At 51.3% G+C, this 71,130-nt stretch overlaps 2 long non-coding RNA genes across 2 annotated transcripts in view; both read left to right on the top strand.

The window, feature by feature from the left end:
* The window catches only part of LOC127924553 (uncharacterized), a 7,154-nt gene extending 483 nt beyond the window's left edge, over window positions 1-6,671 (top strand). Inside the window, exons 2-3 of the long non-coding RNA XR_008118162.1 lie at window positions 768-963; window positions 6,559-6,671. This is a non-coding gene — a long non-coding RNA (uncharacterized LOC127924553). The remainder of the gene's footprint in view (window positions 1-767; window positions 964-6,558) is intronic.
* Window positions 6,672-16,580: 9,909 nt separating this feature from the next.
* Window positions 16,581-39,563, top strand: LOC127924554 (uncharacterized). Its single transcript, XR_008118163.1, has 4 exons — window positions 16,581-16,725; window positions 23,042-23,226; window positions 26,471-26,565; window positions 39,488-39,563. It is a non-coding gene; the product is annotated as an uncharacterized LOC127924554 (long non-coding RNA).
* Window positions 39,564-71,130: the final 31,567 nt, after the last annotated feature.

Below are 71,130 nucleotides of genomic sequence, written 5' to 3'. Positions count from 1 at the left end.
CCTAGTGGTTAGAGTGTAGAGCGGCAGGAGTGGCCTAGTGGTTAGAGTGTAGCGGCAGGGTAGCCTAGTGGTTAGAGTGTAGAGCGGCAGGGTAGCCTAGTGGTTAGAGTGTAGAGCGGCAGGGTAGCCTAGTGGTTAGAGTGTAGGGCGGCAGGGTAGCCTAGTGGTTAGAGTGTAGAGGCGGCAGGGTAGCCTCGTGGTTAGAAGTGTAGGGCGGCAGGGTAGCCTAGTGGTTAGAGTGTAGGCGGCAGGGTAGCCTAGTCGTTAGAGTGTAGAGGTGGCAGGGTGGCCTAGTGGTTAGAGTGTAGGCGGCAGGGTAGCCTAGTGGTTAGAGTGTAGAGCGGCAGGGTAGCCTAGTGGTTAGAGTGTAGGGCGGCAGGGTAGCCTAGTGGTCAGAGTGTAGAGGGGGCAGGGTAGCCTAGTGGTTAGAGTGTAGAGGCGGCAGGGTAGCCTAGTGGTTAGAGTGTAGGCGGCAGGGTAGCCTAGTGGTTAGAGTGTAGAGGCGGCAGGGTAGCCTAGTGGTTAGAGTGTAGAGGCGGCAGGGTAGCCTAGTGGTTAGAGTGTAGAGGCGGCAGGGGGGTAGCCTGAGTGGTTAGAGTGTAGCGGCAGGGTAGCCTAGTGGTTAGAGTGTAGAGGCGGCAGGGTAGCCTAGTGGTTAGAGTGTAGAGGCGGCAGGGTAGCCTAGTGGTTAGAGTGTAGAGGCGGCAGGGTAACCTAGTGGTTAGAGTGTAGAGGCGGCAGGGTAGCCTAGTGGTTAGAGTGTAGAGGCGGCAGGGTAGCCTAGTGGTTAGAGTGTAGAGGCGGCAGGGTAGCCTAGTGGTTAGAGTGTAGAGGCGGCAGGGTAGCCTAGTGGTTAGAGTGTAGAGGCGGCAGGGTAGCCTAGTGGTTAGAGTGTAGAGGCGGCAGGGTAGCCTAGTGGTTAGAGTGTGGGGCGGCAGGGTAGCCTAGTGGTTAGAGTGTAGAGTCGGCAGGGTAGCCTAGTGGTTAGAGTGGAGGGCGGCAGGGTAGCCTAGTGGTTAGAGTGTAGAGGTGGCAGGGTAGCCTAGTGGTTAGAGTGTAGAGGCGGCAGGGTAGCCTAGTGGTTAGAGTGTAGGCGGCAGGGTAGCCTAGTGGTTAGAGTGTGGGGCGGCAGGGTAGCCTAGTGGTTAGAGTGTAGAGGCGGCAGGGTAGCCTAGTGGTTCGAGTGTAGAGGTGGCAGGGTAGCCTAGTGGTTAGAGTGTAGGCGGCAGGGTAGCCTAGTGGTTAGAGTGTAGAGCGGCAGGGTAGCCTAGTGGTTAGAGTGTAGAGGCGGCAGGGTAGCCTAGTGGTTAGAGTGTAGAGGCGGCAGGGTAGCCTAGTGGTTAGAGTGTAGGCGGCAGGGTAGCCTAGTGGTTAGAGTGTAGAGGCGGCAGGGTAGCCTAGTGGTTAGAGTGTAGGCGGCAGGGTAGCCTAGTGGTTAGAGTGTAGAGCGGCAGGGTAGCCTAGTGGTTAGAGTGTAGAGGTGGCAGGGTAGCCTAGTGGTTAGAGTGTAGAGGCGGCAGGGTAGCCTAGTGGTTAGAGTGTGGGGCGGCAGGGTAGCCTAGTGGTTAGAGTGTAGAGTCGGCAGGGTAGCCTAGTGGTTAGAGTGGAGGGCGGCAGGGTAGCCTAGTGGTTAGAGTGTAGAGGCGGCAGGGTAGCCTAGTGGTTAGAGTGTAGAGGCGGCGGGGTAGCCTAGTGGTTAGAGTGTGGGGCGGCAGGGTAGCCTAGTGGTTAGAGTGTAGAGTCGGCAGGGTAGCCTAGTGGTTAGAGTGGAGGGCGGCAGGGTAGCCTAGTGGTTAGAGTGTAGAGGCGGCAGGGTAGCCTAGTGGTTAGAGTGTAGAGGCGGCAGGGTAGCCTAGTGGTTAGAGTGTAGAGGTGGCAGGGTAGCCTAGTGGTTAGAGTGTAGAGGCGGCAGGGTAGCCTAGTGGTTAGAGTGTGGGGCGGCAGGGTAGCCTAGTGGTTAGAGTGTAGAGTCGGCAGGGTAGCCTAGTGGTTAGAGTGGAGAGGCGGCAGGGTAGCCTAGTGGTTAGAGTGTAGGGCGGCAGGGTAGCCTAGTGGTTAGAGTGTAGAGGCGGCGGGGTAGCCTAGTGGTTAGAGTGTGGGGCGGCAGGGTAGCCTAGTGGTTAGAGTGTAGAGTCGGCAGGGTAGCCTAGTGGTTAGAGTGGAGGGCGGCAGGGTAGCCTAGTGGTTAGAGTGTAGAGGAGGCAGGGTAGCCTAGTGGTTAGAGTGTAGGCGGCAGGGTAGCCTAGTGGTTAGAGTGTAGGCGGCAGGGTAGCCTAGTGGTTAGAGTGTAGAGGCGGCGGGGTAGCCTAGTGGTTAGAGTGTGGGCGGCAGGGTAGCCTAGTGGTTAGACTGTAGAGTCGGCAGGGTAGCCTAGTGGTTAGAGTGGAGGGCGGCAGGGTAGCCTAGTGGTTAGAGTGTAGAGGCGGCAGGGTAGCCTAGTGGTTAGAGTGTAGGCGGCAGGGTAGCCTAGTGGTTAGAGTGGAGGGCGGCAGGGTAGCCTAGTGGTTAGAGTGTAGAGGTGGCAGGTAGCCTAGTGGTTAGAGTGTAGAGCGGCAGGGTAGCCTAGTGGTTAGAGTGTAGAGGCGGCAGGGTAGCATAGTGGTTAGAGTGTAGAGGCGGCAGGGTAGCCTAGTGGTTAGAGTGTAAAGGCAGCAGGGTAGCCTAGTGGTTAGAGTGTAGAGCGGCAGGGTAGCCTAGTGGTTAGAGTGGAGGGGCGGCAGGGTAGCCTAGTGGTTAGAGTGTAGAGGTGGCAGGTAGCCTAGTGGTTAGAGTGTAGAGGCGGCAGGGTAGCCTAGTGGTTAGAGTGTAGAGGCGGCAGGGTAGCATAGTGGTTAGAGTGTAGAGGTGGCAGGGTAGCCTAGTGGTTAGAGTGGAGGTGCGGCAGGGTAGCCTAGTGGTTAGAGTGTAGAGGCGGCAGGGTAGCCTAGTGGTTAGATTTAGAGGCGGCAGGGTAGCCTAGTGGTTAGAGTGTAGAGGCGGCAGGGTAGCCTAGTGGATAGAGTGTAGAGTCGGCAGGGTAGCCTAGTGGTTAGAGTGGAGGGCGGCAGGGTAGCCTAGTGGTTAGAGTGGAGGGGTGGCAGGGTAGCCTAGTGGTTAGAGTGTAGAGGCGGCAGGTAGCCTAGTGGTTAGAGTGTAGAGGAGGCAGGGTAGCCTAGTGGTTAGAGTGTGGGCGGCAGGGTAGCCTAGTGGTTAGAGTGTAGAGGTCGGCGGGGTAGCCTAGTGGTTAGAGTGGAGGGCGGCAGGGTAGCCTAGTGGTTAGAGTGTAGGCGGCAGGGTAGCCTAGTGGTTAGAGTGTAGAGCGGCAGGGTAGCCTAGAGGTTAGAGTGTAGAGCGGCAGGGTAGCCTAGTGGTTAGAGTGTAGAGGCGGCAGGGTAGCCTAGTGGTTAGAGTGTAGAGGCGGCAGGGTAGCCTAGTGGTTAGAGTGTAGAGGCGGCAGGGTAGCCTAGTGGTTAGAGTGTAGAGGTGGCAGGGTAGCCTAGTGGTTAGAGTGTAGAGGTGGCAGGGTAGCCTAGTGGTTAGAGTGTAGGCGGCAGGGTAGCCTAGTGGTTAGAGTGGAGGGCGGCAGGGTAGCCTAGTGGTTAGAGTGTAGAGGCGGCAGGAGTAGCCTAGTGGTTAGAGTGTAGAGGCGGCAGGGTAGCCTAGTGGTTAGAGTGTAGAGGCGGCAGGGTAGCCTAGTGGTTAGAGTGGAGGGCGGCAGGGTAGCCTAGTGGTTAGAGTGTAGAGGTGGCAGAGTAGCCTAGTGGTTAGAGTGTAGGCGGCAGGGTAGCCTAGTGGTTAGAGTGTAGAGGCGGCAGGGTAGCATAGTGGTTAGAGTGTAGAGGCGGCAGGGTAGCCTAGTGGTTAGAGTGTAAAGGCAGCAGGGTAGCCTAGTGGTTAGAGTGTAGAGGCGGCAGGGTAGCCTAGTGGTTAGAGTGGAGGGGCGGCAGGGTAGCCTAGTGGTTAGAGTGTAGAGGTGGCAGGGTAGCCTAGTGGTTAGAGTGTAGAGGCGGCAGGGTAGCCTAGTGGTTAGAGTGTAGAGCGGCAGGGTAGCATAGTGGTTAGAGTGTAGAGGTGGCAGGGTAGCCTAGTGGTTAGAGTGGAGGTGCGGCAGGTTAGCCTAGTGGTTAGAGTGTAGAGGCGGCAGGGTAGCCTAGTGGTTAGAGTGTAGAGGCGGCAGGGTAGCCTAGTGGTTAGAGTGTAGGCGGCAGGTAGCCTAGTGGATAGAGTGTAGAGTCGGCAGGGTAGCCTAGTGGTTAGAGTGGAGGGCGGCAGGGTAGCCTAGTGGTTAGAGTGGAGGGTGGCAGGGTAGCCTAGTGGTTAGAGTGTAGAGCGGCAGGGTAGCCTAGTGGATAGAGTGTAGAGTCGGCAGGGTAGCCTAGTGGTTAGAGTGGAGGGGCGGCAGGGTAGCCTAGTGGTTAGAGTGGAGGGGTGGCAGGGTAGCCTAGTGGTTAGAGTGTAGAGCGGCAGGTAGCCTAGTGGTTAGAGTGTAGAGGGAGGCAGGGTAGCCTAGTGGTTAGAGTGTAGAGGCGGCAGGGTAGCCTAGTGGTTAGAGTGTAGAGGAGGCAGGGTAGCCTAGTGGTTAGAGTGTAGAGGTGGCAGGTAGCCTAGTGGTTCGTGTAGAGGCTGCAGGGTAGCCTAGTGGTTAGAGTGTAGAGGAGGCAGGGTAGCCTAGTGGTTAGAGTGTAGAGGAGGCAGGGTAGCCTAGTGGTTAGAGTGTAGAGGTGGCAGGGTAGCCTAGTGGTTAGAGTGTAGAGGCGGCAGGGTAGCCTAGTGGTTAGAGTGTAGAGCGGCAGGTAGCCTAGTGGTTAGAGTGTAGAGGCGGCAGGGTAGCCTAGTGGTTAGAGTGTAGAGGCGGCAGGGTAGCCTAGTGGTTAGAGTGTAGAGGCGGCAGGGTAGCCTAGTGGTTAGAGTGTAGGGCGGCAGGGTAGCCTAGTGGTTAGAGCGTAGAGGAGGCAGTGTTGCCTAGTGGTTAGAGTGGAGGGTGGCAGGGTAGCCTAGTGGTTAGAGTGTAGAGGCGGCAGTGTTGCCTAGTGGTTAGAGTGGAGGGCGGCAGGGTAGCCTAGTGGTTAGAGTGTAGGGAGGCAGTGTTGCCTAGTGGTTAGAGCGTAGAGGTGGCAGTGTTGCCTAGTGGTTAGAGTGGAGGGCGGCAGGGTAGCCTAGTGGTTAGAGTGTAGAGGAGGCAGGTAGCCTAGTGGTTAAAGTGTAGAGGGGGCAGGGTAGCCTAGTGGTTAGAGTGGAGGGGCGGCAGGGTAGCCTAGTGGTTAGAGTGTAGAGGCGGCAGTGTTGCCTAGTGGTTAGAGTGTAGAGGTGGCAGTGTTGCCTAGTGGTTAGAGTGGAGGGCGGCAGGGTAGCCTAGTGGTTAGAGTGTAGAGGTGGCAGTGTTGCCTAGTGGTTAGAGTGGAGAGGCGGCAGGGTAGCCTAGTGGTTAGAGTGTAGAGGCAGTGTTGCCTAGTGGTTAGAGTGGAGGGCGGCAGGGTAGCCTAGTGGTTAGAGTGTAGAGGTGGCAGGGTAGCCTAGTGGTTAGAGTGTAGAGCGGCAGGAGGTAGCCTAGTGGTTAGAGCGTAGAGGCGGCAGTGTTGCCTAGTGGTTAGAGTGGAGGGCGGCAGGGTAGCCTAGTGGTTAGAGTGTAGAGCGGCAGGGTAGCCTAGTGGTTAGAGTGTAGAGGCGGCAGGGTAGCCTAGTGGTTAGAGTGTAGAGGCGGCAGGGTAGCCTAGTGGTTAGAGTGTAGAGGCGGCAGGGTAGCCTAGTGGTTAGAGTGTAGAGGCGGCAGGGTAGCCTAGTGGTTAGAGTGTAGAGGTGGCAGGGTAGCCTAGTGGTTAGAGTGGAGGTGCGGCAGGGTAGCCTAGTGGTTAGAGTGTAGAGGCGGCAGGGTAGCCTAGTGGTTAGATTTTAGAGGCGGCAGGGTAGCCTAGTGGTTAGAGTGTAGGCGGCAGGTAGCCTAGTGGTTAGATGTAGAGGCGGCAGGGTAGCCTAGTGGTTAGAGTGTAGAGGCGGCAGGGTAGCCTAGTGGTTAGAGTGTAGAGGCGGCAGGGTAGCCTAGTGGTTAGAGCGTAGAGGCGGCAGGGTAGCCTAGTGGTTAGAGTGTAGAGGAGGCAGGGTAGCCTAGTGGTTAGAGCGTAGAGGTGGCAGTGTTGCCTAGTGGTTAGAGTGGAGGGCGGCAGGAGTAGCCTAGTGGTTAGAGTGTAGAGGAGGCAGTGTTGCCTAGTGGTTAGAGTGTAGGGGCGGCAGGGTTGCCTAGTGGTTAGAGTGGAGAGGGTGGCAGGGTAGCCTAGTGGTTAGAGTGTAGGGCGGCAGTGTTGCCTAGTGGTTAGAGTGGAGGGCGGCAGGGTAGCCTAGTGGTTAGAGTGTAGAGGAGGCAGTGTTGCCTAGTGGTTAGAGTGTAGAGGTGGCAGGGTAGCCTAGTGGTTAGAGTGTAGAGGCGGCAGGTAGCCTAGTGGTTAAAGTGTAGAGGCGGCAGGGTAGCCTAGTGGTTAGAGTGTAGAGGCGGCAGGGTAGCCTAGTGGTTAGAGTGTAGAGGCGGCAGGGTAGCCTAGTGGTTAGAGTGTAGAGCGGCAGGGTAGCCTAGTGGTTAGAGTGGAGGGCGGCAGGGTAGCCTAGTGGTTAGAGTGTAGAGGCGGCAGGTAGCCTAGTGGTTAGAGTGGAGGGGCGGCAGGGTAGCCTAGTGGTTAGAGTGTAGAGGCGGCAGGTAGCCTAGTGGATAGAGTGTAGAGTCAGCAGGGTAGCCTAGTGGTTAGAGTGTGGGGCGGCAGGGTAGCCTAGTGGTTAGAGTGTAGAGGCGGCAGGTAGCCTAGTGGTTAGAGTGTAGAGGCGGCAGGTAGCCTAGTGGTTAGAGTGGAGTGGAGGTGGCAGGGTAGCCTAGTGGTTAGAGTGTAGAGGCGGCAGGGTAGCCTAGTGGTTAGAGTGTAGAGCGGCAGGGTAGCCTAGTGGTTAGAGTGTAGAGGCGGCAGGGTAGCCTAGTGGTTAGAGTGTAGAGCGGCAGGTAGCCTAGTGGTTAGATTTTAGAGCGGCAGGGTAGCCTAGTGGTTAGAGTGTAGGGCGGCAGGTAGCCTAGTGGATAGAGTGTAGAGGTCGGCAGGGTAGCCTAGTGGTTAGAGTGGAGGGCGGCAGGGTAGCCTAGTGGTTAGAGTGGAGGGGGGCAGGGTAGCCTAGTGGTTAGAGTGTAGAGGCGGCAGGTAGCCTAGTGGTTAGAGTGTAGAGGAGGCAGGGTAGCCTAGTGGTTAGAGTGTAGAGGCGGCAGGGTAGCCTAGTGGTTAGAGTGTAGAGGAGGCAGGGTAGCCTAGTGGTTAGAGTGTAGAGGTGGCAGGTAGCCTAGTGGTTAGAGTGTAGAGGCTGCAGGGTAGCCTAGTGGTTAGAGTGTAGAGGCAGGGTAGCCTAGTGGTTAGAGTGTAGAGGAGGCAGGGTAGCCTAGTGGTTAGAGTGTAGAGGTGGCAGGGTAGCCTAGTGGTTAGAGTATAGAGGCGGCAGGGTAGCCTAGTGGTTAGAGTGTAGAGGCGGCAGGTAGCCTAGTGGTTAGATTGTAGAGGCGGCAGGGTAGCCTAGTGGTTAGATTGTAGAGGTGGCAGGGTAGCCTAGTGGTTAGAGTGTAGGGCGGCAGGGTAGCCTAGTGGTTAGAGTGTAGAGGAGGCAGTGTTGCCTAGTGGTTAGAGTGGAGGGCGGCAGGGTGGCCTAGTGGTTAGAATGTAGAGGCGGCAGTGTTGCCTAGTGGTTAGAGTGGAGGGCGGCAGGGTAGCCTAGTGGTTAGAGTGGAGGGCGGCAGGGTAGCCTAGTGGTTAGAGTGGAGGGGTGGCAGGGTAGCCTAGTGGTTAGAGTGTAGGGCGGCAGGTAGCCTAGTGGTTAGAGTGTAGAGGAGGCAGGGTAGCCTAGTGGTTAGAGTGTAGAGGTGGCAGGGTAGCCTAGTGGTTAGAGTGTAGAGGAGGCAGGGTAGCCTAGTGGTTAGAGTGTAGAGGTGGCAGGTAGCCTAGTGGTTCGTGTAGAGGCTGCAGGGTAGCCTAGTGGTTAGAGTGTAGAGGAGGCAGGGTAGCCTAGTGGTTAGAGTGTAGAGGAGGCAGGGTAGCCTAGTGGTTAGAGTGTAGAGGTGGCAGGGTAGCCTAGTGGTTAGAGTGTAGAGGAGGCAGGGTAGCCTAGTGGTTAGAGTGTAGAGGTGGCAGGGTAGCCTAGTGGTTAGAGTGTAGAGGAGGCAGGGTAGCCTAGTGGTTAGAGTGTAGAGGAGGCAGGGTAGCCTAGTGGTTAGAGTGTAGAGGTGGCAGGTAGCCTAGTGGTTCGTGTAGAGGCTGCAGGGTAGCCTAGTGGTTAGAGTGTAGAGGAGGCAGGGTAGCCTAGTGGTTAGAGTGTAGAGGTGGCAGGGTAGCCTAGTGGTTAGAGTGTAGAGGCGGCAGGGTAGCCTAGTGGTTAGAGTGTAGAGGCGGCAGGTAGCCTAGTGGTTAGAGTGTAGAGGCGGCAGGGTAGCCTAGTGGTTAGAGTGCAGAGGCGGCAGGGTAGCCTAGTGGTTAGAGTGTAGAGGCGGCAGGGTAGCCTAGTGGTTAGAGTGTAGGGCGGCAGGGTAGCCTAGTGGTTAGAGTGTAGAGGAGGCAGGGTAGCCTAGTGGTTAGAGCGTAGAGGAGGCAGTGTTGCCTAGTGGTTAGAGTGGAGGGCGGCAGGGTAGCCTAGTGGTTAGAGTGTAGAGGAGGCAGTGTTGCCTAGTGGTTAGAGTGGAGGGCGGCAGGGTAGCCTAGTGGTTAGAGTGTAGAGGAGGCAGTGTTGCCTAGTGGTTAGAGTGTAGAGGTGGCAGGGTAGCCTAGTGGTTAGAGTGGAGGGGCGGCAGGGTAGCCTAGTGGTTAGAGTGTAGGAGGCAGTGTTGCCTAGTGGTTAGAGTGTAGGGGCGGCAGTGTTGCCTAGTGGTTAGAGTGGAGGGTGGCAGTGTTGCCTAGTGGTTAGAGTGTAGGGGCGGCAGTGTTGCCTAGTGGTTAGAGTGGAGGGCGGCAGGGTAGCCTAGTGGTTAGAGTGTAGAGGAGGCAGTGTTGCCTAGTGGTTAGAGTGGAGGGCGGCAGGGTAGCCTAGTGGTTAGAGTGTAGAGGAGGCAGGTAGCCTAGTGGTTAAAGTGTAGAGGCGGCAGGGTAGCCTAGTGGTTAGAGTGTAGGCGGCAGGGTAGCCTAGTGGTTAGAGTGTAGAGGCGGCAGGGTAGCCTAGTGGTTAGAGTGTAGGCGGCAGGGTAGCCTAGTGGTTAGAGTGTAGGCGGCAGGGTAGCCTAGTGGTTAGAGTGGAGGGGCGGCAGGGGTAGCCTAGTGGTTAGAGTGTAGGGCGGCAGGGTAGCCTAGTGGTTAGAGTGTAGAGGCGGCAGGGTAGCCTAGTGGTTAGAGTGTAGAGGAGGCAGGGTAGCCTAGTGGTTAGAGCGTAGAGGAGGCAGTGTTGCCTAGTGGTTAGAGTGGAGGGCGGCAGGGTAGCCTAGTGGTTAGAGTGTAGAGGAGGCAGTGTTGCCTAGTGGTTAGAGTGTAGGGGCGGCAGTGTTGCCTAGTGGTTAGAGTGGAGGGTGGCAGTGTTGCCTAGTGGTTAGAGTGTAGGGGCGGCAGTGTTGCCTAGTGGTTAGAGTGGAGGGCGGCAGGGTAGCCTAGTGGTTAGAGTGTAGAGGTGGCAGGTAGCCTAGTGGTTCGTGTAGAGGCTGCAGGGTAGCCTAGTGGTTAGAGTGTAGAGGTGGCAGGGTAGCCTAGTGGTTAGAGTGTAGAGGTGGCAGGGTAGCCTAGTGGTTAGAGTGTAGAGGCGGCAGGGTAGCCTAGTGGTTAGAGTGTAGAGGCGGCAGGTAGCCTAGTGGTTAGAGTGTAGAGGTGGCAGGGTAGCCTAGTGGTTAGATTGCAGAGCGGCAGGGTAGCCTAGTGGTTAGAGTGTAGGGCGGCAGGGTAGCCTAGTGGTTAGAGTGTAGGCGGCAGGGTAGCCTAGTGGTTAGAGTGTAGAGGAGGCAGGGTAGCCTAGTGGTTAGAGCGTAGAGGAGGCAGTGTTGCCTAGTGGTTAGAGTGGAGGGGCGGCAGGGTAGCCTAGTGGTTAGAGTGTAGAGGAGGCAGTGTTGCCTAGTGGTTAGAGTGGAGGGGCGGCAGGGTAGCCTAGTGGTTAGAGTGTAGAGGAGGCAGTGTTGCCTAGTGGTTAGAGTGTAGAGGTGGCAGGGTAGCCTAGTGGTTAGAGTGGAGGGCGGCAGGGTAGCCTAGTGGTTAGAGTGTAGAGGAGCAGGGTAGCAGTGTTGCCTAGTGGTTAGAGTGTAGGGGCGGCAGTGTTGCCTAGTGGTTAGAGTGGAGGGTGGCAGTGTTGCCTAGTGGTTAGAGTGTAGGGCGGCAGTGTTGCCTAGTGGTTAGAGTGGAGGGCGGCAGGGTAGCCTAGTGGTTAGAGTGTAGAGGTGGCAGTGTTGCCTAGTGGTTAGAGTGGAGGGCGGCAGGGTAGCCTAGTGGTTAGAGTGTAGAGGAGGCAGGTAGCCTAGTGGTTAAAGTGTAGAGGCGGCAGGGTAGCCTAGTGGTTAGAGTGTAGAGGCGGCAGGGTAGCCTAGTGGTTAGAGTGTAGGCGGCAGGGTAGCCTAGTGGTTAGAGTGTAGAGGCGGCAGGGTAGCCTAGTGGTTAGAGTGTAGGCGGCAGGGTAGCCTAGTGGTTAGAGTGGAGGGCGGCAGGGTAGCCTAGTGGTTAGAGTGTAGAGGCGGCAGGGTAGCCTAGTGGTTAGAGTGTAGAGGCGGCAGGGTAGCCTAGTGGTTAGAGTGTAGAGGAGGCAGGGTAGCCTAGTGGTTAGAGCGTAGAGGAGGCAGTGTTGCCTAGTGGTTAGAGTGGAGGGCGGCAGGGTAGCCTAGTGGTTAGAGTGTAGAGGAGGCAGTGTTGCCTAGTGGTTAGAGTGTAGGGGCGGCAGTGTTGCCTAGTGGTTAGAGTGGAGAGGTGGCAGTGTTGCCTAGTGGTTAGAGTGTAGAGGCGGCAGTGTTGCCTAGTGGTTAGAGTGGAGGGCGGCAGGGTAGCCTAGTGGTTAGAGTGTAGAGGAGGCAGTGTTGCCTAGTGGTTAGAGTGGAGGGGCGGCAGGGTAGCCTAGTGGTTAGAGTGTAGAGGAGGCAGGTAGCCTAGTGGTTAAAGTGTAGAGCGGCAGGGTAGCCTAGTGGTTAGAGTGTAGGGCGGCAGGGTAGCCTAGTGGTTAGAGTGTAGAGCGGCAGGGTAGCCTAGTGGTTAGAGTGTAGAGGCGGCAGGGTAGCCTAGTGGTTAGAGTGGAGGGCGGCAGGGTAGCCTAGTGGTTAGAGTGTAGAGGCGGCAGGGTAGCCTAGTGGTTAGAGTGGAGGGCGGCAGGGTAGCCTAGTGGTTAGAGTGTAGGGGCGGCAGGTAGCCTAGTGGATAGAGTGTAGAGTCGGCAGGGTAGCCTAGTGGTTAGAGTGGAGGGCGGCAGGGTAGCCTAGTGGTTAGAGTGTAGAGGCAGCAGGTAGCCTAGTGGTTAGAGTGTAGGCGGCAGGTAGCCTAGTGGTTAGAGTGGAGGGTGGCAGGGTAGCCTAGTGGTTAGAGTGTAGAGGCGGCAGGGTAGCCTAGTGGTTAGAGTGTAGAGGCGGCAGGGTAGCCTAGTGGTTAGAGTGTAGAGGCGGCAGGGTAGCCTAGTGGTTAGAGTGTAGAGGCGGCAGGGTAGCCTAGTGGTTAGAGTGTAGAGGCGGCAGGGTAGCCTAGTGGTTAGAGTGTAGGGCGGCAGGTAGCCTAGTGGTTAGAGTGTAGAGGAGGCAGGGTAGCCTAGTGGTTAGAGTGGAGGGCGGCAGGGTAGCCTAGTGGTTAGAGTGTAGAGGTGGCAGAGTAGCCTAGTGGTTAGAGTGTAGAGGAGGCAGGGTAGCCTAGTGGTTAGAGTGTAGGGCGGCAGGGTAGCCTAGTGGTTAGAGTGTAGGCGGCAGGGTAGCCTAGTGGTTAGAGTGGAGGAGGCAGGGTAGCATAGTGGTTAGAGTGTAGAGGCGGCAGGGTAGCCTAGTGGTTAGAGTGTAGGGGCGGCAGGTAGCCTAGTGGTTAGAGTGTAGAGGAGGCAGGGTAGCCTAGTGGTTAGAGTGGAGGGCGGCAGGGTAGCCTAGTGGTTAGAGTGTAGAGGTGGCAGGGTAGCCTAGTGGTTAGAGTGTAGAGGAGGCAGGGTAGCCTAGTGGTTAGAGTGTAGGGCGGCAGGGTAGCATAGTGGTTAGAGTGTAGAGGCGGCAGGGTAGCCTAGTGGTTAGAGTGTAGGGCGGCAGGGTAGCCTAGTGGTTAGAGTGTAGAGGCGGCAGGGTAGCCTAGTGGTTAGAGTGTAGAGGCGGCAGGGTAGCCTAGTGGTTAGAGTGTAGAGGCGGCAGGGTAGCCTAGTGGTTAGAGTGTAGAGGCGGCATGGTAGCCTAGTGGTTAGAGTGTAGAGGCGGCAGGGTAGCCTAGTGGTTAGAGTGTAGAGGTGGCAGGGTAGCCTAGTGGTTAGAGTGGAGGTGCGGCAGGGTAGCCTAGTGGTTAGAGTGTAGAGGGCGGCAGGGTAGCCTAGTGGTTAGATTTTAGAGGCGGCAGGGTAGCCTAGTGGTTAGAGTGTAGGGCGGCAGGTAGCCTAGTGGATAGAGTGTAGAGTCGGCAGGGTAGCCTAGTGGTTAGAGTGGAGGGCGGCAGGGTAGCCTAGTGGTTAGAGTGGAGGGTGGCAGGGTAGCCTAGTGGTTAGAGTGTAGAGGCGGCAGGTAGCCTAGTGGTTAGAGTGTAGAGGAGGCAGGGTAGCCTAGTGGTTAGAGTGTAGAGGCGGCAGGGTAGCCTAGTGGTTAGAGTGTAGAGGAGGCAGGGTAGCCTAGTGGTTAGAGTGTAGAGGTGGCAGGTAGCCTAGTGGTTCGTGTAGAGGCTGCAGGGTAGCCTAGTGGTTAGAGTGTAGAGGAGGCAGGGTAGCCTAGTGGTTAGAGTGTAGAGGAGGCAGGGTAGCCTAGTGGTTAGAGTGTAGAGGTGGCAGGGTAGCCTAGTGGTTAGAGTGTAGAGGCGGCAGGGTAGCCTAGTGGTTAGAGTGTAGGCGGCAGGTAGCCTAGTGGTTAGATTGTAGAGGCGGCAGGGTATCCTAGTGGTTAGATTGTAGAGCGGCAGGGTAGCCTAGTGGTTAGAGTGTAGAGGCGGCAGGGTAGCCTAGTGGTTAGAGTGTAGAGGAGGCAGGGTAGCCTAGTGGTTAGAGTGTAGAGGAGGCAGGGTAGCCTAGTGGTTAGAGTGTAGAGGAGGCAGTGTTGCCTAGTGGTTAGAGTGGAGGGCGGCAGGGTAGCCTAGTGGTTAGAGTGTAGAGGCGGCAGTGTTGCCTAGTGGTTAGAGCGTAGAGGAGGCAGTGTTGCCTAGTGGTTAGAGTGGAGGGCGGCAGGGTAGCCTAGTGGTTAGAGTGTAGAGGCGGCAGTGTTGCCTAGTGGTTAGAGTGGAGGGGCGGCAGGGTAGCCTAGTGGTTAGAGTGTAGAGGAGGCAGTGTTGCCTAGTGGTTAGAGTGTAGAGGAGGCAGTGTTGCCTAGTGGTTAGAGTGTAGAGGTGGCAGGTAGCCTAGTGGTTAGATTGTAGAGGCGGCAGGGTAGCCTAGTGGTTAGAGTGTAGAGGCGGCAGTGTTGCCTAGTGGTTAGAGTGGAGGGCGGCAGGGTAGCCTAGTGGTTAGAGCGTAGAGGAGGCAGTGTTGCCTAGTGGTTAGAGTGTAGAGGAGGCAGGTAGCCTAGTGGTTAGAGTGTAGAGGCGGCAGGGTAGCCTAGTGGTTAGAGTGTAGAGGAGGCAGGTAGCCTAGTGGTTAGAGTGTAGAGGAGGCAGGTAGCCTAGTGGTTAAAGTGTAGAGGCGGCAGGGTAGCCTAGTGGTTAGAGTGTAGAGGAGGCAGGTAGCCTAGTGGTTAAAGTGTAGGGCGGCAGGGTAGCCTAGTGGTTAGAGTGTAGAGGAGGCAGGTAGCCTAGTGGTTAAAGTGTAGAGGCGGCAGGGTAGCCTAGTGGTTAGAGTGTAGAGGCGGCAGGGTAGCCTAGTGGTTAGAGTGTAGAGGCGGCAGGGTAGCCTAGTGGTTAGAGTGTAGAGGCGGCAGGGTAGCCTAGTGGTTAGAGTGGAGGGCGGCAGGGTAGCCTAGTGGTTAGAGTGTAGAGCGGCAGGGTAGCCTAGTGGTTAGAGTGTAGTGGCGGCAGGGTAGCCTAGTGGTTAGAGTGTAGGGCGGCAGGGTAGCCTAGTGGTTAGAGTGTAGAGGCGGCAGGGTAGCCTAGTGGTTAGAGTGTAGAGGGGGCAGGGTAGCCTAGTGGTTAGAGTGTAGAGGCGGCAGGGTAGCCTAGTGGTTAGAGTGTAGAGCGGCAGGGTAGCCTAGTGGTTAGAGTGTAGAGCGGCAGGGTAGCCTAGTGGTTAGAGTGTAGAGCGGCAGGTAGCCTAGTGGTTAGAGTGTAGAGGCGGCAGGTAGCCTAGTGGTTAGAGTGTAGAGGCGGCAGGGTAGCCTAGTGGTTAGAGTGTAGAGGCGGCAGGGTAGCCTAGTGGTTAGAGTGTAGGCGGCAGGTAGCCTAGTGGTTAGAGTGTAGAGTTGGCAGGGTAGCCTAGTGGTTAGAGTGTAGAGGCGGCAGGTAGCCTAGTGGTTAGAGTGTAGAGGTGGCAGGGTAGCCTAGTGGTTAGAGTGTAGAGGGGGCAGGGTAGCCTAGTGGTTAGAGTGTAGAGGCGGCAGGTAGCCTAGTGGTTAGAGCGTTGGACTAGTAACCAAAAGGTTGCAAATGCAAACCCCCGAGCTGACAAGGTACAAATGTGCTGTTCTGCCCCTGAACAGGAAGTTAACCCCACTGTTCCTAGGCCGTCATTGAAAATAAGAATCTGTTCTTATTCATCTTCTGCACATCTACCATTCCAGTGTTTTAATTGCTATATTGTAATTACCCTCGACACCATGGCCTATTTATTGCCTTAACTCCCTTATCTTACCTCATTTGCACTCACTGTATATAGACTTTTTGTTTTCTTTTGTTCGACTGTATTATTGACTGTTTCCTGTGTTCAGCCATTGACTTTTCCTCTGTGTACTGAATCTGATCGTTGTATTTTGTCAAATGTGAATGTCTGGATTCAGCATCACCAGGAGATTGAGAACTGTGATTGTCACATATATCTTCACACTTCCACTAAACAGATGGGGAAGGAGAGAGACTGAGGGGATTGATTATCTGGCCCAGGTTACCGTGCTGGGGGGTTTACTGGGGGTGAAAAATGATTTAATTTGTTTTGGAACCAGGTTGCCTCCCATGGTTGTTTGATCAACAGGACTTAAGTTCCCAAATGTAAGAGGACCCCTGTGGCATTTACATATTTGCAGAAATCCATTCAGGTGTATTTTGTGGCTTTTGGTGAATGTGTTCTCGTGATCTATGTGTTGCTGCTACTGTCTGTAAACACAGAGTCCAGTTCATAGTGAATGATGACAGGCCCTACCGTCTGTAAACACACAGTGTTCATAGTGACTGTCTGTCTGTAAACACAGAGTCCAGTTCATAGTGAATGATGACAGGCCCTACCGTCTGTAAACACACAGTCCAGTTCATAGTGACTGACAGGCCCTACTGTCTGTAAACACACAGTCCAGTTCATAGTGACTGACAGGCCCTACTGTCTGTAAACACACAGTCCAGTTCATAGTGACTGACAGGTCCTACTGCCTGTAAACACACAGTCCAGTTCATAGTGACTGACAGGTCCTACTGTCTGTAAACACACAGTCCAGTTCATAGTGACTGACAGGTCCTACTGTCTGTAAACACACAGTCCAGTTCATAGTGACTGACAGGTCCTACTGCCTGTAAACACACAGTCCAGTTCATAGTGAATGATGACAGGCCCTACTGCCTGTAAACACACAGTCCAGTTCATAGTGACTGACAGGCCCTACTGTCTGTAAACACACAGTCCAGTTCAAAGAGAACGATGCCAGGCCAATGTGCCAAATGGCTTATTTGCATATAGGCCTCCTGTAGCTCTGATTGGCTATGGTGCACCGGTCTGCGTAGACTCTGGTCCTGGACGAGACACATTTTTTTATTATTATTATTCCCAAACATTCTATGAATTTATGAAAACGTGAAAATGACCAAATCTAAGCTCTGGCTTGTCAGAAAATGTCAAAAAAAAAAAAAGGCACCCTATTCTTCCTGGGGGTTGGACAGATTTGAACAAGATGTCATGCTGTTATAGTGCTGTCAGTTCCACTTTAAGTAGCATTGGAAGACAGGATCCATCAAACACACCGTGTGTCATCACAGTGGTCTCTAACTTGTGGTTAGACTCGCTCAGGTGGAACACATTTAAATTTGCGCTCGTTTTTTTTTCTCCAATGCTGAATTGAATGTCATTGAGAAAACAGAAAGGTGTCGTAATGTATTTATTTTCTCCCACAAACATCCTTTCTAAATTTAAAAGTAAACATCCTGTTTTTCAAAAGTATCTGTAATCCGATTACAATAATTTAAAAAAATATGGTAATGTAAATGATTATATTTTTTCCCTACTCAGATTACATGTAATCTGTTACTCCGCAACCCCTGGTAAAATGAGTTAGGATTCTGTGTTTTCACATTGCAAAAGTGATTGCTTTTGAGTTAAACATTGTATTTACCTTCCCAATGAAAAGTAGTTTGTAAAAAGTCGAACATATTTATTGTTTATGGAAAAGAGACGTGTTTCTGGACGTCCTGCTACGTCACAAGGCTGGGCGGGTCCGTTTCCATAGCCCGTCATATCCCCTGGGGGACCGGGAGCCAATAGCGTCGCTCGACAACCCGGAAGGAACAGCAGCCCGAAAAGAGCGCCTGGATTTCAATTTCAGAACAGAAACATTGACAGGTTAGTTCATCTTTTCAACCTAAGCCACATTTTAATGTCGTGTGTGTACAGTTATATCGCTGTGAATGTGTAAGTCGAGTCGCTAACCTTTAACCATGTAGCGTTTCCTCGACGTTGTCGTGGAGCTTTGCAGAAAACAGGGCAAGCTACGTTCACTGTTTGTTAGTTAGTTAAAGCTAAACGTTATTTGCGTCGAGAAACATTTCAGTTATGTTTTTCAAAACGTATTTTTTTGTAGCACTGTTGTCCTGTAGGTTATAGAAAACGTGTTACTTTTGTCGCATGCAAGAAGACACATTTAAACGCGCAAAAGCGGTGAGGGAGGTGTGCCCTTCTCAAATTGAACAGTAATCTGCTCGGTTATGTTGTCAACAAGGCAGACGACTTTTCATTTGTAATGCAGATAAACACGATTTATCAAAAGGAATCACTTGTACCCGTGTGAACACAGAATCCCGGTCATTCCACATCCTCTTGCGTCACTGTTGTTTTGAGCCGACTTCCGCCATGGTCTTTGAATAGAGTACCACAGTCATAATACTCATAAAACCTAAGGGTCAAACATGTTTTTCCAACATGACATTTTCCCATAACAGATGTTTTAGAAACCCTTAAGGGGGCTTTTAGTCTGGGTTTCTGTACAGCACTTTGAGATATCAGCTGATGTACCATGGGCTTTATAAATACATTTTGATTTGATTTAAAATAAGGTAGACCTTTTTTCTTCTATTGTGTTATTGACTGTATGTTTGTTTATTCCATGTGTAACTCTCTGTTGTTGTTTGTGTCACAGTTGTAAATGAGAACTTGTTCTCAACTATAATAATAATAATAATATATGCCATTTAGCAGACGCTTTTATCCAAAGCGACTTACAGTCATGTGTGCATACATTCTACGTATGGGTGGTCCCGGGGATCGAACCCACTACCCTGGTGTTACAAGCGCCATGCTCTACCAACTGAGCTACAGAAGGACCTTTTCAACTAGCCTACCTGGTTAAAGACAGGTGATATATATATATATATATTTTGTCTGTGTTTAGTTTATGCTTAACCTGGCACAACGTTTTTGATAACTAAATCTCTATAGGACAAGGCAACTTTTTTTAGCAATATATTTACCTCCCAAAAATAAAATGCTAATTATCATAAAGAGCTACATATGCCATTGACTACATTTCAGTCGGCCTAGCCCGTGTCAGTCGACATTCTCTCGCAAGCCTATCTCAGAATGTACGATTTTTGCTTCAATTTTGTCATTTACAATCTGGCCAGGTTGATATCCAGATTTGAATCTGGTTCCGTAGCACAGTGTGACGTGATGATCGTAATAGACTGAATCTGACGTACAGTCTGAAAAGGTTTTTACTGCTAATGGGGAAGACCTCCAACGTGTCATAACACAAGGAGGAATGGAAGATGGGACATGTCTGCTTCTTATTGGCTAAGAGGTGTCCTCCTTTTCTCTCTCCCCTTCATGTCCCCTGGTTAAGAGGTGTCCTCCCTTTCTCTCTCCCCTCATGTCCCCTGGTTAAGAGGTGTCCTCCCTTTCTCTCTCCCCTCATGTCCCCTGGCTATGTCCCCTGTCCCCTGGCTAAGAGGTGTCCTCCCTTTCTCTCTCCCCTCCGTGTCCCCTGGCTCCTCCTTTCATGTCCCCTGGCTAAGAGGTGTCCCCTGGCCCCCTTTCTCTCTCCCCTTCATGTCCCCTGGTTAAGAGGTGTCCTCCTTTCTCTCTCCCCTTCATGTCCCCTGGCTAAGAGGTGTCCTCCTTTCTCTCTCCCCTTCATGTCCCCTGGCTAAGAGGTGTCCTCCCTTCTCTCTTCATGTCCCCTGGCTAAGAGGTGTCCTCCCTTTCTCTCTCCCCTTCATGTCCCCTGGTTAAGAGGTGTCCTCCCTTCTCTCTCCCCTTCATGTCCCCTAGCTAAGAGGTGTCCTCCTTTCTCTCTCCCCTTCATGTCCCCTGAGGTGTCCTCCCTTTCTCTCTCCCCTTCATGTCCCCTGGTTAAGAGGTGTCCTCCTCTCCCCTTGTCCCCTGGCTAAGAGGTGTCCTCCCTTTCTTCATGTCCCCTGGCTAAGAGGTGTCCTCCCTTTCTCTCTCCCTCTTCATGTCCCCTGGCATGTCCCCTGGCTAAGAGGTGTCCTCCTTTCTCTCTCCCCTTCATGTCCCCTGGTCCTCCTTTCTCTCTCCCTTCATGTCCCCTAAGAGGTGTCCTCCCTTTCTCTCTCTCCCCTTCATGTCCCCTGGTTAAGAGGTGTCCCTCTCTCTCCCCCTTCATGTCCCCTGGCTAAGAGGTGTCCTCCCTTTCTCCCCTCATGTCCCCTTTCTCTCTCTCTCTCTGTGTGTGTGTGTGTGTGTGTGTGTGTGTGTGTGTGTAACCCAGTGCTATCTCCCCATCTCTGACTCCCTCCTCTCCCCTTGTTGTCCCTGAACTAGGAATCCTCCCTGAACTCCCTCATTAGTGTCATCTCCTCTGTAGTAACCACGGAGCAGGCTGAGACACCTGGGATGTGTCCCAAATGGCACCCTATTCCCTTTCTATAGTGCACTACTTTAGACCAGGCCCCATAGTGCACTATATAGGGAATAGGGTGTCATTTGGGACGAGCGTTTAGAATCCAGGGCCATTACTTAGTCTGAGGGCAGCGCTTTAGCAGCAATTAACCCCAGTGACATCTCCCAGGGTGCCCGGGTGTCAACGACAGCCTTCCACTAACTAACACACTGTAAACAACAGGGTCTGATCAATGACACACAGAGGGCCTTTCTGGGAGGGGGAGAGAGGACGGACTGGGTCAGAGAGAGAGAGGACGGACTGGGTCAGAGAGAGAGAGGACGGACTGGGTCAGAGAGAGAGAGGACGGACTGGGTCAGAGAGAGAGGACGGACTGGGTCAGAGAGAGAGAGGACGGACTGGGTCAGAGAGAGAGAGGACGGACTGGGTCAGAGAGAGAGAGGACGGACTGGGTCAGAGAGAGAGGGACGGACTGGGTCAGAGAGGGAGAGAGGACGGACCGGGTCAGAGAGGGAGAGAGGACGGACCGGGTCAGAGAGAGAGCGGACGGACCGGGTCAGAGAGAGAGCGGACGGACCGGGTCAGAGAGAGAGCGGACGGACCGGGTCAGAGAGAGAGAGGACGGACCGGGTCAGAGAGAGAGAGGACGGACCGGGTCAGAGAGAGAGAGGACGGACCGGGTCAGAGAGAGAGAGGACGGACCGGGTCAGAGAGAGAGAGGACGGACCGGGTCAGAGAGAGAGAGGACGGACCGGGTCAGAGAGAGAGAGGACGGACCGGGTCAGAGAGAGAGAGAGGACGGACCGGGTCAGAGAGAGAGAGGACGGACCGGGTCAGAGAGAGAGAGGACGGACCGGGTCAGGAGAGAGGACAGGAGGGAGGACCGGGTCAGAGAGAGAGAGGGACCGGGTCAGGAGAGAGAGGACGGACCAGGTCAGAGAGAGAGACCGGGTCAGAGGGGACGGACCGGGTCAGGGAGAGGGGGAGAGAGACCGGGAGAGAGACCGGGTCAGGGAGAGGGGGAGAGAGACCGGGTCAGGGGAGGGGAGAGAGACCGGGTCAGGGAGAGGGGAGAGAGACCGGGTCAGGGAGAGGGGGAGAGAGACCGGGTCAGGGAGGGGGAGAGAGACCGGGTCAGGGAGAGGGGGAGAGAGACCGGGTCAGGGGGAGAGAGACCGGGTCAGGGAGAGAGAGACCGGGTCAGGGAGAGAGAGACCGGGTCAGGGGGAGAGAGACCGGGTCAGGGAGAGAGAGACCGGGGAGAGGGTCAGGGGAGAGAGACGGTCAGGGGAGAGAGACCGGGTCAGGGAGAGGGACGGACCGGGTCAGGGAGAGAGACCGGGTCAGGGAGAGAGACCGGGAGAGAGACCGGGTCAGGGAGAGGGGGAGAGAGACCGGGTCAGGGAGAGGGGGAGAGAGACCGGGTCAGGGGGAGAGAGGACGGACCGGGTCAGGGAGAGAGAGGACGGACCGGGTCAGGGAGAGAGAGGACGGACCGGGTCAGAGAGAGAGAGGACGGACCGGGTCAGAGAGAGAGAGGACGGACCGGGTCAGAGAGAGAGAGGACGGACCGGGTCAGAGAGAGAGAGGACGGACCGGGTCAGAGAGAGAGAGGACGGACCGGGTCAGAGAGAGAGAGGACGGACCGGGTCAGAGAGAGAGAGGACGGACCGGGTCAGAGAGAGAGGACGGACCGGGTCAGAGAGAGAGACCGGGTCAGGGAGAGGGGACGGACCGGGTCAGGGAGAGAGACCGGGAGAGAGACCGGGTCAGGGAGAGGGGGAGAGAGACCGGGTCAGGGAGAGAGACCGGGGTCAGGGAGAGAGACCGGGTCAGGGAGAGAGACCGGGTCAGGGAGAGAGACCGGGTCAGGGAGAGAGACCGGGTCAGGGAGAGGACGGACCGGGTCAGGGAGAGGGGAGAGGACCGGGTCAGAGAGAGAGGGAGAGAGACCGGGTCAGAGAGAGAGAGGACGGACCGGGTCAGAGAGAGAGAGGACGGACCGGGTCAGAGAGAGAGAGGACGGACCGGGTCAGAGAGAGAGAGAGACGGACCGGGTCAGAGAGAGAGAGAGAGAGGACGGACCGGGTCAGAGAGAGAGAGAGAGACGGACCGGGTCAGAGAGAGAGAGAGAGAGACGGACCGGGTCAGAGAGAGAGAGAGAGGACGGACCGGGTCAGAGAGAGAGAGAGAGGAGAGGACCGGGTCAGAGAGAGAGAGGAGAGAGGACGGACTGGGTCAGAGAGAGAGAGAGAGGACGGACCGGGTCAGAGAGAGAGAGAGAGGACGGACCGGGTCAGAGAGAGAGAGAGAGGGACGGACCGGGTCAGAGAGAGGACGGACGGGTCAGGGAGAGAGAGGACGGACAGGGGTCAGAGAGAGAGGAGAGACGGACCGGGTCAGAGAGAGGGGACGGACCGGGTCAGGGAGAGAGACCGGGTCAGGAGAGACCGGGTCAGGGAGAGGGGACGGACCGGGTCAGGGAGAGGGGAGGAGACCGGGTCAGGGAGAGAGAGGACGGACCGGGTCAGGGAGAGAGGACGGACCGGGTCAGGGAGAGAGAGGACGGACTGGGTCAGGGAGAGAGAGGACGGACCGGGTCAGGGAGAGAGAGGACGGACCGGGTCAGGGAGAGAGAGGACGGACCGGGTCAGGGAGAGGGGGAGAGACCGGGTCAGGGAGAGAGAGGACGGACGGGTCAGGAGAGAGGGGAGAGACCGGGTCAGGGAGAGAGGGGCGGACCGGGTCAGGAGAGGGAGAGAGACCGGGTCAGGGGAGAGGGAGAGAGACGGGTCAGGGTCAGGGAGAGAGACGGACGGGTCAGAGAGGGGGAGAGAGAGAGACGGGTCAGGGAGAGAGGGGACGGACCGGGTCAGGGAGAGAGAGGGACGGACCGGGTCAGGGAGAGAGAGAAGACGGGCGGGTCAGAGGAGAGAGAGAGGACGGGCCGGGTCAGGGAGAGAGAGAGGGACGGGCCGGGTCAGGGAGAGAGAGAGGACGGACCGGGTCAGGGAGAGAGAGAGGACGGGCCGGGTCAGGGAGAGAGAGGGCGGGCCGGGTCAGGGAGAGAGAGAGAGGACGGGCGGGTCAGGAGAGAGAGGACGGGCCGGGTCAGGGAGAGAGGACGGACCGGGTCAGGAGAGAGAGAGGACGGGCCGGGTCAGGGAGAGAGGACGGACGGGCGGGTCAGGGAGAGGGGAGAGAGACGGGCGGGTCAGGGAGAGGGGACGGACCGGGTCAGGGAGAGAGAGGAGGACGGGCCGGGTCAGGGAGAGAGACCGGGTCAGAGAGGGGCGGGACCGGGTCAGGGAGAGAGAGAGGACGGGCAGGGTCAGAGGGACGGCCGAGAGGGAGAGAGGACGGGCCGGGTCAGGGAGAGAGAGGGCCGGGCAGGGTCAGGGAGAGAGAGAGGGGTCAGGGAGAGAGAAGGGCCGGGTCAGGGAGAGAGAGAGGACGGGCCGGGTCAGGGAGAGAGAGGGCAGAGGGAGGAGACGGGCCGGGTCAGGAGAGAGAGAGGGCTGGTCAGGACGGGGACCGGGTCAGGGAGAGAGAGAGAGGACGGGCCGGGTCAGGGAGAGAGGAGAGGGCGGGCCGGGTCAGGACCAGAGTTTCTCTCCCTAATGATTTCGGGCTGGTCAGGGAGAGTCTGATCTGGACGGGCCGGGTCAGGGAGAGAGAGAGACATGAGTTTCTCGGGTCAGGGAGAGAGAGAGAGGACGGGCCGGGTCAGGGAGAGAGAGGTCAGTGTCCGCCCCAGTAAGACCATGAGTTTCTCTCCCTAATGATTTCATCTGTCTACAGGTCTGATCTGAGGTCAGTGTCCGGCCCAGTAAGACCATGAGTTTCTCCCCCGCCCCCGTGGGCCCGACCGGCAGCCGTAGTGTCCAGGAGCAGAGGGAGAAGTGGGAGAGGAAGAGAACCCGTACAGTCAGGGCCCTGGTCAAACTGAACAGAAATACTGTAAACAACTACAACTAGTCAACACGGTATGTGACCTGCTATTTATACTGTCATATGGGCCAAGTTACACCCTATTCCCTGTATTGTGTTCTAGTTTTGATGTGGACCCATGGGGCTCTGTTCAACAGTAGTGAACTGTGTGTAGAATAGGGGGCCGTTTTGGGACTCGACCATTTGTCTGCTGAAACAGGAAACAGGAAACAGGAAAGGGGATACCTAGTCAAATGTACAACTGAATGCGTTCAACAGAAATGTCTTCCGCATCGCTGGTTCGAATCCCAGAGCCAGCAAGGCGGACAAATCTGCCGTTATGCCCTTGAGCAAGGCAGTTAACGCCCAACATCAACTGGGCGTTAACCGCCTTGCTCAAGGGCATAACGGCAGATTTGTCCGCCTTGCTGGCTCTGGGATTCGAACCAGCGACCTTTTGGTTACTGGCCCGACACGCTTCACCTCTTGGCTACCAACGGCCCTCACTATTGACCCGTAGTCATAGTGTTTCAGAGTAGGAGTGCTGATCTAGGATCAGTGTTTTGGATCATAATGAATCTGATTACATAGAGGGGGGGGTGGAGACCTGATCCTAGATCATAATGAATCAGATTACATACAGGAGGGGCTGATCCTAGATCATAATGAATCAGATTACATACAGGGGGACCTGATCCTAGATCATAATGAATCAGATTACATGGAGAGGAGGGGCTGATCCTAGATCATAATGAATCAGATTACATGGACAGGAGGGGCTGATCCTAGATCATAATGAATCAGATTACATGGACAGGAGGGGCTGATCCTAGATCATAATGAATCAGATTACATAGATGGGGGGGATCTGATCCTAGATCATAATGAATCTGATTACATGGAGAGAAGGGACCTGATCCTAGATCATAATGAATCTGATTACATGGAGAAAAGGGACCTGATCCTAGATCATAATTAATCAGATTACATAGATGGGGGGGGGACCTGATCCTAGATCATAATGAATCTGATTACATGGAGAGGGGGGACCTGATCCTAGATTATAATGAATCTGATTACATGGGGGCATTCGATGGCATGTCGACCTGCTGTCTAGTGAACGTGTCGGCTACGGCCAATAGGAAACAGGCCATTTGGCATGTCGACCTGCTGTCTAGTGAACGTGACCAATAGGTTTCAGGCCATTTGGCATGTCGACCTGCTGTCTAGTGAACGTGTAGGCTACGGCCAATAGGACACATCATTTGGCATGTCGACCTGCTGTCTGTTGAACGTGTCGGCTACGGCCAATAGGACACCGGCCATTTGGCATGTCGACCTGCTGTCTAGTGAACGTGTAGGCTACGGCAATAGGAAACAGGCCATTTGGCATGTCGACCTGCTGTCTAGTGAACGTGTAGGCTACGGCCAATAGGAAACAGGCCATTTGGCATGTCGACCTGCTGTCTAGTGAGGGTGTAGGACCTACGGCCAATAGGAAACAGGCCATTTGGCATGTCGACCTGCTGTCTAGTGAACGTGTAGGCTACGGCCAATAGGAAACAGGCCATTTGGCATGTCGACCTGCTGTCTAGTGAACGTGTAGGCTACGGCCAATAGGAAACAGGCCATTTGGCATGTCGACCTGCTGTCTAGTGAACGTGTAGGCTACGGCCAATAGGAAACAGGCCATTTGGCATGTCGACCTGCTGTCTAGTGAACGTGTAGGCTACGGCCAATAGGAAACAGGCCATTTGGCATGTCGACCTGCTGTCTAGTGAACGTGTAGGCTACGGCCAATAGGAAACAGGCCATTTGGCATGTCCACCTGCTGTCTAGTGAATGTGTAGGCTACGGCCAATAGGACACAGGCCATTTGGCATGTCGACCTGCTGTCTAGTGAACGTGTAGGCTACGGCCAATAGGAAACAGGCCATTTGGCATGTCCACCTGCTGTCTAGTGAACGTGTAGGCTACGGCCAATAGGAAACAGGCCATTTGGCATGTCGACCTGCTGTCTAGTGAACGTGTAGGCTACGGCCAATAGGAAACAGGCCATTTGGCATGTCGACCTGCTGTCTAGTGAACGTGTAGGCTACGGCCAATAGGAAACAGGCCATTTGGCATGTCCACCTGCTGTCTAGTGAACGTGTAGGCTACGGCCAATAGGAAACAGGCCATTTGGCATGTCGACCTGCTGTCTAGTGAACGTGTAGGCTACGGCCAATAGGAAACAGGCCATTTGGCATGTCCACCTGCTGTCTAGTGAACGTGTAGGCTACGGCCAATAGGAAACAGGCCATTTGGCATGTCGACCTGCTGTCTAGTGAACGTGTAGGCTACGGCCAATAGGAAACAGGCCATTTGGCATGTCCACCTGCTGTCTGTGAACGTGTAGGCTACGGCCAATAGGACACAGGCCATTTGGCATGTCCCCTGCTGTCTGTTGAACGTGTCGGCTACGGCCAATAGGACACAGGCCATTTGGCATGTCGACCTGCTGTCTAGTGAACGTGTAGGCTACGGCCAATAGGAAACAGGCCATTTGGCATGTCCACCTGCTGTCTAGTGAACGTGTCGGCTACGGCCAATAGGAAACAGGCCATTTGGCATGTCGACCTGCTGTCTGTTGAACGTGTAGGCTACGGCCAATAGGAAACAGGCCATTTGGCATGTCGACCTGCTGTCTAGTGAACGTGTAGGCTACGGCCAATAGGAAACAGGACATTTGGCATGTCCACCTGCTGTCTGTTGTGCGCTGCCAGACTCTGGTATTGCAGTCAAGTTCCGATATGCTAATCCGTTGTTTGTGACATCACGATGTCGTCACCGTCGACGATGGCCCACAAACATTGTCGATTTAAAAAATATATATATATTTTAGACGATGCAGTGGTAAAATCGGCCAACGCCAGACTAGAGTGCCATTGGGGACGCGGACGAGGAGTAATTGAGTTGTCGGTGGTGTAAATCTCCTAAACCGTTTGTCTCATGGGAATCCAATGGAACCAATGCAGATAGATAGCAGACAGGCTTAGCTAGACAAATGGCGAGACAAATACTAAGTTCTTCTTTCTTGTCTCTGTGTGTGTGTGTGTGTGTGTCTCTGCGTGTGTGTGTGTGTACGTCTCTGTGTGTGTGTGTGTGTCTCTCTGCGTGTGTGTGTCTGTGTGTGTGTCTGTGTGTGTGTGTCTGCGTGTGTGTGTGTGTACGTCTCTGTGTGTGTGTGTGTGTCTCTCTGCGTGTGTGTGTCTGTGTGTGTGTCTGTGTGTGTGTGTGTGTGTGTGCTCTCTCTTGCAGTACTTTGTGGAGATTCTGAAGGCCAAAGGCACCCTGAGGCAGGACATTAGAGAAAGCATCTTCAGTTCCATTCCATCCGTCTATTCAGTAAACCAGTAAGTATCTCTTTAATAATTAATGATGGGGAGGGGGGCGACATTAATTGGCACCCTCCCTGGCTCTCACTAGTAGTTCAGAGTGTTGGTTTGACAGGCCTCAGACAGCTGAGGGCCTTGTCTACTGAAAGCCTACACACAACCCGATTCCAAATGGAGAAAAAAATATATCCCAAGAAATAAACAAATAAAGCACCGACTTCACTGAAAACCTTCAGGCCAGCGTGACGGCATGAACAAGGTGAACCAAACCTGTCCTCCTTGCCATGTTTAATATCTCTCTCTGTGTGTAAATAACAACAATGTGAGATTTGGATTTCTACAACCAGCTATGTTCTCGAACCCTCCAACTCAACTCTGGTCCTGGAAACCAGTTCTACTGCATCTAATCAGGCTCTGATTTTTAGACCTGAGACACCAGGTCGAACAGAGAACCAGACCTCCGTAGGGTCAGTTGAGTACCCCCTGTTTTGGTAGTGTTCTGTGTTCCGTGTGGTTCCAATAGAGCCGTAGACATTACAACATAGTCGTGTTCTAGAGTGTTAGTAGTGTTCTGTGTTCCGTGTGGTTCCAATAGAGCCGTAGACATGACAACATAGTCGTGTTCTAGAGTGTTGGTAGTGTTCTGTGTTCCGTGTGGTTCCAATAGAGCCGTAGACATGACAACATAGTCGTGTTCTAGAGTGTTGGTAGTGTTCTGTGTTCCGTATGGTTCCAATAGAGCCGTAGACATGACAACAGAGTCGTGTTCTATTTAATCATGTGGTTTATAGCTTCACAGAATGAGCATCGTACTGTGTTGAATAATGATCAGGTGTTGAGTCCCACAGGTCCTCATCTCCACTCTGAGACTGACAGGCTTTCTTCCTGAGAGTGGCATGATGAGGACAGAGGGGTGTATTACTGAGGGTCTGTCCCAAACCGCTCCCTATATGGTGCACTATGGGCCCTGGTCCAATGTAGTGCTCTATAAAGGGAATAGGGTGTCATTTTGGACGTGGGTAGAGTGTGACTGTATTGGATAAACTTGTGCGTCTCTATCAGTGGAGGCTGCTGAGGGGCTCTGAGAATACGAAAAATACTTAGGGAGAGAGGGTAATGTATAACGTTTACATTATGTCAGGATATGTCACTGAGGGTAATGTATTACGTTTACATTATGTCAGGATATGTCACTGAGGGTAATGTATTACGTTTACATTATGTCAGGATATGTCACTGAGGGTAATGTATAATGTTTACATTATGTCAGGATATGTCACTGGGGGAGAGAGGGTAATGCATTACGTTTACATTGTCAGGATATGTCACTGAGGGAGAGAGGGTAATGTATTACGTTTACATTATGTCAGGATATGTCACTGAGGGTAATGTATTACGTTTACATTATGTCAGGATATGTCACTGAGGGAGAGAGGGTAATGTATTACGTTTACATTATGTCAGGATATGTCACTGAGGGAGAGAGGGTAATGTATTACGTTTACATTATGTCAGGATATGTCACTGAGGGATAGTCAGGGTAATGTATTACGTTTATATTATGTCAGGATATGTCACTGAGGGTAATGTATAATGTTTACATTGTCAGGATATGTCACTGAGGGATAGAGGGTAATGTATTACGTTTATATTATGTCAGGATATGTCACTGAGGGTAATGTATTATGTTTACATTATGTCAGGATATGTCACTGAGGGAGAGAGGGTAATGTATTACATTTACATTATGTCAGGATATGTCACTGAGGGAGAGAGGGTAATGTATTACGTTTACATTATGTCAGGATATGTCACTGAGGGAGAGAGGGTAATGTATTACGTTTACATTATGTCAGGATATGTCACTGAGGGAGAGAGGGTAATGTATTACGTTTACATTATGTCAGGATATGTCACTGAGGGAGAGAGGGTAATGTATTACATTTACATTATGTCACTGAGGGAGAGAGGGTAATGTATTACATTTACATTATGTCAGGATATGTCACTGAGGGAGAGAGGGTAATGTATAACCTTTACATTATGTCACTGAGGGAGAGAGGGTAATGTGTTACATTTACATTATGTCAGGATATGTCACTGAGGGAGAGAGGGTAATGTATTACGTTTACATTATGTCAGGATATGTCACTGAGGGTAATGTATAACGTTTACATTATGTCAAGATATGTCACTGAGGGTAATGTATTACGTTTACATTATGTCAGGATATGTCACCGAGGGAGAGGGTAATGTATTACGTTTACATGTCAGGATATGTCACTGAGGGTAATGTATTACGTTTACATTATGTCAGGATATGTCACTGAGGGTAATGTATTACATTTACATTATGTCAGGATATGTCACTGAGGGAGAGAGGGTAATGTATTACGTTTACATTATGTCAGGATATGTCACTGAGGGAGAGAGGGTAATGTATAACCTTTACATTATGTCACTGAGGGAGAGAGGGTAATGTGTTACATTTACATTATGTCAGGATATGTCACTGAGGGTAATGTATAACGTTTACATTATGTCAGGATATGTCACTGAGGGTAATGTATAACGTTTACATTATGTCAGGATATGTCACTGAGGGAGAGAGGGTAATGTATTATGTTTACATTATGTCAGGATATGTCACTGAGGGAGAGAGGGTAATGTATTATGTTTACATTATGTCAGGATATGTCACTGAGGGTAATGTATTACGTTTACATTATGTCAGGATATGTCACTGAGGGAGAGAGGGTAATGTATTATGTTTACATTATGTCAGGATATGTCACTGAGGGTAATGTATTACGTTTACATTATGTCAGGATATGTCACTGAGGGTAATGTATTACGTTTACATTATGTCAGGATATGTCACTGAGGGAGAGAGGGTAATGTATAACGTTTACATTATGTCAGGATATGTCACTGAGGGTAATGTATTACGTTTACATTGTCAGGATATGTCACTGAGGGAGAGAGGGTAATGTATTATGCTTTACATTATGTTATGTCACTACATTATTATTTACATTATGTCAGGATATGTCACTGAGGAGAGAGGGTAATGTATTACGTTTACATTATGTCAGGATATGTCACTGAGGGAGAGAGTGTAATGTATTACGTTTACATTATGTCAGGATATGTCACTGAGGGAGAGAGGGTAATGTGTAAAGTTTACATTATGTCCGGATATGTCACTGAGGGAGAGAGGGTTGATGATATTACTAGGTTTAACTAGCTTGTCCTGCGTTCCATATAATCAATGTGGCGCCTGTTAATTCATCATCGAATCACAGCCTACTTTGACAAAAGGTTGATGATTTAACAAAAGCACATTGCCGAGAAAAAAAAAAAGCACAATCTTTGCACAAATGTTCCTAACCGTAAACGCCTTTCTTAAAATCAATACACAGAGGTATATATTTTTAAACCTGCATATTTAGTTAAAATAATTTAATGTTAGCAGGGAATATTAACTAGGGAAATTGTGTCACTTCTCTTGCGTTTGGTGCGAGCAGAGTCAGGGTATATGCAGCAGTTTGGGCCGCCTGGCTCGTTGAGAACTAATATGTCATCATTTTACATAATTATGACATAACATTGAAGGTTGTGTAATTTAACAGGAATACTTAGACTAATGGGATGCCACCCGGTTCCGTATTTCACTGAAATAATAAACGTTTTGTTTTTGAAATGATAGTTTCCGGATTTGACCGTATAAACACACAGAAATATATATTTATAAACACACAGAAATATATATTTATAAACACACAGAAATATATATATATATATATTTATAAACACACAGAAATATATATATATATATTTATAAACACAGAAATACTTTTACATTTTTTTTAAATTGTAGAGTAGAGTATAAATTATAGAGGAACGATAACAGGCTTTTCTGTCAGGTATCATGTCTCTATCGTTGGGCGTAGTGTGTTGATCTAGAGGAACGACAACAGGCTGTATCGTTGGGCGTAGTGTGTTGATGTAGAGGAACGACAACAGGCTGTATCGTTGGGCGTAGTGTGTTGATATAGAGGAACGACAACAGGCTGTATCGTTGGGCGTAGTGTGTTGATGTAGAGGAACGACAACAGGCTGTATCGTTGGGCGTAGTGTGTTGATTTAGAGGAACGACAACAGGCTGTATCGTTGGGCGTAGTGTGTTGATGTAGAGGAACGACAACAGGCTGTATCGTTGGGCGTAGTGTGTTGATATAGAGGAACGACAACAGGCTGTATCGTTGGGCGTAGTGTGTTGATATAGAGGAACGACAACAGGCTGTATCGTTGGGCGTAGTGTGTTGATCTAGAGGAACGACAACAGGCTGTATCGTTGGGCGTAGTGTGTTGATATAGAGGAACGACAACAGGCAGGTATCATGTCTCTATCGTTGGACGTAGTGTGTTGATATAGAGGAACGACAACAGGCTGTATCGTTGGGCGTAGTGTGTTGATATAGAGGAACGACAACAGGCTGTATCGTTGGGCGTAGTGTGTTGATATAGAGGAACGACAACAGGCTGTATCGTTGGGCGTAGTGTGTTGATATAGAGGAACGACAACAGGCTGTATCGTTGGGCGTAGTGTGTTGATATAGAGGAACGACAACAGGCTGTATCGTTGGGCGTAGTGTGTTGATGTAGAGGAACGACAACAGGCTGTATCGTTGGGCGTAGTGTGTTGATTTAGAGGAACGACAACAGGCTGTATCGTTGGGCGTAGTGTGTTGATATAGAGGAACGACAACAGGCTGTATCGTTGGGCGTAGTGTGTTGATGTAGAGGAACGACAACAGGCTGTATCGTTGGGCGTAGTGTGTTGATATAGAGGAACGACAACAGGCAGGTATCGTTGGACGTAGTGTGTTGATTTAGAGGAACGACAACAGGCAGGTATCGTTGGGCGTAGTGTGTTGATTTAGAGGAACGACAACAGGCAGGAATCGTTGGGCGTAGGGTGTTGATGTAGAGGAACGACAACAGGCGGTATCGTTGGGCGTAGTGTGTTGATCTAGAGGAACGACAACAGGCTGTATCGTTGGGCGTAGTGTGTTGATGTAGAGGAACGACAACAGGCTGTATCGTTGGGCGTAGTGTGTTGATGTAGAGGAACGACAACAGGCTGTATCGTTGGGCGTAGTGTGTTGATGTAGAGGAACGACAACAGGCTGTATCGTTGGGCGTAGTGTGTTGATATAGAGGAACGACAACAGGCAGGTATCATGTCTCTATCGTTGGGCGTAGTGTGTTGATATAGAGGAACGACAACAGGCTGTATCGTTGGGCGTAGTGTGTTGATATAGAGGAACGACAACAGGCTGTATCGTTGGGTGTAGTGTGTTGATGTAGAGGAACGACAACAGGCTGTATCGTTGGGCGTAGTGTGTTGATGTAGAGGAACGACAACAGGCAGGTATCGTTGGGCGTAGTGTGTTGATGTAGAGGAACGACAACAGGCTGTATCGTTGGGCGTAGTGTGTTGATTTAGAGGAACGACAACAGGCTGTATCGTTGGGCGTAGTGTGTTGATCTAGAGGAACGACAACAGGCTGTATCGTTGGGCGTAGTGTGTTGATATAGAGGAATGACAACAGGCTGTATCGTTGGGCGTAGTGTATTGATCTAGAGGAACGACAACAGGCAGGTATCATGTCTGTATCGTTGGGCGTAGTGTGTTGATGTAGAGGAACGATAACAGGCTGTATCGTTGGGCGTAGTGTGTTGATGTAGAGGAACGACAACAGGCTGTATCGTTGGGCGTAGTGTGTTGATGTAGAGGAACGACAACAGGCTGTATCGTTGGGCGTAGTGTGTTGATTTAGAGGAACGACAACAGGCTGTATCGTTGGGCGTAGTGTGTTGATATAGAGGAACGACAACAGGCTGTATCGTTGGGCGTAGTGTGTTGATGTAGAGGAACGACAACAGGCTGTATCGTTGGGCGTAGTGTGTTGATGTAGAGGAACGACAACAGGCTGTATCGTTGGGCGTAGTGTGTTGATGTAGAGGAACGACAACAGGCTGTATCGTTGGGCGTAGTGTGTTGATGTAGAGGAACGACAACAGGCTGTATCGTTGGGCGTAGTGTGTTGATGTAGAGGAACGACAACAGGCTGTATCGTTGGGCGTAGTGTGTTGATCTAGAGGAACGACAACAGGCTGTATCGTTGGGCGTAGTGTGTTGATATAGAGGAACGACAACAGGCTGTATCGTTGGGCGTAGTGTGTTGATGTAGAGGAACGACAACAGGCTGTATCGTTGGGCGTAGTGTGTTGATGTAGAGGAACGACAACAGGCTGTATCGTTGGGCGTAGTGTGTTGATCTAGAGGAACGACAACAGGCTGTATCGTTGGGCGTAGTGTGTTGATCTAGAGGAACGACAACAGGCTGTATCGTTGGGCGTAGTGTGTTGATATAGAGGAACGACAACAGGCTGTATCGTTGGGCGTAGTGTGTTGATGTAGAGGAACGACAACAGGCTGTATCGTTGGGCGTAGTGTGTTGATATAGAGGAACGACAACAGGCTGTATCGTTGGGCGTAGTGTGTTGATGTAGAGGAACGACAACAGGCTGTATCGTTGGGCGTAGTGTGTTGATCTAGAGGAACGACAACAGGCTGTATCGTTGGGCGTAGTGTGTTGATCTAGAGGAACGACAACAGGCTGTATCGTTGGGCGTAGTGTGTTGATTTAGAGGAACGACAACAGGCTGTATCGTTGGGCGTAGTGTGTTGATATAGAGGAACGACAACAGGCTGTATCGTTGGGCGTAGTGTGTTGATTTAAGAGGAACGACAACAGGCTGTATCGTTGGGCGTAGTGTGTTGATATAGAGGAACGACAACAGGCTGTATCGTTGGGCGTAGTGTGTTGATGTAGAGGAACTGTATCGTTGGGCGTAGTGTGTTGATATAGAGGAACGACAACAGGCTGTATCGTTGGGCGTAGTGTGTTGATCTAGAGGAACGACAACAGGCTGTATCGTTGGGCGTAGTGTGTTGATCTAGAGGAACGACAACAGGCTGTATCGTTGGGCGTAGTGTGTTGATATAGAGGAACGACAACAGGCTGTATCGTTGGGCGTAGTGTGTTGATATAGAGGAACGACAACAGGCTGTATCGTTGGGCGTAGTGTGTTGATGTAGAGGAACGACAACAGGCTGTATTGTTGGGCGTAGTGTGTTGATGTAGAGGAACGACAACAGGCTGTATCGTTGGGCGTAGTGTGTTGATATAGAGGAACGACAACAGGCTGTATCGTTGGGCGTAGTGTGTTGATGTAGAGGAACGACAACAGGCTGTATCGTTGGGCGTAGTGTGTTGATGTAGAGGAACGACAACAGGCTCTATCGTTGGACGTAGTGTGTTCATGTAGAGGAACGACAACAGGCTGTATCGTTGGGCGTAGTGTGTTGATATAGAGGAACGACAACAGGCTGTATCGTTGGGCGTAGTGTGTTGATGTAGAGGAACGACAACAGGCTGTATCGTTGGGCGTAGTGTGTTGATGTAGAGGAACGACAACAGGCTGTATCGTTGGGCGTAGTGTGTTGATGTAGAGGAACGACAACAGGCTGTATCGTTGGGCGTAGTGTGTTGATTTAGAGGAACGACAACAGGCTGTATCGTTGGGCGTAGTGTGTGTAGGCTGTATCGTTGGGCGTAGTGTGTGTAGGCTGTATCGTTGGGCGTAGTGTGTGTAGGCTGTATCGTTGGGCGTAGTGTGTGTAGGCTGTATCGTTGGGCGTAGTGTGTGTAGGCTGTATCGTTGGGCGTAGTGTGTGTAGGCTGTATCGTTGGGCGTAGTGTGTGTAGGCTGTATCGTTGGGCGTAGTGTGTGTAGGCTGTATCGTTGGGCGTAGTGTGTGTAGGCTGTATCGTTGGGCGTAGTGTGTGTAGGCTGTATCGTTGGGCGTAGTGTGTTAGGCTGTATCGTTGGGCGTAGTGTGTGTGAGGCTGTATCGTTGGGCGTAGTGTGTGTAGGCTGTATCGTTGGGCGTAGTGTGTGTAGATCGTTGGAACAGGAGTGTCTGCTGTATCGTTGGGCGTAGTGTGTTTGGCTGTATCGTTGGGCGTAGTGTGTGTAGGCTGTATCGTTGGGCGTAGTGTGTGTGAGGCTGTCGTTGGGCGTAGTGTGTGTAGGCTGTTCTCGTTGGGCGTAGTGTGTGTAGGCTGTATCGTTGGGCGTAGTGTGTGTAGGCTGTATCGTTGGGCGTAGTGTGTGTAGGCTGTATCGTTGGGCGTAGTGTTTCTGTATCGTTGGGCGTAGTGTGTGTAGGCTGTCGTTGGGCGTAGTGTGTGTAGGCTGTATCGTTGGGCGTAGTGTGTGTCCTCTGTATCGTTGGGCGTCCCTGTATCGTTGGGCGTAGTGTGTGTAGGCTGTATCGTTGGGCTTGTGTGTAGGCTGTATCGTTGGGCGTAGTGTGTGTAGGCTGTATCGTTGGGCGTAGTGTGTCCTGTATCGTTGGGCGTAGTGTGTGTAGGCTGTATCGTTGGGCGTAGTGTGTGTAGGCTGTATCGTTGGGCGTAGTGTGTGTAGGCTGTATCAGTTGGGCGTAGTGTGTGTAATGTCCTCGTTGGGCGTTTGTGTAGGCTGTATCGTTGGGCGTAGTGTGTGTAGGCTGTATCGTTGGGCGACCTGGGCGTAGTCCAGGCTGTTCCTCGTTGGGCGTAGTGTGTGTAGGCTGTATCGTTGGGCAGTGTGTGTACTGTAGATCGTTGGGCGTAGTGTTTCTTTCGTTGGGCGTAGTGTGTTTGTATCGTTGGGCGTAGTGTGTGTCCCCTGTCCTCCTCCCGTCCTGTGTCTGTATCGTTGGGCGTAGTGTGTGTAGGCTGTATCGTTGGGCGTAGTGTGTGTAGGCTGTATCGTTGGGCGTAGTGTGTGTGTGGTAAATGTAGGAAGGAAGGTATAACTCAGTTCACATCCTGTTTTTTAATTTTTTATTTGACTTTCCTCCAGGGGAACAACACTGCACACTAATCAGGAATTCCACTGTAATTAAACACTAGCCGACTTATATATTTATTTATAGGAATATTTAGTGTGTTGATGTTCCTCATCATGGTTCAGGCAGTTTATGAGGACTTGTGACCAAGACAGTGATAGTATGTAGATGGAAAAAGCTAATTATCCCTCCTCCCTGTTCCACTGTAACAGACTGTAATGACCAACGCCAAAGACAGCGTCCTCAGAATCCCTTTCCTGATATTCCCTCCCAGGTGTTTCCTTTCCTTTGTAGTGGGATCCCCTTAAACTGTATCCAGGGTGACGGAAGTACAGAACAAGTTCTGCTTTGTTTTTGTTTTTATGTGTGTGTGATCAATAACTAACTACTTCTCTATTCTCCTCCTCCCTTTCCTTTCCTCCCCCTCTCCTCCCCTTCCTCCTCCTCCTTTCCTTTCCTCTCCCCCCTCTCCTCCCTCTCCTCCTTTCCCCCTTCCTATTCCCCTCTCCTCCCTTTCCTTCCCTTCCTCCTCCTTTCCTTTCCTTCCCCTCTCCCTCCTCCCCTTCCTCCTCCTCCCTTTCCTTTCCTCCCCTCTCCTCCTCCCTTTCCTTTCCTCCCCTCTCCTCCTCCCTTCCCCGCTACTCTATTCTCCTCTCCTCCTCCCTTTCCTTCCCCTTCCTCCTCCTTTCCTTTCCTTCCCCTCTCCTCCTCCCCTTCCTCCTCCTCCCTTTCCTTTCCTCCCCTCTCCTCCTCCTCTTTTCCTTTCCCCTCTCCTCCTTTCCCCCTCCCCCTTCCTCCTCCCCTCTCCTCCTCCTTTCCTTTCCTCCCCCTTCCTCCTTCCCTCTCCCCCTCTCCTCCTTCCTTTCCTTTCCTCCCCTCTCCTCCTTCCTTTCCTTTCCTCCCCTCTCCTCCTCCCCCTTCCTCCTCCTCCCTTTCCTCCTCCCCTTTCTCTCCTCCTCCCCCTTTCCTCCCTCTCCTCCTCCCTTTCCTCTCCCCTCTCTCCTCCTCCCTTCCTTCCTCCCCTCTCCTCCTCCCTTTCCTCCTCCCCTTCCTCCTCCCTTTCCTTCCCTCCCTCCTCCCCTTTCCTCCCTTCCTCCTCCCTCCCCCCCTCTCCTCCTCCCCTCCCCTCCCTCCTTCCTTTCCTCCCTCTCCTCCTCCCCTTCCTTCCCCCTCTCCTCCTCCCCTTTCCTCCCCTCTCCTCCTCCCCTTCCTCCCCCTTCCTCCCCCTCTCCTCCTCCTCCCTTTCCTCCCCCTTCCTCCTCCCCTCCTCCTCCCCTCCCTCCCCCCTTTCCTCCCCCTCTCCTCCCTCCCCTTCCTCCTCCCCTCCCTTTCCTCCCCCTCCCTCCTCCTCCCCTTCCCCTCCTCCTTTCCTCCCCTCTCCTCCCCCCTTCCTCCTCCCCCTCTCCTCCCCCCTTCCTCCCCCTCTCCTCCTCCCCTTCCTCCTCCCCCTTTCCTCCCCCTCCCTCCCCCCTTCCTCCCCCTTCCTTCCTTCTCCCTCTCCTCCCTCCCCTTCCTCCTCCTCCTCCCTTTCCTCCCCCTCTCCTCCCCCCTTCCTCCTCCTTTCCTTCCCCTCTTCCTCCCTTTCCTCCCCCTCTCCTCCTCCCCTTCCTCCCCCTCTCCTCCTCCCTTTCCTCCCCCTCTCCTCCTCCCCTTCCTCCCCCTCTCCTCCTCCCCTTCCTCCCCCTTTTCTTCCCCTCTCCTCCTCCCCTTCCTCCTCCTCCTTTTCCTTCCCCTCTCCTCCTCCCTCTCCCTCCTCCCTTTCCTCCTCCCTTTCCTCCCCCTCCCCTCCTCCCCTTCCCCCTCCTCCTTTCCTTTTCCTTCCCCTCTCCTCCTCCCCTTCCTCTTCCTCCTTTCCTCCTCCCTTTCCTCCTCCCTTTCCTCCTCCCTTTCCTCCCTCTCCTCCTCCCTTCCCCGCTACTCTCCCCTCCGATCTTCTCGTTCTCTTCTTCCTGACGGCCACACTATTTAATCACCCTGAAAACAGTCTGGAAGTTGTAATTTGTAGTTTTATATTTATCATAATATCCTCTGGCTGTGAGAGGAGGGAAGAAACGGAAACATTATTTTTCTTGCCCTTTGCCCTCGTTAGCCCAACTCTCCTGCTAAGTGTGTGTGTGTCTCTCTCTCCTGGCTGTGTGCCCTCGTTAGCCCAACTCTCCTGCTAAGTGTGTGTGTGTTTCTAGTGTGTGTGTATGTGCGCGCGCTTGTGTCTCCTGGCTGTGTTTGTGTGTCTCCTGGCTGTGTGCGTGTGTGTCTCCTGACTGTGTGTGTGTGTGTGTCTCCTGACTGTGTGTGTGTGTGTGTCTCCTGGCTGTGTGTGTGCGTGTCTCCTGGCTGTGTGTGTGCGTGTCTCCTGGCTGTCTCTGAGTCTTCTGATTACCAACAGGTCTACCCTGCTTCATTCCAATCCATTCAAATCAACTTCAGAGCTCCTTCTTTCCAGCGACGTGAGGATGTAATGTCTCTGGGAACATCATTAGACCAGCGCAGTCAGGAGTTGTAAATGTCTAATTGTTGAGCACTCTTTTTATTTATTAATGTTATTTCTTACTGTGGTGATCAGACGGTTCTATGTGGTAATATTTAGTGATGGGGGCCGATGCTGTTGGGGGTCGATGCTGTTGGGGGGGCGATGCTGTTCCATATCACAATATTATGATGATACTTCAAATATGGATTTGGCGTCCGATTGATGGGGGAGGGCTAGTCGACTATACCGACTAGACCGGATCAAATATGGATCTGGCGTGTAGAATTTCGACTCTAGAGAATCTGCTCTACATAGAGAATCGGCTCTACATAGAGAATCGGCTCTACATAGAGAATCGGCTCTACATAGAGAATCGGCTCTACATAGAGAATCGGCTCTACATAGAGAATCGGCTCTACATAGAGAATCGGCTCTACATAGAGAATCGGCTCTACATAGAGAATCGGCTCTACATAGAGAATCGGCTCTACACAGAGAATCGGCTCTACATAGAGAATCGGCTCTACATAGAGAATCTGCTCTACATAGAGAATCTGCTCTACGTAGAGAATCTGCTCTACGTAGAGAATCGGCTCTACGTAGAGAATCTGCTCTACGTAGAGAATCGGCTCTACGTAGAGAATCGGCTCTACGTAGAGAATCGGCTCTACGTAGAGAATCGGCTCTACGTAGAGAATCGGCTCTCCGTAGAGAATCGGCTCTCCGTAGAGAATCGGCTCTACGTAGAGAATCGGCTCTACATATGGAATCGGCTCTACATAGAGAATCGGCTCTACATAGGTAATCGGCTCTACATAGAGAATCGGCTCTACATAGAGAATCTGCTCTACATAGAGAATCGGCTCTACATAGAGAATCTGCTCTACATAGAGAATCGGCTCTACATAGAGAATCTGCTCTACATAGAGAATCTGCTCTACATAGAGAATCTGCTCTACATAGAGAATCTGCTCTACGTAGAGAATCTGCTCTACGTAGAGAATCGGCTCTACGTAGAGAATCGGCTCTACGTAGAGAATCTGCTCTACGTAGAGAATCGGCTCTACGTAGAGAATCTGCTCTACGTAGAGAATCGGCTCTCCGTAGAGAATCGGCTCTACGTAGAGAATCGGCTCTCCGTAGAGAATCGGCTCTCCGTAGAGAATCGGCTCTCCGTAGAGAATCGGCTCTCCGTAGAGAATCGGCTCTACGTAGAGAATCGGCTCTACGTAGAGAATCGGCTCTACGTAGAGAATCGGCTCTACATAGAGAATCGGCTCTACATATAGAATTTGATTTACATATCGTATCGGCATCTAAGTATTGTGAGAATATCGTACTGTGATGTCCATTGCTATATTTCTAGGGCTGGGAATTTCCAGGGCCGATACGATATTCCCAGAATACTCAGTTGCCAATACTATATTGTGATTATCTTACATGAGGATGTGTTGTCGATGCTGATCACCATTGTTAATTGTCTCTCTCTCTCTCTGCAGGACGTTGTTGGTCCGTCTGGAGAACGGGGACTTCGGCCGTGGATTGGATGACTTCTGTCCTCCACCACTCCACCACTCAGAAACGCCAACAGGGTCCTGGCGGTAAGAACACTTCTGATTGTATTGTTGTGATCAGCAACTCTCGGAACCCTGTGAGGTTCCGTGTTCGGTAAGAACACCACTTCTTATTGTATTGTTGTGAACAACAACTCTCAGAACCCTGTGAGGTTCCGTGTTCGGTAAGAACACCAATTCTTATTGTATTGTTGTCAACAACTCTCAGAACCCTGTGAGTTTCCGTGTTCGGTAAGAACACCACTTCTTATTGTATTGTTGTGATCAACTCTCAGAACCCTGTGATGTTCTGTGTTCGGTAAGAACACCACTTCTTATTGTATTGTTGTGATCAACTCTCAGAACCCTGTGAGGTTCCGTGTTCGGTAAGAACACCACTTCTTATTGATTGGTTCTCAGAACCCTGTGAGGTTCCGTGTTCGGTAAGAACACCACTTCTTATTGTATTGTTGTGAACAACAACTCTCAGAACCCTGTGAGGTTCTGTGTTCGGTAAGAACACCACTTCTTATTGTATTGTTGTGAAACAACACTCGAACCCTGTGAGGTTCTGTGTTCGGTAAGAACACCACTTCTTATTGTATTGTTGTGAACAACAACTCAGAACCCTGTGAGGTTCTCAGAACCCACTTCTTATGAGGTTCTGTGTTTCCGTGTAAGAACACCACTTCTTGTGGTTGTGAACAACAACTCTCGCCCTGTGAGGTTCTGTGTTCATCCGGACGTGAAAATACTGCCCCCTAGCCCGACGAGGTTATTAAGAAGGAAAGCTATTTCACAAATTAACTTTTAAGAAGACACACCTGTTAATTGAAATACATTCCAGGTGACTACCTCATGAAGATGGTTGAGAGAATGCCAAGTGTGGAAAGCTGTCAAAGCAAAGGGTGGCTACTGAGAAGAATCTCAAATATAAAACAGATTTAGATGTATTTATTTGTTACACTTTTCTGGTTACTACATGATTCCATATGTGTTATTTCATAGTTTTGTTGTCTTCACTATTATTCTACAATGTAGAAAATAAAAACCCTTGAGTGAGTAGGTTGAAAATTGATGGCAGGACTTGAAAATGGTTGCCTAGCAATGATCAACAACCAACTTGACAGAGCTTGGATAATTTTTTGAAAGAATAATGGGCTAATATGATCTGGTATTGTGTGTTGGTGGGTGTGTAAATCCATGTTTAATTCAGACTATAACAACAACACGATGTGGAATAAGTCGAGGGGTATGAATACTTTCAGAAGGACCTGTTTAATCACCTCAGCCTAAGTGATGCACCTCCGTCAGCATGCTAACGAGTCTCCTAACATGCTAATAACACACAGCCCCATGTTTCAGCAATTACAGGCTTGTTAGCAAAGTAGACCCGGTGGAAGAATCAATTCCAACTCCCCTCCTCTGTCCCTAATCAATGAGATCAGTCAATGGTCTCTCTGCAGACAGACTCATCCTTCCTCTTTAACCAAGACATTCATATCACTGCGGCTGTCGGCTCCGTGCAGGATTAACCACAGGGGTAACCAACCACAGGTAACTAGGATGCTAGGTAGGTAGAGATGCAGTGGCTCTTCAGTAAGTAGTATTTTAGTTTAGCTCCATAGTGTTGTTAGCTCCGTGGCGGTGTTACCTCTGTAGTGACGTTACCTCTGTAGTGACGTTACCTCTGTAGTGACGTTAGCTCTGTAGTGACGTTAGCACCATTAGTGACGTTAGCGCCGTAGAGACGTTAGCGCCGTAGTGGCGTTAGCGCCCGTAGAAAGGCGCCGTAGAGACGTTAGCGCCGTAGAACGTTAGCGCCCGTAGAGGCGTTAGCGCCCGTTAGTGACGTTAGCGCCCGTAGTGGCGTTAGCGCCCGTTAGTGACGTTAGCGCCCGTTAGTGGCGTTAGCGCCCGTAGTGACGTTAGCGCCCGTTAGTGACGTTAGCGCCGTAGAGAGCGTTAGCGCCGTAGAAAATTAGCGCCGTAGAGCGTTAGCGCCGTAGAGACGTTAGCGCCCGATGAGCGCGTTAGCGCCGTTAGAGACGTTAAGCGCCCGTAGTGACGTTAGCGCCCGTTAGTGACGTTAGCGCCGTAGAGACGTTAGCGCCGTAGAGACGTTAGCGCCGTAGTAGCGTTAGCGCCGTAGTGACGTTAGCGCCGTAGTGGCGTTAGCGCCGTGGTGGCGTTAGCGCCGTAGTGACGTTAGCGCCGTAGTGACGTTAGCGCCCGTAGTGCGTTTTAGCGCCCGTAGTGACGTTTTAGCGCCGTTAGTGACGTTAGCGCCCGTTAGTGACGTTAGCGCCGTAGTGGCGTTAGCGCCGTAGTGGCGTTAGCGCCCGTTAGTGACGTTAGCGCCCGTAGTGGCGTTTTAGCGCCGTTAGTGGCGTTTTAGCGCCGTTGACGTTAGCGCCCGTTAGTGACGTTAGCGCCCGTTATGTGAGTTTCGCCAGATTTTAGCGCTTGTTGGTGTTTTATCATCAGTGATTCGCCGTAGTGACGTTTTAGCGCTCATCGTTTTCGCCGTCAGTGGAAATACACACGCCCCCTTCACCGGTGACGTTAGCGCCACCCCTTCAGTGAGTTAGCGCCCGTTAGTGACGTTAGCGCCGTCAGTGGAAATTAGCACCGTTCACCGTGACGTTAGCGCCGTTAGTGACGTTTTTATACGCCGTAGTGACGTTTTATCGCCTTTCAGTGACGTTAGCGCCGTTAGCACCGTAGCGTTGAAATGTTAGTTTCTGATTTTCCTCTTGTTGGTGTTCATCAGTGATTCCTTTCACGTTGAGCTCATCATCGCAGTGGAAATACACACACCCCCCTTCACCCGGTACGACTCAGTGGAAATACACACACACCCCTTCACCCGGTACGACTCAGTGGAAATACACACACACCCCTTCACCCGGTACGACTCAGTGGAAATACACACACACACACACACACACCCCTTCACCCGGTACGACTCAGTGGAAATACACACACACCCCTTCACCCGGTACGACTCAGTGGAAATACACACACACCCCTTCACCGGTACGACTCAGTGGAAATACACACACACCCCTTCACCGGTACGACTCAGTGGAAATACACACACACCCCTTCACCCGGTGACTCAGTGGAAATACACACACACCCCTTCACCCGGTACGACTCAGTGGAAATACACACACACCCCTTCACCCGGTACGACTCAGTGGAAATACACACACACACCCCCTTCACCCGGTACGACTCAGTGGAAATACACACACACCCCTTCACCCGTACGACTCAGTGGAAATACACACACACCCCCTTCACCCGGTACGACTCAGTGGAAATACACACACCCCTTCACCAGTACGACTCAGTGGAAATACACACACACCCCTTCACCCGGTACGACTCAGTGGAAATACACACACACCCCTTCACCCGGTACGACTCAGTGGAAATACACACACACCCCCTTCACCCGGTACGACTCAGTGGAAATACACACACACACCCCTTCACCCGGTGCGACTCAGTGGAAATACACACACACACCCCTTCACCCGGTACGACTCAGTGGAAATACACACACACCCCTTCACCCAGGACGACTCAGTGGAAATACACACACACCCCCTTCACCCGGGACGACTCAGTGGAAATACACACACACCCCTTCACCCGGTGCGACTCAGTGGAAATACACACACACCCCTTCACCCGGTACGACTCAGTGGAAATACACACACACCCCTTCACCCGGTACGACTCAGTGGAAATACACACACACCCCTTCACCCGGTACGACTCAGTGGAAATACACACACACCCCTTCACCGGTACGACTCAGTGGAAATACACACACACCCCTTCACCCGGTACGACTCAGTGGAAATACACACACACCCCTTCACCCGGGGACGACTCAGTGGAAATACACACACCCCTTCACCCGGTACGACTCAGTGGAAATACACACACACCCCTTCACCCGGTACGACTCAGTGGAAATACACACACACCCCTTCACCCGGGACGACTCAGTGGAAATACACACACCCCCTTCACCCGGTACGACTCAGTGGAAATACACACACACACACCCCCTTCACCCTGACGACTCAGTGGAAATACACACACACCCCTTCACCCGGTACGACTCAGTGGAAATACACACACACCCCCCTTCACCCGGTACGACTCAGTGGAAATACACACACACCCCTTCACCCGGTACGACTCAGTGGAAATACACACACACACCCCCTTCACCCGGTACGACTCAGTGGAAATACACACACACCCTTCACCCGGTACGACTCAGTGGAAATACACACACACCCCTTCACCGGTGGACTCAGTGGAAATACACACACACCCCCTTCACCCGGTACGACTCAGTGGAAATACACACACACCCCTTCACCCGGGACGACTCAGTGGAAATACACACACACACACCCCTTCACCCGGGACGACTCAGTGGAAATACACACACACCCCTTCACCCGGTACGACTCAGTGGAAATACACACACACCCCTTCACCCGGTACGACTCAGTGGAAATACACACACACACACCCCCTTCACCCGGTCGACTCAGTGGAAATACACACACACACTTCACCCGGGACGACTCAGTGGAAATACACACACACACACCCCTTCACCCGGTACGACTCAGTGGAAATACACACACACCCCTTCACCCGGTACGACTCAGTGGAAATACACACACACACCCCCTTCACCCGGTACGACTCAGTGGAAATACACACACACACCCCTTCACCCGGTACGACTCAGTGGAAATACACACACACCCCTTCACCCGGTACGACTCAGTGGAAATACACACACACCCCTTCACCCGGTACGACTCAGTGGAAATACACACACACACCCCTTCACCCGGGACGACTCAGTGGAAATACACACACACCCCTTCACCCGGTACGACTCAGTGGAAATACACACACACCCCTTCACCCGGTACGACTCAGTGGAAATACACACACACCCCTTCACCCGGGACGACTCAGTGGAAATACACACACACCCTTCACCCGGTACGACTCAGTGGAAATACACACACACACACCACACTTCACCCGGTACGACTCAGTGGAAATACACACACACACACACACACCCCATTCACCCTGACGACTCAGTGGAAATACACACACACCCTTCACCCGGTACGACTCAGTGGAAATACACACACACACACCACCCTTCACCCGGTGACTCAGTGGAAATACACACACACCCCTTCACCCGTGGTGGAAATACACACACACACACCCCTTCACCCGGTACGACTCAGTGGAAATACACACACACCCCTTCACCCGGTACGACTCAGTGGAAATACACACACACACACCCTTCACCCGGTACGACTCAGTGGAAATACACACACACACACCCCTTCACCCGGTACGACTCAGTGGAAATACACACACACCCCTTCACCCGGTGCGACTCAGTGGAAATACACACACACACCCCCTTCACCTGGTACGACTCAGTGGAAATACACACACACCCCCCTTCACCCGGTACGACTCAGTGGAAATACACACACACCCCCCTTCACCCGGTACGACTCAGTGGAAATACACACACACCCTTCACCCGGTACGACTCAGTGGAAATACACACACACCCCCCTTCACCCGGGACGACTCAGTGGAAATACACACACACACACCCCTTCACCCGGTACGACTCAGTGGAAATACACACACACACCCCCTTCACCCGGGACGACTCAGTGGAAATACACACACACCCCTTCACCCGGTACGACTCAGTGGAAATACACACACACCCCCTTCACCCGGTACGACTCAGTGGAAATACACACACACACCCCTTCACCTTCTCACCACACACACCCTTCACCCGTACGACTCAGTGGAAATACACACACACCCCCTTCACCCGGTACGACTCAGTGGAAATACACACACACCCCTTCACCCGGTACGACTCAGTGGAAATACACACACACCCCTTCACCCGGTACGACTCAGTGGAAATACACACACACACCCCCTTCACCCGGTACGACTCAGTGGAAATACACACACACCCCTTCACCCGGTACGACTCAGTGGAAATACACACACACCCCTTCACCCGGTACGACTCAGTGGAAATACACACACACCCCCTTCACCCGGTACGACTCAGTGGAAATACACACACACCCACCACCCCTTCACCCGGTACGACTCAGTGGAAATACACACACACCCCTTCACCCGGTACGACTCAGTGGAAATACACACACACCCCTTCACCCGGTACGACTCAGTGGAAATACACACACACCCCTTCACCCGGTACGACTCAGTGGAAATACACACACACCCCTTCACCCGGTGGAAATACACACACACCCCTTCACCCGACTCAGTGGAAATACACACACACCCCCTTCACCCGGTACGACTCAGTGGAAATACACACACACACCCTTCACCCGGTACGACTCAGTGGAAATACACACACACCCCCTTCACCCGGTACGACTCAGTGGAAATACACACACACACCCCCTTCACCCGGTACGACTCAGTGGAAATACACACACACCCCCCTTCACCCGGTACGACTCAGTGGAAATACACACACACCCTTCACCCGGGACCAGTGGAAATACACACACACCCCTTCACCCGGGACGACTCAGTGGAAATACACACACACACCCCTTCACCCGGTACGACTCAGTGGAAATACACACACACCCCTTCACCCGGTACGACTCAGTGGAAATACACACACACCCCTTCACCCGGTACGACTCAGTGGAAATACACACACACCCCTTCACCCGGTACGACTCAGTGGAAATACACACACACCCCTTCACACACACTCACAAATACACACACCCCTTCACCCGGGACGACTCAGTGGAAATACACACACACCCCTTCACCCGGTACGACTCAGTGGAAATACACACACACCCCTTCACCCGGTACGACTCAGTGGAAATACACACACACCCCCCTTCACCCGGTACGACTCAGTGGAAATACACACACACCCCCTTCACCCGGTACGACTCAGTGGAAATACACACACACCACCCCCTTCACCCGGTGCGACTCAGTGGAAATACACACACACCCCTTCACCCGGTACGACTCAGTGGAAATACACACACACCCCTTCACCCGGTACGACTCAGTGGAAATACACACACACCCCCTTCACCCGGTACGACTCAGTGGAAATACACACACACACACCCCTTCACCCGGTACGACTCAGTGGAAATACACACACACACACCCCTTCACCCGGTACGACTCAGTGGAAATACACACACACCCCCTTCACCCGGTGCGACTCAGTGGAAATACACACACACACCCCTTCACCCGGTACGACTCAGTGGAAATACACACACACCCCTTCACCCGGTACGACTCAGTGGAAATACACACACACACCCCTTCACCCGGTACGACTCAGTGGAAATACACACACACACACCCCTTCACCGGTACGACTCAGTGGAAATACACACACACCCCCTTCACCCACACGACTCAGTGGAAATACACACACACACCCCTTCACCCGGTACGACTCAGTGGAAATACACACACACCCCTTCACCCGGTACGACTCAGTGGAAATACACACACACCCACACTCACACACACCCCTTCACCCACGACTCAGTGGAAATACACACACACCCCTTCACCCGGTACGACTCAGTGGAAATACACACACACCCCCTTCACCCGGTACGACTCAGTGGAAATACACACACACCTCTTCACCCGGTACGACTCAGTGGAAATACACACACACCCCTTCACCCGGTACGACTCAGTGGAAATACACACACACACACCCCTTCACCCGGTACGACTCAGTGGAAATACACACACACCCCTTCACCCGGTACGACTCAGTGGAAATACACACACCCCCTTCACCCGGTACGACTCAGTGGAAATACACACACACCCCTTCACCCGGTACGACTCAGTGGAAATACACACACACCCCTTCACCCGTACGACTCAGTGGAAATACACACACACACACCTTCACCCGGTACGACTCAGTGGAAATACACACACACCCCTTCACCCGGTACGACTCAGTGGAAATACACACACACCCCTTCACCCGGTACGACTCAGTGGAAATACACACACACACACCCCTTCACCCGGTACGACTCAGTGGAAATACACACACACCCCTTCACCCGGTACGACTCAGTGGAAATACACACACACCCCTTCACCCGGTACGACTCAGTGGAAATACACACACACCCCTTCACCCGGTACGACTCAGTGGAAATACACACACACACCCCCCTTCACCCGGGACGACTCAGTGGAAATACACACACAACCCTTCACCCGGTACGACTCAGTGGAAATACACACACACACCCTTCACACACTCACACATCACCACACACCTTCACACACTCAGTGGAAACACACACACACACACACACCACACACTTCACCGGTACACTCAGTGGAAATACACACACACACACCCTTCACCCGGTACGACTCAGTGGAAATACACACACACACCCCCCCTTCACCCGGTACGACTCAGTGGAAATACACACACACACACACACACCCCTTCACCCGGGACGACTCAGTGGAAATACACACACACCCTTCACCCGGTACGACTCAGTGGAAATACACACACACCCCCTTCACCCGGGACGACTCAGTGGAAATACACACACACACACACCCTTCACCCGGTAAATACGACTCAGTGGAAATACACACACACACCCCCTTCACCCGACTCAGTGACGACTCAGTGGAAATACACACACACACCTTCACCGGTACGACTCCCTTCACCCGGTACGACTCAGTGGAAATACACACACACACCCCCTTCACCCCTTCACCCGGACGACTCAGTGGAAATACACACACACACACCCCTTCACCGGGACGACTCAGTGGAAATACACACACACCCCTTCACCCGGTACGACTCAGTGGAAATACACACACACCCCCTTCACTCGTGGACAGACCAGACAGACAGGCAGACAGACAGACAGACAGACAGGCAGACAGACAGACAGGCGGGCGGCCTCGTGGACAGACAGACGGCAGACAGACAGACAGACCAGACAGACAGGCAGACAGACAGACAGGCGGCCTGCGGACAGACAGACCAGGCAGACAGACCAGGCAGACAGACAGACAGACCAGACAGACAGACCAGACAGACCAGACAGACGGACGGACGGACGGACGGACCAACCAGACCAGACCAGACAGGCAGGGGGCGCAGGTATCTGTCATCAGTAGAGAGATGGAGATATGTGTGGTGAGACTAGCTGCTGTTACAGTTGTTCTGATTTGCGCTTTCAGAAGTGTTTTTGATGTTCACAGCAGCTGACCCTAGTTGGAGGGAGTTAACATGCCCTAGATTTACAAACTGTCCTATGGCATGTTCTGTTCTGAGTGGCTGAGAAGTTATCTCTGTCCAACTCTTCAGTCTTCTCTGTTTAGTGGAGGACCTCAGGGTGATGTTAGTGGAGGACCTCAGGGTGATGTTAGTGGAGGACCTCAGGGTGATGTTAGTGGAGGACCTCAGGGTGATGTTAGTGGAGGACCTCAGGGTGATGTTAGTGGAGGACCTCAGGGTGATGTTAGTGGAGGACCTCAGGGTGATGTTAGTGGAGGACCTCAGGGTGATGTTAGTGGAGGACCTCAGGGTGATGTTAGTGGAGGACCTCAGGGTGATGTTAGTGGAGGACCTCAGGGTGATGTTAGTGGAGGACCTCAGGGTGATGTTAGTGGAGGACCTCAGGGTGATGTTAGTGGAGGACCTCAGGGTGATGTTAGTGGAGGACCTCAGGGTGATGTTAGTGGAGGACCTCAGGGTGATGTTAGTGGAGGACCTCAGGGTGATGTTAGTGGAGGACCTCAGGGTGATGTTAGTGGAGGACCTCAGGGTGATGTTAGTGGAGGACCTCAGGGTGATGTTAGTGGAGGACCTCAGGGTGATGTTAGTGGAGGACCTCAGGGTGATGTTAGTGGAGGACCTCAGGGTGATGTTAGTGGAGGACCTCAGGGTGATGTTAGTGGAGGACCTCAGGGTGATGTTAGTGGAGGACCTCAGGGTGATGTTAGTGGAGGACCTCAGGGTGATGTTAGTGGAGGACCTCAGGGTGATGTTAGTGGAGGACCTCAGGGTGATGTTAGTGGAGGACCTCAGGGTGATGTTAGTGGAGGACCTCAGGGTGATGTTAGTGGGGGGACCTGGATGAGGACCCAGGGGCAGATGTTAGTGATCAGGGTGATGTTAGGGGGACCAGGGGTGATGTTAGTGGGGACCCAGGGTGATGTTAGTGGGGACCTCGGGTGATGTTAGTGGGGGGACCTCGGGGTGATGTTAGTGGGGACCTCGGGGTGATGTTAGACGGGGGGACCTAGGGTGAGGTATCTGTCATCAGTGGGGACCTCGGGGTGATGTTAGTGGGGACCTGGGGTGATGTTAGTGGGGACCTCGGGTGATGTTAGTGGAGGACCTCGGGGTGATGTTAGTGGAGGACCTCGGGGTGATGTTAGTGGAGGACCTGGGGTGATGGAGAAGTTATCTCTGTAACCTTCCGGTGATGTTAGTGGAGGACCTCGGGTGATGTTAGTGGAGGACCTCGGGTGATGTTAGTGGAGGACCTCGGGGTGATGTTAGTGGAGGACCTCAGGGGTGATGTTAGTGGAGGACCTCGGGTGATGTTAGTGGAGGACCTCAGGGTGATGTTAGTGGAGGACCTCGGGTGATGTTAGTGGAGGACCTCGGGTGATGTTAGTGGAGGACCTCAGGGTGATGTTAGTGGAGGACCTCGGGTGATGTTAGTGGAGGACCTCGGGTGATGTTAGTGGAGGACCTCAGGGGTGATGTTAGTGGAGGACCTCAGGGTGATGTTAGTGGAGGACCTCAGGGTGATGTTAGTGGAGGACCTCGGGTGATGTTAGTGGAGGACCTCGGGGTGATGTTAGTGGAGGACCTCGGGTGATGTTAGTGGAGGACCTCGGGTGATGTTAGTGGAGGACCTCAGGGTGATGTTAGTGGAGGACCTCGGGTGATGTTAGTGGAGGACCTCCAGGGTGATGTTAGTGGAGGACCTCAGGGTGATGTTAGTGGAGGACCTCAGGGTGATGTTAGTGGAGGACCTCAGGGTGATGTTAGTGGAGGACCTCAGGGTGATGTTAGTGGAGGACCTCAGGGTGATGTTAGTGGAGGACCTCAGGGGTGATGTTAGTGGAGGACCTCAGGGTGATGTTAGTGGAGGACCTCGGGGTGATGTTAGTGGAGGACCTCGGGGTGATGTTAGTGGAGGACCTCGTGATGTTAGTGGAGGACCTCGGGGTGATGTTTAGTGGAAGACCTCGGGGTGATGTTAGTGGGGGACCTCGGGGTGATGTTAGTGGAGGACCTCGGGGTGATGTTAGTGGAGGACCTCGGGGTGATGTTAGTGGAGGACCTCGGGGTGATGTTAGTGGAGGACCTCGGGGTGATGTTAGTGGAGGACCTCGGGGTGATGTTAGTGGAGGACCTCGGGGTGATGTTAGTGGAGGACCTCGGGGTGATGTTAGTGGAGGACCTCGGGGTGATGTTAGTGGAGGACCTCGGGGTGATGTTAGTGGAGGACCTCGGGGTGATGTTAGTGGAGGACCTCGGGGTGATGTTAGTGGAGGACCTCAGGGTGATGTTAGTGGAGGACCTCAGGGTGATGTTAGTGGAGGACCTCAGGGTGATGTTAGTGGAGGACCTCAGGGTGATGTTAGTGGAGGACCTCAGGGTGATGTTAGTGGAGGACCTCAGGGTGATGTTAGTGGAGGACCTCAGGGTGATGTTAGTGGAGGACCTCAGGGTGATGTTAGTGGTGTCTGTTCTCTGTCCAACTCTTCGGTCTCCTCTGTTTAGTGGAAGACTCAGGGTGATATTAAATGGTGTCTGTTCTGTCCTCAGCTCCAGGTAAAGAAGAACAAAGCCTTTAGAAGGTTTAAGAAACTCCAGGAGTCCAGACCAGAGTTCCTCAACTGTAAACTAGAGGACCTCCTCCCACTGCCCATACAGCGCATCCAACAGTATGTTACTCTGTTTCCATACACCTTATACACCCCATCTAACAGTATGTTACTCTGTTTCAATACACCTTATACACCCCATCTAACAGTATGTTACTCTGTTTCCGTACACCTTATACACCCCATCTAACAGTATGTTACTCTTTTTCCGTACACCTTATACACCCCATCTAACAGTATGTTACTCTGTTTCCATACACCTTATACACCCCATCTAACAGTATGTTACTCTGTTTCCGTACACCTTATACACCCCATCTAACAGTATGTTACTCTTTTTCCGTACACCTTATACACCCCATCTAACAGTATGTTACTCTGTTTCAATACACCTTATACACCCCATCTAACAGTATGTTACTCTGTTTCCGTACACCTTATACACCCCATCTAACAGTATGTTACTGTTTCTATACACCCCATCTAACAGTATGTTACTCTGTTTCTATACACCCCATCTAACAGTATGTTACTCTGTTTCCATACACCTTATTCACCCCATCTAACAGTATGTTATTCTGTTTCCATACACCTTATACACCCCATCTAACAGTATGTTACTGTTTCTATACACCCCATCTAACAGTATGTTACTCTGTTTCTATACACCCCATCTAACAGTATGTTACTCTGTTTCCATACACCTTATACACCCCATCTAACAGTATGTTACTCTGTTACTGTAAACAACAACAGCACATCTATACACCCCATCTAACAGTATGTTACTCTGTTTCAATACACCTTATACACCCCATCTAACAGTATGTTACTCTGTTTCCATACACCTTATACACCCCATCTAACAGTATGTTACTCTGTTTATATACACCTTATACACCCCATCTATCAGTATCTTACTCTGTTTCCATACACCTTATACACCCCATCTAACAGTATGTTACTCTGTTTATATACACCTTATACACCCCATCTATCAGTATCTTACTCTGTTTCCATACACCTTATACACCCCATCTAACAGTATGTTACTCTGTTTCCATACACCTTATACACCACATCTATCAGTATGTTACTCTGTTTCCATACACCTTATACACCCCATCTAACAGTATGTTACTCTGTTTCTATACACCCCATCTAACAGTATGTTACTGTTTCTATACACCCCATCTAACAGTATGTTACTTCTGTTTCTATACACCCCATCTAACAGTATGTTACTGTTTCTATACACTTATTCACCCCATCTAACAGTATGTTACTCTGTTTCTATATGTTACACCCCATCTAACAGTATGTTACTCTGTTTCATACACCTTATACACCCCATCTAACAGTATGTTACTCTGTTTCTATACACCCCATCTAACAGTATGTTACTCTGTTTCAATACACCTTATACAAATCCATCTAACAGTATGTTACTCTGTTTCTGTACACCTTATACACCCCATCTAACAGTATGTTACTCTGTTTATATACACCTTATACACCCCATCTATCAGTATCTTACTCTGTTTCCATACACCTTATACACCCCATCTAACAGTATGTTACTCTGTTTATATACACCTTATACACCCCATCTATCAGTATCTTACTCTGTTTCCATACACCTTATACACCCCATCTAACAGTATGTTACTCTGTTTCCATACACCTTATACACCACATCTATCAGTATGTTACTCTGTTTCCATACACCTTATACACCCCATCTAACAGTATGTTACTCTGTTTCTATACACCCCATCTAACAGTATGTTACTCTGTTTCCATACACCTTATACACCCCATCTAACAGCACATCGTTCTAAACCACCAACTACTGTAAAACACATTTCAACAGCACATCGTTCTAAACCACCAACTACTGTAAAACACAATTCAACAGCACATCGTTCTAAACCACCAACTACTGTAAAACACATTTCAACAGCACATCGTTCTAAACCACCAACTACTGTAAAACACATTTCAACAGCACATCGTTGTAAACCACCAACTACTGTAAAACACATTTCAACAGCACATCGCTCTAAACCACCAACTACTGTAAACACATTTCAACAGCACATCGCTCTAAACCACCAACTACTGTAAAACACATTTCAACAGCACATCGTTCTAAACCACCAACTACTGTAAACACATTTCAACAGCACATCGTTCTAAACCACCAACTACTGTAAAACACATTTCAACAGCACATCGCTCTAAACCACCAACTACTGTAAAACACAATTTCAACAGCACATCGTTCTAAACCACCAACTACTGTAAACACATTTCAACAGCACATCGTTCTAAACCACCAACTACTGTAAAACACATTTCAACAGCACATCGTTCTAAACCACCAACTACTGTAAAACACATTTCAACAGCACATCGTTCTAAACCACCAACTACTGTAAAACACATTTCAACAGCACATCGTTCTAAACCACCAACTACTGTAAAACACATTTCAACAGCACATCGTTCTAAACCACCAACTACTGTAAAACACATTTCAACAGCACATCGTTCTAAACCACCAACTACTGTAAAACACATTTCAACAGCACATCGTTCTAAACCACCAACTACTGTAAAACACATTTCAACAGCACATCGTTCTAAACCACCAACTACTGTAAAACACATTTCAACAGCACATCCTAAACCACCAACTACTGTAAAACACATTTCAACAGCACATCGCTCTAAACCACCAACTACTGTAAAACACATTTCAACAGCACATCGTTCTAAACCACCAACTACTGTAAAACACATTTCAACAGCACATCGTTATTAAACCACCAACTACTGGTAAAACACATTTCAACAGCACATCGTTCTAAACCACCAACTACTGTAAAACACATTTCAACAGCACATCGTTCTAAACCACCAACTACTGTAAAACACAATTCAACAGCACATTTTCTAAACCACCAACTACTGTAAAACACATTTCAACAGCAGGCTCGGTTTCTAAACCACCAACTACTGTAAAACACATTTCAACAGCACATCGTTCAAATAAAACTTGACTGCACATTTCAACAGCACATCGTTCTAAACCACCAACTACTGTAAAACACATTTCAACAGCACATCGTTCTAAACCACCAACTACTGTAAAACACAATTCAACAGCACATCGTTCTAAACCACCAACTACTGTAAAACACAATTCAACAGCACATCGTTCTAAACCACCAACTACTGTAAAACACCTACTCCATCAAACGATACCTGCTTTCATTTCATCCAACCATTTACCTACTCCACTTTTCCACCCGTTGATACTGAGGTAAATACGGCTGCTGGTTGTCATGCGATCTGGGTTCCACTTTCCCACCCGTTGATACTGAGGTAAATACGGCTGCTGGTTGTCATGTGATCTGGGTTCCACTTTCCCACCCGTTTACCACCCGGCTGCTGGTTGTCATACTCTGAGGTAAATACCTGCTGGTTGTCATGTGATGTCGGTTCCACTTTCCCACCCGTTGATACTGAGGTAAATACGGCTGCTGGTTGTCATGTGATCTGGGTTCCACTTTCCCACCCGTTGATACTGAGGTAAATACGGCTGCTGGTTGTCATGTGATCTGGGTTCCACTTTCCCACCCGTTGATACTGAGGTAAATACGGCTGCTGGTTGTCATGTGATCTGGGTTCCACTTTCCCACCCGTTGATACTGAGGTAAATACGGCTGCTGGTTGTCATGTGATCTGGGTTCCACTTTCCCACCCGTTGATACTGAGGTAAATACGGCTGCTGGTTGTCATGTGATCTGGGTTCCACTTTCCCACCCGTTGATACTGAGGTAAATACGGCTGCTGGTTGTCATGTGATCTGGGTTCCACTTTCCCACCCGTTGATACTGAGGTAAATACGGCTGCTGGTTGTCATGTGATCTGGGTTCCACTTTCCCACCCGTTGATACTGAGGTAAATACGGCTGCTGGTTGTCATGTGATCTGGGTTCCACTTTCCCACCCGTTGATACTGAGGTAAATACGGCTGCTGGTTGTCATGTGATCTGGGTTCCACTTTCCCACCCGTTGATACTGAGGTAAATACGGCTGCTGGTTGTCATGTGATCTGGGTTCCACTTTCCCACCCGTTGATACTGAGGTAAATACGGCTGCTGGTTGTCATGTGATCTGGGTTCCACTTTCCCACCCGTTGATACTGAGGTAAATACGGCTGCTGGTTGTCATGCGATCTGGGTTCCACTTTCCCACCCGTTGATACTGAGGTAAATACGGCTGCTGGTTGTCATGTGATCTGGGTTCCACTTTCCCACCCGTTGATACTGAGGTAAATACGGCTGCTGGTTGTCATGTGATCTGGGTTCCACTTTCCCACCCGTTGATACTGAGGTAAATACGGCTGCTGGTTGTCATGTGATCTGGGTTCCACTGACCCAGTAGTTTGTGGACTTTTTGTTGTTGTTGATTGGCGCTTGACAAAGTTCTACATTTCCTGCTCTGAACCATGTGACTTCCTGAAGGTGTTGGTGGGAACGTTCCGAGTGGGTAACAGAACAGTGTGTGTGTGTGAGAGGGTAGTGTTTGCGTACTGTAAACACCACCCTACACGACCCCTGTAGCGTCACGCTTTACATGCCTGATTTCATGTGATCCTGGGTTGCTGACCCAGGATTTGAAAATACGTTGCTTAGGGTTTGATCAAGTTCTGCTCGTCTGAACCATGTTTCTGAAGGTAATGGGCTTTCTTGTCTCGTGGGTCACAGATCTGTCACAGTGTGTAACCAGCCGTTAGTGTTGGCTGGTAGTGATTGCGTCCTGACCCTGCTTGGGGGTGGGCCATAATCAACATGCTGATTTATGAACACAGGGTGCTAGGATGAAGATACGCTGCTATGGGGTTTATCAAGCTGCTCGTCTGTTTTCTTAATGAGGCTTTCTTGTCTCGTGTAGTATGGAGATGATTCTCACAGCGACCTCCTTGATGTGGTGTCCATCCCTCACGGAAGACAGTATGTCTGTCCTGTGGAGACGGTATGTCTGTCCTGTGGAGACGGTATGTCTGTCCCTGTGGAGACGGTATGTCTGTCCTGTGGAGACGGTATGTCTGTCCTGTGGAGACGGTATGTCTGTCCTGTGGAGACAGTATGTCTGTCCTGTGGAGACGGTATGTCTGTCCTGTGGAGACGGTATGTCTGTCCTGTGGAGACGGTATGTCTGTCCTGTGGAGACAGTATGTCTGTCCTGTGGAGACGGTATGTCTGTCCTCCTGTGGAGACTGTATGTCTGTCCTGTGGAGACGGTACGTCTGTCCTGTGGAGACGGTATGTCTGTCCTGTGGAGACGGTACGTCTGTCCTGTGGAGACGGTACGTCTGTCCTGTGGAGACGGTACGTCTGTCCTGTGGAGACGGTACGTCTGTCCTGTGGAGACGGTACGTCTGTCCTGTGGAGACGGTACGTCTGTCCTGTGGAGACGGTACGTCTGTCCTGTGGAGACGGTACGTCTGTCCTGTGGAGACGGTACGTCTGTCCTGTGGAGACGGTACGTCTGTCCTGTGGAGACGCTACGTCTGTCCTGTGGAGACGCTACGTCTGTCCTGTGGAGACGCTACGTCTGTCCTGTGGAGACGCTACGTCTGTCCTGTGGAGACGCTACGTCTGTCCTGTGGAGACGCTACGTCTGTCCTGTGGAGACGCTACGTCTGTCCTGTGGAGACGCTACGTCTGTCCTGTGGAGACGCTACGTCTGTCCTGTGGAGACGCTACGTCTGTCCTGTGGAGACGCTACGTCTGTCCTGTGGAGACGCTACGTCTGTCCTGTGGAGACGCTACGTCTGTCCTGTGGAGACGCTACGTCTGTCCTGTGGAGACGCTACGTCTGTCCTGTGGAGACGCTACGTCTGTCCTGACGGTACATCTGTCGATCCCTAGAGTCTGACGTCAGTTATCGTCCAACTTCGGACTTTCGTGTCCCACTTTTCTTTTTGTGCGTCTTGTGCCCCCCTAAATGCAGCACACATTTTGAGGCTGCAGGACTGACAGACTTAACCCTGGGACAATGGCAATAGATTCACCTTTTGCTCTTCCTCCGCGAAACTCTCAGAGACTCCAGGGACCTCTCGTAATAGTACAATGATGTTGGGTGACTCCACACACACACGCAGACACACACACACACCCACACACACACACACACACACACACACGTTCACGCGTGAACGAACGCACACAGAGCTCTCCCTTCTTTCTGGTAATAGCAGGAAATGGATGCCACTTATGGCTGTTGGACGATGATTGATGGTGAGTGTGGCTGAAGTGCTGGATACTTAAGGAGATACGGGAGTGGGGGGGTTGTGGAGTGGTTGTGGGGGGAGAGGGAATAAAATCATTGCCTTTTATTAAGTGGCGTTTACTGTCTGGATCTGGCCTGGATCCCAAATGGCACCCTATTCCCCTGTATAGTGCAGCGTCAGGGCCCCATTGGGCTCTGGTCAAACGTAGTGCACTATGTAGGGAATACAGGGCCGTTTGGGAGGTGGCTGAAAGCGGCCCTTCTCTTTACGTCCTCTCTCCCCGGAGATGATAGCGATGGGTTCTGGAGTTGACTGGGGCTTTGTGTGTGACGGTGAATAGCTGCTCTGCGCTCACTCAGTCTGTGTTACGCATGGTATTGTGTCCGTAATGGGGATGTAGCATGTCAACGTGAAGGCGGGTGGCAACTGGAGGATTCCGGAATCCACAATGGCTCTGAGTTGGGGGGCCATTTTGTGCCTGAGCGAATGTTAACCTGGTGGTGACGAGGATGAGAGCAGTACGGACAGAACATGAGGAAACGGGTTTAGGCTGCTGGGAGGGAAACGAAGACCTAGCAACTGGAGGATTTGGCTCTGAGTTGGGGGCCATTTTGTGCCTGAGGGAATGTTAACCTGGTGGTGACGAGGATGAGAGCAGTACGGACAGAACATGAGGAAACGGGTGTTATATTTGTATTTTTTACCTTTATTTAATCAGGCAAGTCAGTTAAGAACAAATTCTTATTTTCAGTGACGGCCTAGGAACAGTGGGTTAACTGGTCTAGGAACAGTGGGTTAACTGGTCTAGGAACAGTGGGTTAACTGGTCTAGGAACAGTGGGTTAACTGGTCTAGGAACAGTGGGTTAACTGGTCTAGGAACAGTGGGTTAACTGGTCTAGGAACAGTGGGTTAACTGGTCTAGGAACAGTGGGTCATTGTTTGGATTAATACTTTGTTGTGCTTTAGAAAGAATCTTCATTGACATATTAAAAGGAAAGTTGGAGTCCTCCTCTTCCTAGTTTCCTGATGGCTCGCTGAAAAGACGGGCTGCACGGCCTCTTCCTAGTTTCCTGATGGCTAGCTGACAAGACGGGCTGCACGGCCTCCTCTTCCTAGTTTCCTGATGGCTCGCTGAAAAGACGGGCTGCACGGCCTCCTCTTCCTAGTTTCCTGATGGCTAGCTTAAAAGACGGTCTGACGTCTCTTTACAATCACTTCATATTCGCTTTTAATTGCCGAAAGTTTAGAGAGACGAGTGTACACACTCTCCACACACACACACACACACACACACACACACACACACACACACACACACACACACACACACACACACACACACACACACACACACACACACACACACACACACACACACACACACACACACACACACACACAGAGACACACAATGCCTCCCAGTACTATATTGAGATGTTCTGCGTTCATTTCCTTGGTTCTTTCTTTCCTTTTGAAGCTATTAGTGGCTGAAATGAAGGTCTGTGTTCACTAACCCGTATTACAGGCTGCCTGTTGTCTCTTAATTAGAGTTCTGAATCTTTAGCGTATTTAACGGCAAATAATTAGACTATTTCTCTCCCTCCTCCCTCTCTCTCCCTCTCTCCATCTCTCCCTCTCTCCCTCTCTCCATCTCTCCCTCTCTCTCTCCCTCTCCCTCTCTCTCCCTCTCCCTCTCTCTCTCTCTCTCTCTCCCTCTCTCTCCCTCTCTCTCCCTCTCTCTCTCCCTCCCTCTCTCCCGCTCTCCCTCTCTCCCTCTCTCCCTCTCTCCCTCTCTGGCTCTCTGGCTCTCTGGCTCTCTGGCTCTCTGGCTCTCTGGCTCTCTCTCTCTCTCTCTGTCTCTCTCTGTCTCTCTCTGTCTCTCTCTGTCTCTCTCTGTCTCTCTCTCTGTCTCTCTCTCTCTCTCTCTCTGTCTCTCTCTGTCTCTCTCTGTCTCTCTCTCTCGTCTCTCTCTCACTCACTCATTCACTCACTCACTCACTCACTCACTCACTCACTCACTCACTCACTCACTCACTCTCACTCACTCACTCACTCACTCATTCCCTCACTCATTCCCTCACTCTCCCTCTCGCTCTCTTCGTTTCTGACGTGACTGGACGTGCCCTAATGACCCAACATGTCTGCTGAGAATAGGAAAGAGAGCGATCTGCATATCATCTGCATATTACAAAAGGAATTAGCATTAGCGCCGTAGCCACAGCCGCCACATTCTCACTAACTAGGCCAACACAGTGATCCCCAACCACATGCTTGCTTTCTAAATATGCATTCCCCCCTTTTCATTAGAATATGTGAGCTGTTATAAATCTGGTTCAGATTATGTTATTGTTGTCTCGTCGTTATCTTGTCTTTGCTCAGCTGCTAATGAGCGTGACAGCGCGCTAAACGGGCGCGTTTCCGTTTATTTATTTGGGAATGCTGGGTAATAAACTCTCATTAGAGAGGAGAAACTCTCCCTTTTTCTTTTTTTTTGTAGCGCCGTCTCTTTAATTACATCCCTCCCTCCCTCCCTCCCTCCCTCCCTCCCTCCCTCCTCCCTCCCTCCCTCCCTCCCTCCCTCCCTCCCTCCCTCCCTCCCTCCCTCCCTCCCTCCCTCCCTCCCTCCCTCCCTCCCCTCCCTAATAAGGATGAGGGCATGCTCCCTCTGCTGATAAAGCCTGTCATGTATTTGTTATTACTAGATTGAGAGAATAAAGGAGTGGAATTATTACTTCCCGTGTAACTCTCCTAATAGAAGGAGGGTTTAATCGGACTCTTGTTTCGCGTTTCTTTTCTTTTTAGTTTCCTAATGAGTTGAACAATGTTGCTCTTTCTCCCCTTTCGCAAGGCTTACTGCTGGTGTGGTAACTTATCAGTAGTGTAGTTCGTCGCGATTTAGATATATTAGAAAAAAAGGGGAGTCTATATACAATGTGTGCAAAAGGCATGAGGATGTAGGCGAATAATTACAATTTTGCAGAATTAACACTGGAGTGATAAATGATCAGATGGTCATGTACAGGTAGAGATATTGGTGTGCAAAAGAGCAGAAAAGTAATTAAATAAAAACTGTGGGGATGAGGTAGGTGAAAATGGGTGGGCTATTTACCAATAGACTATGTACAGCTGCAGCGATCGGTTAGCTGCTCAGATAGCTGATGTTTGAAGTTGGTGAGGGAGATAAAGGTCTCCAACTTCAGCGATCTTTGCAATTCGTTCCAGTCACAGGCAGCAGAGTACCGGAACGAAAGGCGGCCAAATGAGGTGTTGGCTTTAGGGATGATCAGTGAGATACACCTGCAGGAGCGCGTGCTACAGATGGGTGTTGCCATCGTGACCAGTGAACTGAGATAAGGCGGAGCTTTACCTAGCATGGCCTTGTAGATGACCTGGAGCCAGTGGGTCTGGCGACGAATATGTAGCGAGGGCCAGCCGACTAGAGCATACAAGTCGCAGTGGTGGGTGGTATAAGGTGCTTTAGTGACAAAACGGATGGCACTGTGATAAACTGCATCCAGTTTGCTGAGTAGAGTGTTGGAAGCAATTTTGTAGATGACATCGCCAAAGTCGAGGATCGGTAGGATAGTCAGTTTTACTAGGGTAAGCTTGGCAGCGTGAGTGAAGGAGGCTTTGTTGCGGAATAGAAAGCTGACTCTTGATTTGATTTTCGATTGGAGATGTTTGATATGAGTCTGGAAGGAGATTTTGCAGTCTAGCCAGACACCTAGGTACTTATAGATGTTCACATATTCAAGGTCTGAACCATCCAGGGTGATGATGCTAGTCGGGCATGCGGGTGCAGGCAGCGATCGGTTGAAAAGCATGCATTTGGTTTTACTAGAGTTTAAGAGCAGTTGGACGCCACGGAAGGAGTGTTGTATGGCATTGAAGCTCGTTTGGAGGTTAGATAGCACAGTGTCCAATGACGGGCCGAAAGTATATAGAATGGTGTCGTCTGCGTAGAGTTGGATCAGGGAATCGCCCGCAGCAAGAGCAACGTCATTGATATATACAGAGAAAAGAGTCAGGCCGAGAATTGAACCCTGTGGCACCCCCATAGAGACTGCCAGAGGACCGGACAGCAAGCCCTCCGATTTGACACACTGAACTCTGTCTGCAAAGTAATTGGTGAACCAGGCAAGGCAGTCATCCGAAAAACCGAGGCTACTGAGTCTGCCGATAAGAATATGGTGATTGACAGAGTCGAAAGCCTTGGCAAGGTCGATGAAGACGGCTGCACAGTACTGTCTTTTATCGATGGCGGTTATGATATCGTTTAGTACCTTGAGTGTGGCTGAGGTGCACCCGTGACCAGCTCAGAAACCAGATTGCACAGCGGAGAAGGTACGGTGGGATTCGAGATGGTCAGTGACCTGTTTGTTGACTTGGCTTTCGAAGACCTTAGATAGGCAGGGCAGGATGGATATAGGTCTGTAACAGTTTGGGTCCATGGTGTCTCCCCTTTGAAGAGGGGGATCACTGCGGCAGCTTTCAATCCTTGGGGATCTCAGACGATATGAAAGAGGTTGAACAGGCTGGTAATAGGGGTTGCGACAATGGCGGCGGATAGTTTCAGAAATAGAGGGTCCAGATTGTCAAGCCCAGCTGATTTATACAGGTCCAGGTTTTGCAGCTCTTTCAGAACATCTGCTATCTGGATTTGGGTAAAGGAGAACCTGGAGAGGCTTTAGGAGGAGCTGCGGGGGGCTGTTGGCCGAGGTTGGAGTAGCCAGGCGGAAGGCATGGCCAGCCGTTGAGAAATGCTTGTTGAAGTTTTCGATAATCATGGATTTATCGGTGGTGACCGTGTTCCCTAGCCTCAGTGCAGTGGGCAGCTGGGAGGAGGTGCTCTTGTTACAACAGCAGCCTTCATTCTTAGCAGCCTTGAGTGCATTGAAAAGTAAAGCAATGCTTAACCCTTTTCAGATTTCAACTTGAGTTGCATTTAAGAACCAGACAACCATTCCAGAGAAAATAATTACTTCTTTTAAACATTTTTTTTTATGTAGACGGAGTGTATCTGTTGTTGTCATCCTTCCTTTCATGTCACATGGCGCCACTGTTAACAAATAACAGTTTCTACTGCTGCAGTCTGCTAGCATGGCTAATGACTGACTGCTAGCATGGCTAATGGCTGACTGCTAGCATGGCTAATGGCTGACTGCTAGCATGGCTAATGACTGACTACTAGCATGGCTAATGGCTGACTGCTAGCATGGCTAATGACTGACTGCTAGCATGGCTAATGGCTGACTGCTAGCATGGCTAATGACTGACTGCTAGCATGGCTAATGACTGACTGCTAGCATGGCTAATGGCTGACTACTAGCATGGCTAATGGCTGACTGCTAGCATGGCTAATGACTGACTGCTAGCATGGCTAATGACTGACTGCTAGCATGGCTAATGGCTGACTGCTAGCATGGCTAATGACTGACTGCTAGCATGGCTAATGACTGACTGCTAGCATGGCTAATGGCTGACTGCTAGCATGGCTAATGGCTGACTGCTAGCATGGCTAATGGCTGACTGCTAGCATGGCTAATGACTGACTGCTAGCATGGCTAATGGCTGACTGCTAGCATGGCTAATGGCTGACTGCTAGCATGGCTAATGGCTGACTGCTAGCATGGCTAATGGCTGACTGCTAGCATGGCTAATGACTGACTGCTAGCATGGCTAATGACTGACTGCTAGCATGGCTAATGACTGACTGCTAGCATGGCTAATGGCTGACTGCTAGCATGGCTAATGACTGACTGCTAGCATGGCTAATGACTGACTGCTAGCATGGCTAATGACTGGGCTGACTGCTGGCATGGCTAATGACTGGGCTGACTGCTGGCACGGCTAATGGCTGACTGCTAGCACGGCTAATGACTGTCTGCTAGCATGGCTAATGACTGACTGCTAGCATGGCTAATGACAGACTGCTAGCATGGCTAATGGCTGACTTAGCATAGCTAATGACTGACTGCTAGCATGGCTAATGACTGACTGCTAGCATGGCTAATGACTGGGCTGACTGCTAGCATGGCTAATGGCTGACTGCTAGCACGGCTAATGGCTGACTGCTAGCACGGCGAATGACTGACTGCTAGCATGGCTAATGACTGACTGCTAGCATGGCTAATGCTGACTGCTAGCATGGCTAACGACTGACTTCTGGAATGGAATATGGCAGTCTGCTAGCATGGCTAATGTCTGACTTCTGGAGTGGAATATGGCAGTCTGCTAGCATGGCTAATGGCTTACTTATGGAATGGAATATGGCAGTCTGCTAGCATGGCTAATGGCTGACTTCTGGAATGGAATATGGCAGTCTGCTAGCATGGCTAATGGCTGACTGCTAGCATGGCTAATGGCTGACTGCTAGCATGGCTAATGACTGACTGCTAGCACGGCTAATGGCTGACTGCTAGCACGGCTAACGGCTGACTGCTAGCACGGCTAACGGCTGACTGCTAGCACGGCTAACGGCTGACTGCTAGCACGGCTAACGGCTGACTGCTAGCACGGCTAACGGCTGACTTCTGGAATGGAATATGGCAGTCTGCTAGCATGGCTAATGTCTGACTTCTGGAGTGGAATATGGCAGTCTGCTAGCATGGCTAATGGCTGACTTATGGAATGGAATATGGCAGTCTGCTTGCATGGCTAATGGCTGACTTCTGGAATGGAATATGGCAGTCTGCTAGCATGGCTAATGGCTGACTGCTAGCATGGCTAATGGCTGACTGCTAGCATGGCTAATGGCTGACTGCTAGCATGGCTAATGGCTGACTACTAGCATGGCTAATGACTGACTGCTAGCATGGCTAATGGCTGACTGCTAACGGCTGACTGCTAGCACGGCGAATGACTGCTAGCACGGCTAACGGCTGACTGCTAGCACGGCTAACGGCTGACTTCTGGAATGGAATATGGCAGTCTGCTAGCATGGCTAATGTCTGACTTCTGGAGTGGAATATGGCAGTCTGCTAGCATGGCTAATGACTGACTACTAGCATGGCTAATGACTGACTGCTAGCATGGCTAATGACTGACTGCTAGCATAGCTAATGACTGACTGCTAGCATGGCTAATGACTGACTGCTAGCACGGCGAATGGCTGACTGCTAGCACGGCGAATGACTGACTGCTAGCACGGAGACATGGCTGACTGCTAGCACGGCTAATGGCTGACTGCTAGCACTTTGCTAATGCTGACTGCTAGCACGGCTATTGGCTGACTGCTAGCACGGCTAACTTGACTTCTGGAATGGAATATGGCAGTCTGCTAGCACGGCTAATGGCTGACTTATGGAATGGAATATGGCAGTCTGCTAGCATGGCTAATGGCTGACTTCTGGAATGGAATATGGCAGTCTGCTAGCATGGCTAATGGCTGACTGCTAGCATGGCTAATGGCAGTCTGCTAGCATGGCTAATGGCTGACTGCTAGCATGGCTAATGGCTGACTGCTAGCATGGCTAATGGCTGACTTCTGGAATGGAATATGGCAGTCTGCTAGCATGGCTAATGGCTGACTGCTAGCATGGCTAATGGCAGTCTGCTAGCATGGCTAATGGCTGACTTCTGGAGTGGAATATGGCTGTCTGCTAGCATGGCACCTGTGTCTCTTAAAATCAAGACCAGACAACACAGAGGGGGGTAGACTGGGAGGAGAGTAGGGGGGAGAGTAGGGGAGTGAGGAGGGGGAGTTGGGGAGGGGGATGAGGGAGAGTAGGGGGGCAGGACATTAGAGGGATGAGAGTAGGGGGGGAGACGGGGAGGAAGAGTAGGGGGGAGACAGACACTGTAAATCAATGTAAATTGTCAATGCACATCCAAGGTCCCGCTGTCTCTCTCCAAACGCCAGGGTAAAGATTTCTGTCGTTGGAAAGCTGCCGTTCGGTCTCCCTTTTAGAAGGGGATAGGTTACTCTAATGTCTCACACATTGATCACAGTGCTCTTCTTCTGTACTTTTAAAATGGGAATCTTCTTTCGTTGACGACTGTTTGGCTCTTATTCTGACCGTTTGGACCCCCCCCCACCCCCACACTAACCCTGTTAGTTTGCTGCTGTTCCTACTATCTGACCGTCTGGACCCCCCTAACCCTGTTAGTTTGCTGCTGTTCCTACTATCTGACCGTCTGGACCCCCCTAACCCTGTTAGTTTGCTGCTGTTCCTACTATCTGACCGTTTGGACCCCCCCCCCTAACCCTGTTAGTTTGCTGCTGTTCCTACTATCTGACCGTTTGGACCCCCCTAACCCTGTTAGTTTGCTGCTGTTCCTACTATCTGACCGTTTGGACCCCCTAACCCTGTTAGTTTGTTGCTGTTCCTACTATCTGACCGTTTGGACCCCCTAACCCTGTTAGTTTGCTGCTGTTCCTACTATCTGACCGTTTGGACCCCCCTGACCCTGTTAGTTTGCTGTTCTGAGTTTGCTGCTGTTCCTACTATCTGACCGTCTGTACCCCCTAACCCTGTTAGTTTGCTGCTGTTCCTACTATCTGACCGTTTGGACCCCCCCTAACCCTGTTAGTTTGCTGCTGTTCCTACTATCTGACCGTTTGGACCCCCCCCCTAACCCTGTTAGTTTGCTGCTGTTCCTACTATCTGACCGTTTGGACCCCCCCTAACCCTGTTAGTTTGCTGCTGTTCCTACTATCTGACCGTTTGGACCCCCCTAACCCTGTTAGTTTGCTGCTGTTCCTACTATCTGACCGTTTGGACCCCCCAACCCTGTTAGTTTGCTGCTGTTCCTACTATCTGACCGTCTGGACCCCCCAACCCTGTTAGTTTGCTGCTGTTCCTACTATCTGACCGTTTGGACCCCCCTAACCCTGTTAGTTTGCTGCTGTTCCTACTATCTGACCGTCTGGACCCCCCTAACCCTGTTAGTTTGCTGCTGTTCCTACTATCTGACCGTTTGGACCCCCCTAACCCTGTTAGTTTGCTGCTGTTCCTACTATCTGACCGTTTGGACCCCCTAACCCTGTTAGTTTGCTGCTGTTCCTACTATCTGACCGTCTGGACCCCCCTAACCCTGTTAGTTTGCTGCTGTTCCTACTATCTGACCGTTTGGACCCCCCTAACCCTGTTAGTTTGCTGCTGTTCCTACTATCTGACCGTTTGGACCCCCCTAACCCTGTTAGTTTGCTGCTGTTCCTACTATCTGACCGTTTGGACCCCCCTGTTAGTTTGCTGCTGTTCCTACTATCTGACCGTTTGGACCCCCCTAACCCTGTTAGTTTGCTGCTGTTCCTACTATCTGACCGTTTGGACCCCCCCCTAACCCTGTTGGTTTGCTGCTGTTCCTACTATCTGACCGTTTGTACCCCCCTAACCCTGTTAGTTTGCTGCTGTTCCTACTATCTGACCGTTTGGACCCCCCTAACCCTGTTAGTTTGCTGCTGTTCCTACTATCTGACCGTTTGGACCCCCTAACCCTGTTAGTTTGCTGCTGTTCCTACTATCTGACCGTTTGGACCCCCTAACCCTGTTAGTTTGCTGCTGTTCCTACTATCTGACCGTCTGGACCCCCTAACCCTGTTAGTTTGCTGCTGTTCCTACTATCTGACCGTTTGGACCCCCCTAACCCTGTTAGTTTGCTGCTGTTCCTACTATCTGACCGTTTGTACCCCCTAACCCTGTTAGTTTGCTGCTGTTCCTACTATCTGACCGTTGGACCCCCTAACCCTGTTAGTTTGCTGCTGTTCCTACTATCTGACCGTTTGGTACCCCCCTAACCCTGTTAGTTTGCTGCTGTTCCTACTATCTGACCGTTTGGACCCCCCTAACCCTGTTAGTTTGCTGCTGTTCCTACTATCTGACCGTTTGGACCCCCCTAACCCTGTTAGTTTGCTGCTGTTCCTACTATCTGACCGTTCGACCCCCCTAACCCTGTTAGTTTGCTGCTGTTCCTACTATCTGACCGTTTGGACCCCCCTAACCCTGTTAGTTTGCTGCTGTTCCTACTATCTGACCGTTTGGACCCCCTAACCCTGTTAGTTTGCTGCTGTTCCTACTATCTGACCGTTTGGACCCCCCTAACCCTGTTAGTTTGCTGCTGTTCCTACTATCTGACCGTTTGGACCCCCCCTAACCCTGTTAGTTTGCTGCTGTTCCTACTATCTGACCGTTTGGACCCCCTAACCCTGTTAGTTTGCTGCTGTTCCTACTATCTGACCGTTTGGACCCCCCGTTTGGACCCCCTAACCCTGTTAGTTTGCTGCTGTTCCTACTATCTGACCGTTTGGACCCCCTAACCCTGTTAGTTTGCTGCTGTTCCTACTATCTGACCGTTTGGACCCCCCTAACCCTGTTAGTTTGCTGCTGTTCCTACTATCTGACCGTCTGGACCCCCCTAACCCTGTTAGTTTGCTGCTGTTCCTACTATCTGACCGTTTGGACCCCCCCTAACCCTGTTAGTTTGCTGCTGTTCCTACTATCTGACCGTTTGGACCCCCCTAACCCTGTTAGTTTGCTGCTGTTCCTACTATCTGACCGTTTGGACCCCCTAACCCTGTTAGTTTGCTGCTGTTCCTACTATCTGACCGTTTGGACCCCCCCTAACCCTGTTAGTTTGCTGCTGTTCCTACTATCTGACCGTTTGGACCCCCCTAACCCTGTTAGTTTGCTGCTGTTCCTACTATCTGACCGTTTGGACCCCCCTAACCCTGTTAGTTTGCTGCTGTTCCTACTATCTGACCGTTTGGACCCCCCTAACCCTGTTAGTTTGCTGCTGTTCCTACTATCTGACCGTTTGGACCCCCCTGTAACCCTGTTAGTTTGCTGCTGTTCCTACTATCTGACCGTTTGGACCCCCCCAACCCTGTTAGTTTGCTGCTGTTCCTACTATCTGACCGTTTGGACCCCCCCGTTTGGACCCCCCGACCCTGTTAGTTTGCTGCTGTTCCTACTATCTGACCGTTTGGACCCCCTAACCCTGTTAGTTTGCTGCTGTTCCTACTATCTGACCGTCTGGACCCCCCTAACCCTGTTAGTTTGCTGCTGTTCCTACTATCTGACCGTTTGGACCCCCCCCCTAACCCTGTTAGTTTGCTGCTGTTCCTACTATCTGACCGTTTGGACCCCCCCCTAACCCTGTTAGTTTGCTGCTGTTCCTACTATCTGACCGTTTGGACCCCCCTAACCCTGTTAGTTTGCTGCTGTTCCTACTATCTGACCGTTTGGACCCCCCTAACCCTGTTAGTTTGCTGCTGTTCCTACTATCTGACCGTTTGGACCCCCCTGAACCCTGTTAGTTTGCTGCTGTTCCTACTATCTGACCGTTTGGACCCCCCAACCCTGTTAGTTTGCTGCTGTTCCTACTATCTGACCGTTTGGACCCCCCCCCTAACCCTGTTAGTTTGCTGCTGTTCCTACTATCTGACCGTTTGGACCCCCCCCCCTAACCCTGTTAGTTTGCTGCTGTTCCTACTATCTGACCGTTTGGACCCCCCTAACCCTGTTAGTTTGCTGCTGTTCCTACTATCTGACCGTTTGGACCCCCCCCCTAACCCTGTTAGTTTGCTGCTGTTCCTACTATCTGACCGTTTGGACCCCCTAACCCTGTTAGTTTGCTGCTGTTCCTACTATCTGACCGTTTGGACCCCCTAACCCTGTTAGTTTGCTGCTGTTCCTACTATCTGACCGTTGGACCCCCCTAACCCTGTTAGTTTGCTGCTGTTCCTACTATCTGACCGTTTGGACCCCCTAACCCTGTTAGTTTGCTGCTGTTCCTACTATCTGACCGTTTGGACCCCCCTAACCCTGTTAGTTTGCTGCTGTTCCTACTATCTGACCGTTTGGACCCCCCCCTAAACCCTGTTAGTTTGCTGCTGACCGTTTGGACCCCCTCCCCTAACCCTGTTAGTTTGCTGCTACTATCTGACCGTCTGGACCCCCCTAACCCTGTTAGTTTGCTGCTGTTCCTACTATCTGACCGTTTGGACCCCCCCCCCCCTAACCCTGTTAGTTTGCTGCTGTTCCTACTATCTGACCGTTTGACCCCCCTAACCCTGTTAGTTTGCTGCTGTTCCTACTATCTGACCGTTTGGACCCCCCTAACCCTGTTAGTTTGCTGCTGTTCCTACTATCTGACCGTCTGGACCCCCCTAACCCTGTTAGTTTGCTGCTGTTCCTACTATCTGACTGTTTGGACCCCCCTAACCCTGTTAGTTTGCTGCTGTTCCTACTATCTGACCCTTTGGACCCCCCTAACCCTGTTAGTTTGCTGCTGTTCCTACTATCTGACCGTTTGGACCCCCCTAACCCTGTTAGTTTGCTGCTGTTCCTACTATCTGACCGTCTGGACCCCCTGAACCCTGTTAGTTTGCTGCTGTTCCTACTATCTGACTGTTTGGACCCCCCCCCTAACCCTTTTAGTTTGCTGCTGTTCCTACTATCTGACCGTTTGGACCCCCCCCTAACCCTGTTAGTTTGCTGCTGTTCCTACTATCTGACCGTTTGGACCCCCCCCCACTAACCCTGTTAGTTTGCTGCTGTTCCTACTATCTGACCGTTTGGACCCCCCTAACCCTGTTAGTTTGCTGCTGTTCCTACTATCTGACCGTTTGGACCCCCCTAACCCTGTTAGTTTGCTGCTGTTCCTACTATCTGACCGTTTGGACCCCCTAACCCTGTTAGTTTGCTGCTGTTCCTACTATCTGACCGTTTGGACCCCCCTAACCCTGTTAGTTTGCTGCTGTTCCTACTATCTGACCGTTTGGACCCCCCCCCCCTAACCCTGTTAGTCTTTTCTGTTACCTTAACTCTGTTCTGTTACTGTAACTCTGTCTACAACAGATGGGTCTAGCTGTTCTGTTCTTACTCAGGTGAAACTAACACACACAACAGTTGTAAATTCCATATAATGAACCAACAGCATCTCCCGGTGTTAAGAGTTTAGTGTGGAAGGCTTTGTCTCATCTTGTGTTCACCTGAATAAAGAATATAGACACACCTATCTATTTCTCCCCCCCTCTTTCCCCTCTCTCTCTCTCCCTTTCTCTCTTTCCCCCTCTCTCTCTCTCTCTCCCCTCTCTCTCTCTCTTTCCCCCTCTCTCTCTCTCTCTTTCCCTGTTTGGACCTCTCTCTCTCTCTCTCTCTCTTTCCCCTCTCTCTCTACTATCTCTCTTTCCTCTCTCTCTCTCTCTCTTTCTGTTACTGTAACTCTGTCTCTCCTTACTCTCTCTCTTTCTTGTTAAAGAATATAGACTCCCCTC

The sequence above is a fragment of the Oncorhynchus keta genome, unplaced genomic scaffold (genome assembly GCF_023373465.1).
Source record: "Oncorhynchus keta strain PuntledgeMale-10-30-2019 unplaced genomic scaffold, Oket_V2 Un_contig_4286_pilon_pilon, whole genome shotgun sequence".
Classification (NCBI taxonomy): domain Eukaryota; kingdom Metazoa; phylum Chordata; class Actinopteri; order Salmoniformes; family Salmonidae; genus Oncorhynchus; species Oncorhynchus keta.
This window is presented reverse-complemented; position numbering and strand designations above follow the sequence as displayed.